This window comes from Lycium barbarum, chromosome 6 (assembly GCF_019175385.1).
Source record: "Lycium barbarum isolate Lr01 chromosome 6, ASM1917538v2, whole genome shotgun sequence".
NCBI classification, from domain to species: domain Eukaryota; kingdom Viridiplantae; phylum Streptophyta; class Magnoliopsida; order Solanales; family Solanaceae; genus Lycium; species Lycium barbarum.
Genome location: NC_083342.1, coordinates 131,671,403 through 131,743,491, shown reverse-complemented (window position 1 = coordinate 131,743,491; position 72,089 = coordinate 131,671,403). Strand labels below are relative to the sequence as shown.

At 33.7% G+C, this 72,089-nt stretch overlaps 2 protein-coding genes and 1 long non-coding RNA gene across 3 annotated transcripts; all 3 read left to right on the top strand.

Annotated features, from left to right (window-relative positions):
- The first annotated feature begins 24,312 nt into the window (after window positions 1-24,312).
- LOC132599055 (abscisic acid 8'-hydroxylase 4) lies at window positions 24,313-28,385 on the top strand. Its single transcript, XM_060312278.1, has 9 exons — window positions 24,313-24,808; window positions 24,903-25,227; window positions 25,404-25,553; window positions 25,644-25,892; window positions 26,402-26,491; window positions 26,584-26,662; window positions 26,957-27,063; window positions 27,178-27,296; window positions 27,846-28,385. The coding sequence occupies exons 1-9, from the start codon at window positions 24,600-24,602 to the stop codon at window positions 27,976-27,978; spliced, it is 1,461 nt and encodes a 486-aa protein (XP_060168261.1). The 5' UTR covers window positions 24,313-24,599; the 3' UTR covers window positions 27,979-28,385.
- Window positions 28,386-37,833: 9,448 nt separating this feature from the next.
- LOC132599054 (uncharacterized) lies at window positions 37,834-40,183 on the top strand. Its single transcript, XR_009566756.1, has 2 exons — window positions 37,834-38,306; window positions 39,337-40,183. It is a non-coding gene; the product is annotated as an uncharacterized LOC132599054 (long non-coding RNA).
- Window positions 40,184-40,820: 637 nt separating this feature from the next.
- Window positions 40,821-50,556, top strand: LOC132599053 (ceramide synthase LOH2). The gene is made up of 6 exons (XM_060312276.1): window positions 40,821-41,274; window positions 44,489-44,697; window positions 47,019-47,174; window positions 48,966-49,151; window positions 49,238-49,416; window positions 50,259-50,556. The coding sequence occupies exons 1-6, from the start codon at window positions 41,158-41,160 to the stop codon at window positions 50,276-50,278; spliced, it is 867 nt and encodes a 288-aa protein (XP_060168259.1). The 5' UTR covers window positions 40,821-41,157; the 3' UTR covers window positions 50,279-50,556.
- Window positions 50,557-72,089: the final 21,533 nt, after the last annotated feature.

Here is a 72,089-nt window from a genome sequence, read left to right as displayed (position 1 = left end):
TAACACTTTTGGTAAGGCTTATTCAGGTAAAGTGACTATTTCAACAAAGAAAGCCTAAGATCATCTCACAACCAAACTAACTTTCGGATTTCATACAAGACCAACCGGGCAAGTTCTAGATTATACATACATAAACAGAATCAAACTAACAACTCACACACACATCGGCATAAGGACAATAATTTTTACACTTGTGACCTCCTAAGTAGTAATTCATCACACACAACACCCCAACAATCATAATGTCATATAAAGAATCAATCATGTCAGACAATAACTGTTCTAAGTATGCATTTTTCAAAATTTCGAGGGGTCTAAAATTTCAACAAAACACAATACATGCCATTAGTTACCAAGTAGTACCAAATAAAACAAAATTACTCTATTCAACCTAAGTAACATCCTAAACATGCCAGTTTTAACAAAATAAAACCCCCCTCAGGAAAAGAACTCTAGCAAAGAAAAGCCGAGGAGGTTCCTACCCCTAACTAAAACAACTTGCAGTGTCCTCACTGCAGTACATCAACACAGAAAAACTTTTTTTTTTCATACCTCCTAGCACTGCATGCTAATGGTCATCTCTGCTCACCCTCTGAACTGGAGCTGCTGGGCTCTGGCAGGACAAAATCGTCCTCATTTTCCTCCTCTTCGTGCTGTGCTCCGCATACACTCCTCAGAATGCTCATCATTTTGTTCAGAAATTTGCTTTGCTTCTTGGCATGCTCCCTTGCCTTTTTCTGCCTCCTCTCTATTTTTCCCTGCTTTTCTTTGATATGCTTCATGTCCTCCACCACACCTGCTAATGTTGGACCAATAGGAACAGAGGGAGCTGTAGATGTGCCTTCTCCATGTGGGCCCGCAGGGAGACTAGCCACTAGCTGCTGAAGCCGATTGTCCACCCCATGGACCTAGGTGGAGATATATTGGAAAGGCCTGGCGGCTTCTTGCAGTGGTGGCAAGATTGGTATAGCCATGGGGGGGGGGGGGGGGGGCAGATGCCCTACCAATCGAATCTGATGCAGTAGATGTGAACTGCTCAAATGATGATGTTGCTATATCAATCTTCCTTTTCTTCTGTACATTACCAGGCCCTCTCTTTTTCAACGGATAAATCGGTCCAGCAGGCCCTTTTTCTCTGTCGCCTGGTCTTGTGGGCACTCCATCAGTGGAGCACAAGTAAGTGATCAATGATGGGAAGAATAAGCTCTTGGTCCGTTCAAGCACCACCTCCCGGATTTCCTGCATAATGAGCCTCCCCACGTCAACAGGCAATCCTTCCATCACAGCACAAATTACTTTAGCCCTCTCAAGCGGCACCTCTGAATCATGTTTTGAAGGCAGCACCCTGGATGTGACAATATCAAGCCAAGTTTTGGCTTCAGCGGTGAACTCTGCAGAGTCAATCCTTTTTTGCATTGTGTTTAGCCACTTTGGTTGTTCCCCACCGTGAAGGTGGGTCACAAACCATTGTTGCCGCAGGTTTTCGTACATCTGTGCCATCTCGCTGTTGTCACCATCCTGCAGATTATAATAGGCATTGATTCTTGAGGCATTGCACAGGACATCCACACCTCTGACTTTGACAATTGCCCTATGTGTAATGTCTGCCTCTGCAGCATTTGCGTAGAATTCCCGCACCAGGGTATGATTTGCCCTGATTGGTTCATCTGCAAAGCGTATCCAGCCGCTTGTTACCAACCTTCCATAGAACTCGGGCATCTTTTCTTCCAAACTTTCTGTTACAAAGCCCCTCTCTTCAATGAAGCACTTTCCCAGCAGTCTATCATATAGCTTCGAACATTTTGCTGACTGGAAGGTGGTGGTGTCATAATATTCAATCAAGGGTACTTGGGCAGCACTGGATGATGAGGCCATTTTTTGAGTTTAAGTACCTACAAAACAAACACAATGCATATGAACACCTACAATGATGTATAATGAGGAGTTGGGTTAAGGACATTGGGCACCCAAGTTTTGAACAGCTCTGTGCGAGCATTCTGTTTGTGAACTGGGATTTTTCCTTCAGCGCGATTGCGTGACAAGGAGTCGCGATCGCGCCATTTTGCTGTATTCCTTCAGCGCGATCGCGCAAGGAACTGGCTCGATCGCGTAATTCTTATGATTTCCTTAACCGCGATCGCGGTTCAACAGTATGCGATCGCGCCATTTTTGTCCATTATTCAGCGCGTTCGCGGCTTGTATTGGCGCGATCGCGCTGAATCGTTTCAGATTCTCCCAAGAATTTTCACAAACAGGTTATGGGCATCATTTTTGGGGCTTCAATTCAACGATTTTAAGCTTGTGTTTTGCCCAATTTTTTTTTCTTATATCAGCACCCAACACTCAACTCACAACACTCAACAACAAACAACAATTTGTATAACAACAAATTCAACAATTTCATCATATATTCATGCGTAAACAAGTAAAAGAAAAGAAAAAAAAATCTTTCACAATTTCTAACATGGAATGATGATGAAAACAACCTTAGGAACAAGACAATGAAAGAATCACATACCTTGTGGTTGCAAGTTGAAGAATTTTCGTAAAATTTGAAGTTGAATTTGAGAGAAAAGTGGGAAAATTTTGAGAAGAAGTGAAGGAAATGAGGGGTTTTTCCCTCTTTTGTTCTGTTTTGATACCAGGAAAGCGCGTGTCTGCGCGTTCGCGTGGCCTTAAGGCGCGTTCGCGAAGAGTTATTTTTTTTTTATTTTTTTTTTATTGTTTACCGCGTTCGCGTCTGTGTGGTGCGCGATCGCGCAGAGATAAATTAGGCACTGTTTTTCCAGACTCCGAAAATAAGCACAGAAACCAGCAGCTACTGATTTGTGACTGTTCTGAAAACCCAACCTGCTCAAAACAATTCCAAAAATTGTGAAATTTTGTAGATTAGTCACAAATCATAAACTAAACAATTCTAAAAAATCAAAGTTCAAAAATGATTTAAAAAAATTTAAAACGATGGGTTGCCTCCCACCAAGCGCTTAAGTTAACATCGCGGCATGACGGTTACCAACTTTACCGCTTTTCTCGCCATTTGGAAGATATGAATTTGCGCCCCAATTTTGAATCAAGATTATGATGACGCTCATGGGGCGGTGGCAGAAAAATAAAGAGGCCAACTCTCGGATGTCTCATTTTGCACTTTTTGGCCTTTGAGTGAGGAATGCCATTTTGTCTTCTTGGCATAGCAAACTTCAAAATAAAAACGCTTTCTTCTTCGTATCCAAAATTCTCCATTGGCTTGTTTGGTTCAACTTCCATATCATCAACCAAGCACAATGTTGAAAAATGGTTCGAATGTGGTCCAACGCGCTCAAATTTCAAATTTGCATGAATTTTGACATTCTTACCCATAAATGAACTAGAGTCTTCAAAAACGATTTCATGAACTTTTTTATGCAACTCTAGTATCATTTCTTCAATTTCGGCATCATTCACTATTTTTGGATTTGTTGGTTGGTAATTTATCATTAGCTCTTGAAAATCAATAGTGACCACTTCTTCATTGGAAACCAACTTAAAACTACTATCCATGGCCTTTTGATATTGAGTGTTACATTCCTCAATCTTTGCATTCAATTCGGCCTCCAATTTTTGGATAGCAATTTCAAGTGACTCCATTTCTTGACTTTGCTCAACATGCATTTTTAGATATTCTTCCATCATCCGTGAAAAGCCTTCACGGTGATTTCCATAGGCTTCAAGTTGTTGAGCTTGATTCATTAGCCAATCTTGGCTCAAAATTTCCTCTTTGTCAAGTTTTTCTTCATGGTGAGAATCGTCCAAAGCTTGTAAAAATCCTAACATGGTGAAATCCATGTTTTGGATAGTTTCATCATCTCCCTGTTGAACTACTTCCCACCAATTGGCCACAATCTTCCCATATTCTTCATTTCTCGCCATAATGCCATTCAACATTTCCTCAATTTCCTCTTTTCGAGAATTGGAGATTTCTTTTTCATGACTTAGCTCATTTTCTTCAAGTTGAACCGTTTCTTCAATTTGACAACTCTCGTCATGGTCACAAGAATTTTCGGGTTCATCTTGTAAACTTGAAATCTCTTCTTCAACCATTTCATTTTGAGGAGTCGACACTTCCATGACAATTGAGGAATTTGCATCCTCAAATGAATCATTCAGTCTTTTTATGGCTTCTCCATTTTTTAAAATGGATTGTTGGAGGAGCTTTCGCTCTTCCTCCATTTTAGCTTCTCGATCTAAGTATGTTTGGAGCATTGCCATAATGCCTTCATGTCCGGCACTTTGTCCTTCATTTGTCATGTTGTTGTCCCTGTCAAACTCAAAAGCATAGCTAGCATTTTCGTTAGAACAACTAGGGGGAGGGGATGTGGAATAATTGGGACAATCACCCCAATGTCCACCTTGACCACCACATATATTACAAACACTCTCATCATAGGATTGAGACGGTGCACACATCTCTCTCCCGGGAGCATATTCACAATCTTGCCAAAAGTGGGGTCCTCCACAATATGGACATGGGTCATCAAAATATGGATTACAACCATCAAACCCATTTTCATTCCAAGATGCCATTTTTTTTTATTTTTTTTTTATTAAATAAAAATAAAACACAGAAAACAACTACACAAATATTTACGGGTTCGGTTCAAAGCAAGTTACCTTATTTCCTAGATTAGCCAAAATACACCAATTGTTCCCCGGCAGCGGCGCCATTTTTGATAACGTCCAAATCCACCCTATTAATTAGAATGGGCACGGTCGTATGCAAATATAATTTACCCAACTATGAGTCGGGGTCGAATCCCACAGAGAACAATATGTAGGTGATTTAAGCAGATTAGGAATTATCACTAACAATAGCTATGCCCGAACGCATCAATGGTGGTTTTTGATAAGGTTTTTATAAAATATGGAAATATAAATTCTAATCTAGAAAGCAAGTAAATTGATCAATGGCAACAAGAATAGAAGGAGGGAAACTACTTCTCAAGTAACGATCCAATCTATTTCACGAATTGTAAATAATAGCAAGTTTATGTTATTTAGCCTCGGATAATGACTCTAATTTAACTTCTTCCGAAGATTAACTAGACTACCCAATTGAAGATCGCTCAAGCAATTAGGAGCATTAAGAACACCCGAATATGGCTACAATTGGTATTGCCTATTCCTAGGTCAATTTCCATTAGATGAGGGTTAACGCCCCAAATTCATGTTAATTATTCTAACCCAACTCCGTTCTTCCTCTTCCGAGTTTCAAACAAAGTAAATGGGCGAGTTCAAAGGTTAGCTAATCCATTGAAAACATTCAAGAACAAGAATAATTAAAATAGCCAAAAACTTACTTGATTAAGAACAATGCAAATGAATAAATAAGCACAACAAGAGTTTCAATCTTAATTGTCACCAAGAGATTTCCATCAACAAGGATTAAAAAGAAGAGAGAACATTTTTGTAGGAACCCTAGCCTCCAACTTGTGGGAGCTGCCAAAGATATCTTATGTTTTGCCCTAATTTTCTATTTATATGTACTGAAATGGAAGAAATCGTCAAAATCCGAGTTCTGGTCGAAATTGCCAAAAATCCTTCAACGCGATCGCGCCATGTGTCTGCGCGATCGCGTGGATGACGTCAGCTCCCCTGCTCCCTTAATCGCGATCGCGTGTCGAGCCTGCGCGATCGCGTGTCATTAACAACGCGCGTGGGCGCGGTCGCGTTACATTCCAGCGCGAAGGCGTGGAGTGCAATTCCCGTGTGGGCGCGATCGCGTGGGTACTCTGCGCGATCGCGTAGAGTATTTTTCCGCGGTATTTTCCAGAACTTCCAGTTATTTCCAGTTTTGCAACTTTTTTGCTTGTTTTCCACACTTAGGCTCTAGGGACCTCGTATTACCTGAAACATGACAAAAACTACGTAAAATGACATAGACTTGCTTAAAAACAAGTAAAACTTATAGTTAAAAAGCATCGATTGTGGTGTAAAATCACGCCACATCAATCTGCTCTGCTAATTTTCCTCCAGATTCGTAGACCCCAATCTCCCATACCCCCGTCCCCGATTTCCTTCGATGTTTACCCCTGCTTCTCCTCCAAATTCTAATGTCGAGAAAAGCTTGGGAAAATTCAGAATCAAGCGAGTCTTTTTGACTCAAACAATGAGATCTTTAATATGTATGCTCAGGTGATTCTCTTTATTGAATGCATCATGTTTTACTCTGTAATTTCAATTATTATTCTACGGTAAATATTGTAATCGTATGTGGAGTTTTTGTTGGAAACATGTAAGGGTATTAACTTCCAACAATGGTATGTTGGAATCAAAATGCCAAATTGACTATATTATTAGTTTTTCACTCCCTCTTTCCCTTAATTTTTCAATACTCTTCATTTTCTTTTATCTTTTGAAAAAACGTCTTTTCCAGTACTTTTAGATTTGTATTTTTGTTGTGGGTTTATTGATTCTTAGTGTGAGTTATCAACTAAGCTTTCTTTTAGTTTTCCCTTACCCTTTCTTATCCAATTAAAAAAGTTTAGTGATTTGATATTAAAGGCACAAGTTGTCTGAAGCAAAATAAAGCCTCTGTTTGCACTTAATTGAAGTAGTTGATATATCTAATTCATCATTCATCTTTCTGTGTTCACGGTATAAATTGAAGTAATTTGATATTTACGTCTATAGCACACTTCCTCACATCACATGTACGTGCATATTCTTTTTATATAATAGATGGCTAAACTTGAATCGAGTATGTGTCGACCATCTAATCTAAAAGATTAAGCTGTTATAAAAATTACGATTTTAATTACGTAATTATGTCTTAAGCCATTGTAGCGTATCTCCAAACTCATCATGTTAGTTTCTTGTGCAGAAATACAAAGCATCAGTTCTTCGAGTACACTAGAATACTTAAGTTCTTTGAAAGCTCAAGTGGAAGAACTTAGTAAAAAGAATGAAATGCTGGAAGCACAAGTTAATAAACCTCAGATGAATTCAGATGTCATTAGCTCTTCATTATCTAATGGAAATGAAAGGGCAGGTGTTGAGATATAAGCATCTTAGATTTGGTCACTCGTTTGCTGGAATTCTTAAAAACTGACAACAATGTAAGCTTAGGGTCATGAGTAGTAGCAAACACCAGGACGATGGTTCAACACGATCAGTAACTTGCATAACTTTGAGAATTAGAATTGAGGCACACATATTTTTCTTTCCGAAACTAACTTTAACTGATGAACTTAACTGAGTCTGAGACATTAATTAGCTTACATTTTGTACAATAGATTGTGATTCTTCGTTGTGCTAATATATTGAGTCTTTTTTTGTGCTCCAGTTCCTCCTGATAAGCTTACCAGAAAGGCCACAAGAGCTGGGACAAAATGAGAATTTTAACAAGAGAAGATGTGTTGAAGCTAGTATATCCTGATTGACATATTGAGATTCATACATAGCCTATCTTTTCTGCAAAGGTCCACAAGAAGTGTCCTAGCCTATCTTTGTTGTAAAGGTCCACAATTGACATCCTGATGGTTTAACTTATAAATTGTTAAATGAGGAATCTTCTTCAGGATTTTGTCTATAGAAACTAGGTAGCATGGTCATGCAATTTTGTAAGAACATAGATGATCTCTTAACAAATTATTGGAGGTTAGGCTTGATGTTCCCCTCCTCTTGTACTTAGGGGTGTTCATGGTCCGGTTTGGTCGGTTATTGATTAAAACCGTAACCAAACCAATTTAGTTGATTTTTAAATGTCTAAAACTACAACCAAACCAAATAAAATAATAACCACCGATTTGGTTATTATCGGTTTGGTTCGATTTGATTCGATTTTTCAGTTTATGATTAGCAACCATGAGACTTATCAGTAAAACATTAAAAATTTGAAAAAAATATGTCTTTTTTTTATTGGTTCAAACGATAACTTTTATTTATAGTTTAAGGTGAAACATACATCATAGAAACATTTTCACTACTCAAGTTAAAATGGGAGTAAATGGTTAAGGCAACAACTCCCCCATTACATTAAGTAACATTCTTTCATTTAGAAATCACGGATCTTAAACAATCATGTGAAATAAGTAGACCAAAATCAAATAAATGATTAGAAGGTATAAAATATTTATGAAAAACTACTAAATAATTATAAAATTTATGTATATAATTTATCGGTTTGGTTCGATTATTTATTCAGTTATTTTTTAATAGAACCATAACCAAACCAAATATTATCGATTTTTAAAATTTAAAACCAAACTATACCAAATGTCGATTTTTTTATTCGATTTGGTTAAATTTCCGGGTCGTGAACAGCTCTACTTGTACTCATCTGAATTGTGTTTAATGTAATAAAGGATATTCATTGTTTGTTCCAAAGACTGATGTGCAAAAAGATTTTGTGATCTGATATATAATGTCTTGTTTCATTGTTGTATCATTAAATTTCCGGGCCGTGAACAGCTCTACTTGTACTCATCTGAATTGTGTTTAATGTAATAAAGGATATTCATTGTTTGTTCCAAAGAATGATGTGCAAAAAGATTTTGTGATCTTATATATAATGGCTTGTTTCATTGTTGTATCGTTACATAACTCAAAAAGTCATAAGCAACAAAAAATGATATACAGTATCTTTTGTTCCAATAAGCAGAAGGATCTCTGATAGCTGGATCACCTCATTGCTTCTTTCTCCATCCTTTTGGTATCCTACAACAATTAGATTATTTTTTAATTTTTTTCGGACACATTATGAATACCTAGCAATTTCGCAAGAAGATATAAGACATAATGAAACTAATACTTGTTGGGAGATTGAGATACTGGAATTTCAATTAGGAACATGGCAATACCTTTGTCATTTAACAGCTTCAATGCCACCAACGGGCCTTTTTCCTTTTTTTCTTCCTTTTGTCTGAGATTGTTAGGGATTTTCAATGTGAAAATCGTCATCTGAAGACTTGTCGTTTATGGATTGACTAGAAATAGCATGTTCGTGACCTTCAATAGTGTGTTCACTCTCAGGAAGACATTGAACAATTTGTAGGACTCTTTCTAGTTCTTTTTTAGCACATTCAGGATGCCCTTTTGTCTTCATTGATTCAAGACCCAAATATTTGATTATGGACTGAAAACTCTGGAACTCATTAGCGTCACTACAAGAGTTCATCGTATGAGTAAACTTTAAAACCAAGGAATTTTCTTGTCTCCATCTAGCCAACAAGTACTTCTCAGGTAACGTGAAATAGTTATGAGCAGTAAGTACTTGATGTGGCGTGATTTTACGTCACAATCGATGCTTTTCGGCTATAATTTTTACTTGTTTTTAAGCAAGTCTATGTGATTTTACGTAGTTTTTGTCATGTTTCAGGTAATATCAAATTTTGGCGCCGTTGCCGGGGAACAATTGGTGTATTTTGGCTAATCTAGGAAATAAGCTAACTTGCGTTGAACCGAACCAGTGAATATTTGTGTAGTTGTTTTATTTGCTTGATTTTATTATATAAAAAAAAATGGCATCATTCCCTGAGAACGGGTCGGATAGAAGTTCTTCATACTTTGATGACCTTTGTCCTTATTGTGGAGGACCCCACTCTTGGCAAACTTGTTTAAAGTCTCCCGGGGGAGGATTGTGCGCACAATCTCAAATTTGAGTGGAGGATATGTGATAGATGTGGAGGTCAAAATGGTCATTTGGCTAATTGTGCTTATGTGTTCTTCCCTTCCCCGAACCCCCACTATGATGATTCTACTTTGTGTTGTGACATTGATAGGGATATGGAAGTGGAAGAAGTTGAGATTGGTCAAAATGAAGAGTTCAAGCTCATGATGGAATGCATACTTAAAGGAGGAAATGAAAAGCAAAAAGCCTTGGACGAGTACTTGGAAACTAGTCTCCAACATGGCTTGATGAATGAACACAAAAATCTTCCATGGGCATTTGAACAAAATCAAGAAGAATCCATTTTCATTAGAGATGCCAAAGAAGAAAAGAAACTAGAGTCAACCATTGTCTTGAGAAAAATGGTGGAAATTGACTCTAGGTTGGAGGAAAATGAGAATGTCAAAATCCGAGAAAATTTGCAAACTGGGAGGTTGAAGTCTCACTCCAAGCATTTTTCAACATTGGATTTGTATGGTAATATGGAAATTGAGCCACATACATCCATGTTGGATGGTGAAGAAGAAAGACAAGTGTCTTACATCTTGCAATTCGAAAGCGTAAGAAGGCAAAATGACATTCCTCATTTGAAAGCCAAGAAGTGCAAAATGAAGAAGTTAACGTTTGGCTTGTTCATCTACTTACCACCCCCACCGCTCGTGGTCACAAATTTGAGTCCAAGTTGGGTGCCCAATTCATAAGCTCCAAATGGCGAGAAAAGCGGTAAAGTTGGTAATCGTCGTGCTGCGACGTTAAATCAAGCGCTTGGTGGGAGGCAACCCACCATTTATAAATTTTTAGAATGGTTTATTTTATTATTTTTGACTAAACTTAAAAAAAAAAAAAAACAGCGATCTGGAAAAATGGGTTTTGATCTGCGCGAACGCGCATCATCTGACGTGAACGCGCTTAACAAAAGAAAAAAGAAAAAAAAATTTGTTCAGCGCGAACGCGCCAATACGAATCTCCCAGGTACAAAATAGAGCAAAAGGGGGTATAACCCCCATTTCCCTCATTTTCTCTAAACTTTTCTCTCACTTTTTTTCTCAAACCCAATTTCAAATCTTAAGAAGAATTCTTCAACTTGCAACCACAAGGTATGTGATTCTCTCATTCTCTTGTTCATAGGGTTGTTTTTATCATCTTTTCATGTTAGAAATTGTGAAAGAAAATTTTAACTTTCACTTGTTTGAGCATAAAAAGTTGATAAAATTGTTGAAATTCCTGTCATATCAATTGTTGTTAGTTGTTGAGTGATGTGAGTTGAGAGTTGGGTGTTGATATGTGAAAAAATGGGGCAAAATACGTGCTTAAAATCATTGAATTGAAGCCCCAAAAATCATCCCCATAACCTGTTTGTGAAAATACTTCTGAAAAACTGAAACGACTCAGCGCGTTCGCGCTGTCACATGACGTGAACGCGCAGAAACAAATGACATAAAGCAGCACGACCGCGCCCATTATTTGCGCGAACGCGCTGAAAAAAAGTAGTGAAACAGCGCGAACGCGCAACATTATTGCGCGAACGCACTGAAGGAAAAATGGCAGCTCACAATCAGAATGCTCGCACAGAGCTGCTCAAAACTTCTGTGACCGATTTCCTTGCCCTAATTGCCTCATTATACATCGTTCTAGGTATTCATATGTATTGCTTTTGTTTTGTAGGTACTTAAGCTTGAAAAATGGCTTCAACATCAAATGTTGCCCAAGTGCCCTTGATTGAATACTACGACACCACCACCTTTCAGTCAGCAAAATGTTCGAAGCTCTATGATAGACTGCTGGGAAAGAGCTTCATCGTAATAGAAAATTTGGAAGAAAAAATGCCCGAATTCTATGAAAGGTTGGTAACAAGCGGATGGATACACTTTGCGGATGAACCAATCAAGGAAAATTATACCCTTGTACGGGAATTCTATGCAAATGCTGCAGAGGCAGACATTACACATCGGGCAATTGTCAAAGTCAGAGGTATAGATGTCCTGTGCAATGCTTCTCGAATCAATGCCTACTACAATCTGTAGGATGGTGACAACAGTGAGATGGCACAGAGGTATGAACAAATGAGGCAACAATGGTTTGTGACCCACCTTCATGGTGGGGAGCAACCAAAGTGGTTGACCACAATGCAAAGGAAGATTGACTCCACAGAATTCACTGCTGAGGCCAAAACTTGGCTAGATATTGTGACATCCAGGGTGCTGCCTTCTAAATATGATTCAGAGGTGCCCCTTGAGAGGGCTAAGTTAATTTGTGCTGTGATGGAAGGATTGCCGGTTGATGTGGGGAGGCTTATTATGCGAGAAATACGGGAGGTGGTGCTTGAAAGGACTAAGAGTCTATTCTTCCCGTCGTTGATCACTTATTTATGCACCACTGATGGGGTGCCCACAAGGCCAGGTGACAAAGAAAAGGGCCCCGGTGGACCAATTCATCCATTGAAGAAGAGAGGGTCCGGGAATGTGCAGAAGAAAAGGAGGATTGATGTAGCAGCCCCGTCATTTGGGCAGTTCACCTCTACTGCATCGAATTCGACTGGTGGGGCACCTGCTCCCCCCACGGCTATACCATTCTTGCCACCACTGCAAGAAGCCGCCAGGCCTTTTCAGTATATCTCCACCCAGGTCCGTGGGGTGGACAATCGGATTCAACAGCTAGTGGCTAGTCTCCCGTCGGGCCCATGTGGAGAGGGCACATCTACAGCTCCCTCTGGTCCTGATGGTCCGACATTAGCAGGTGTGGTAGAGGAACTGAAGCATATAAAGGAAAAGTAGGGTAAGATGGAGAGGAGGCAGAAAAAGGCAAGAGAGCACGCCAAAAAGCAAAGCAAGTTTTTGAACAAAATGATGAGTATTCTGAGGAGTGTATGCGGAGCACAGCATGAAGAAGAGGAAAATGAGGAAGATTTTGTCCTGCCAGAGCCCAGCAGCTCCAGTTCCGAGGGTGAGCAGAGATGACCATAGCACTCAGTTCTAGTAGGTATGCCTAGGATTTTTGTTGTTTTTAATTTTTTGTTTTTTGTATGCTTATGGGATGCAGTGAGGACACTGCAAATTCTTTAGTTGGGGGTGGCTATCTGGTATTGTTGTATCATAAATATGTGTTTAGGAACCCCCTTGGCTTTTCTTTGCCAGAGTTCTTTTCCTGAGAGGGGTTTTATTTTGTTGAAACTGGCATGTTTAGGATGTTGCTTAGGTTGAGTAAAGTAACTTTGGCTTATTTGGTACTACTTTGTAACTGATGGCATGTATTGTGGTTTGTTGGAAATTTTGGACCCCTCGAAAAGTTGAAAAATGCATACTTAGAACAGGATTGATTAACATGATTGATTCTTTATATGACATTATTATTATTGGGGTATTCTGTGTGATAAATGACTACTTAGGAGGTTACAAGTGTAAAAATAATTGACCTTATGCCAATGTGTGTGTGAGCTGTTAGTTTGATTCTGTTTATGCATGTATAATCTAGAACTTGCCCGGTTGGTCTTGTATGAAATCTGAAAGTTAGTTTGGTTGTGAGATGATCTTAGGATTTCTTTGTTGAAATAGTCACTTTACCTAAATAAGCCGTACCAAAAGTTTTAAATATTCCTAGTTTTCCTTTTTGAGCCTTTTGACCTTTTTCTTAGCTACCCAATTATGAAACCTTACCCTTTGTGCAATTAATCCATCTTCACACCCGTTCTCTCCTTGATGCTACTAGTTAGATGAGGCAAAATTCCTAAGTTGGGGGTGAATTAAATGTGGAGTACGTGTAAAAAACATAAGTTGGGGGTGGTGGAGTTTGCTAGTGGATATTCAATGTGGTAGTTGCGTATATATATAAAAAAAAATATCAGAAAATTGTAACACAAAAAGATTTGTAAGTTGGTTAGGAGTAAAACCACATCGAGGTCGAAAATTTGAAAGAAAATAAAGGGGAGGAAAGAAAAGAGGCGAATTAAGGTGACAAGATGTTGTAGTGTTCAAGGAGGGTGAGTCACTAATATACAAAAAGTATCCGACCCACTCCTAAACCTACATTACAAACCGAAACAAGTCCTAATGTGATCACAACCGAACGAGCCTAGGATGAGAACATAGAAAATAAGGGCAAGCCTATGGTATTTGCATGTGTAGATATGAATTATTTGTGAGTGTTGAGTGTTTTTCTCTTCTCTTTCATCTTCGTCCCATTCTTGTCGTATATATGTGTGTTGGGACATTCTTTGGTCTATGTGAGGGCATAAGGATGAAAATTGAACAAAATAAAGTGACCGCCTAAAGTAGCATTTGTGTGCACCATAATATGTTCGATAATGTAATGTCATTCATTGAAGCTTCATTGTTAGTCGTAGTGTTCTTGAGTTGTGCATATTGCTTTAAAGTAGTAAGTTGGGGTGGTCATTTAAAGGAAAACATGCATGCCGGTAGTTCAGAGTCAAAACCAATGTAGACATTGTTATTCTATGATATCTAGGTGTTAGATTGAGTCGTTGTTTTGTATGGCTTGCTTGAGGACAAGCAAATACTTTAAGTTGGGGGTGTTGATGTGGCGTGATTTTACGCCACAATCGATGCTTTTCGGCTATAAGTTTTACTTGTTTTTAAGTAAGTCTATGTGATTTTACGTAGTTTTTGTCATGTTTCAGGTAATACGAAGTCCCTAGAGCCTAAGTGTGGAAAACAGAGCAAAAAACGTTGATCATTGGAAACAACTGGAGGTTCTGGAAAATTTCGTGGAAAAATACTCTGCGCGTTCGCGCAGGTATGTCACGCGTTCGCGCTCACGCGCGTTGGTGACTCTGCGTATTCGCGTTATAAGTTCACGCGTTCGCGCTGAAGAACGTATGTGATTCCACGCGTTAGCGCAGAGTAATGGCGCGTTCGCGTAGAAGGATTTTTATCCCAGTTCGACCAGAACTTGGGCTTTAGCGATTTCTGCCATTCCAAGCCCTATAAAAAGCCAACTAGGGTTTTCTAAACACATCTTTGGCAGTTTTCACAAGTTTGGAGGCTAGGGTTTTCTAAACACATCTTTGGCAGTTTTCACAAGTTTGGAGGCTAGGGTTTCTACAAAAATGTTCTTTCTTTTATTTAATCCTTGTTGATGGAAATCTCTTGGTGACAATTAAGATTGATACTCTTGTTATGCTTATTTATTCATCTGCATTATTCTTAATCAAGTAAGTTCTTGTTATTTTAATTATTCTTGTTTTTTAATGTTTCTCAATGGATTAGCTAACCCTTGAGCTCGCCCATTTACTTTGTTTGAAACTCGGAAGATGAAGAACTGAGTTGGGATAGAATAATTAACAAGAATTTGGGGCGTTAACCCTCATCTAATGGAAATTGACCTAGGAATAGGCAATACCACTTGTAGCTATATTCGGGTGTTCTTAATGCTCCTAATTGTTTGAGGGATCTTCAATTGGGTAGTCTAGTTAATCTTCGAAAGAAGTTAATTTAGAGTCATTATCCGAGGCTAAATAACATAAACTTGCCATTATTTATAATTCGTGAAATAGATTGGATCGTTACTTGAGAAGCAGTTTCCTTTATCCCATTCTTGTTGCCATTGATCAATTTTCTTGCTTTCTAGATTAGAATTTACATTTTCGTATTTTATCAAAACCTTATCAAAAATCACCATTGATGCGTTCGGTCTAGCTATTGTTAGTGAAAATTCTTAATCTGCTTAAATCGCCTACATATTGTTCTCTGTGGGATTCGACCCCAACCTTGTTGGGTTACTATATTTGACAACATCCGCATTATACCATTAATAGGTGTAATTTGAGCGTATCAGTACTCGAATAGAATGCCTACACACAATTCCTGAAAATTCAAACTCTTGAAAGAACACTGAACAACTTCCTCTAATTGATTCCAATAAACGGATCGTCCGCCATCCATTTTGCTATAGTGTCATACAATATATGAATCATCAGCATTTGGAAATAGACCATACTCCACAGAAAGTATCATCTTTTGATGCATGTTTCTCCATTGGCATGAAAGTCTTAATTTGAGGATTGTACTACTTTTGCCGCATCATTGCCTCTTCAGCAGCATAGTTTCTTATGCTGACAGCAGCCCCAACTTGCTTAACAAATTCTTTTAAACTTGTTCGGGCATGTAAAAATCTCTTCAAATAAGCATTAATCGATTCAGAGCGGCTTGTCGTTGTCATTCCAGCAAAAAAATATCCCTTCAAATATGGAAATGCCCATAATGCACGATTAGCAATTTGATATGCCTATCTGATTCAAGATCAAACTTAACAATTAATTCGTCCCACTGATGTTCAAATTCTTCAATGCTGCCGAGCTCATAAAGCTTGTGAAAGTCAGATTTAAATTGGACATACCTTGAACCAAGGATAAAATAAAACTAAGTAGGAAACTTGGATGTAATATGCCAGATACAAAAGGCATGTTTTGTATGCGGCAACTCATTAGCAATAGCTTCTGTTAAACCAAGATCTTGATCGGTTAAAATGGTTTGTGGATGTTTTCCATTCATAAGTCGTACAAAACTCTGCAAAATAAATACACATTAGCAATAAATTAAGAAAATTAAAGAGAAGATTTTGAAGAATAAAATTATGTATTACCTTTAATGCCCAAGAAAAAAAAGATGCTTTCTTATTTCGTAAGAGAACACAACCAAAGAAAGTAGTATTTCCATGATTGTTTACACCAATCCAAACTCCTAGTGGCATCTCATATCGATTCAATTGATAAGTAGTATAAAAAACAACTACATCTCCAAAAAGTTCATAAGCATGAATAGAGTCCCCAAATGCCCAAATGATATGCTCAAGTCTTTGACATGTATCAACTGTGAAATCATATTGGAAATCAACATCTTTGTCTTTCAAACTCTTGCATACTGTTAGTAGCTCCAAAGCATCATATTCAGTATTGGTAGAACTTTCTGATTGGAGAAGTTCTTGATATCTTTTTCTGTGAAAGGCAATTGGCCTATATTGACACCCTTTTCTAACTCAAGCACTCTTATGATTAAGCTCATTGAACAACCAACTTTTGTAAGAAGTGTAATCCGCTTTTGATCAGTAATGTCAATATTTCGATAAGCATGAAGAAATCTTACCTACTTTTCATTCAATAATATATGGTTGTGGACATTATCAAAATGCATCACTACCCAGTGAGGGATACCATCAACCATATCTTTAGCAATAGACATCTTGGCGTTACAATTGCATCTGGAAGATTTTCTATCTCGTTGTCGTTAATTTTCTGCAATCTTTTGAGAACGAGGACTACCAGCTCGATGACAAACATAATCCGTCTTATAAATTCCCATAGGATGCTCTTTACTTCCCAATATTCGGTCACGTCTGATTGAGAAACCAACTTTTTTAGCAAAATTTTTGTGCCGAAGTTCTTCATTTGATATTTCAGTACTTCCCACAACTATGTCTTCATTAACATAACACCCATTATCACCACATGGACAATGACTTCTTAAAACTCCTACTGTAGAATCCATGAAAATCTGTTAAGAATCTGCATTATTTAAAACCATTAATAGGAAAAAGTTAGTCAATAAAGCAATCACTATAGCAAGGGAAACTAGAGGCATTTTAAATATCCTATTCTAACTTTTTGAGGCATTTTAAGGTACGCTGGGGGCTTTGTCCCAGCAAGTATGTTTTACAGTCCAGACTTATGTTAGGGGTTTCATAGACTAGTTAGTTATGTTATGCCAGATACTCAGAGTCGTATAGCCATCTTTGGCTCGTTATTTATGACAATCCGCATTTATGTCTTAAATCAGTGTTGACACCCAACTTTGTCCCTCCTTTATTTAATTTTATTCACTTGGGATTCTAAATTTACTGACGAGCTAAATACTTTATTTTCACTACTATTATTTTCGCTACTTTTATTTTCGACATTACGAGCATTACTTTATCACAAATTTTAAATGTTCGTCATCATTTCATTTTCGGGTTTGGAATCGTTAAATTAATTACAAGACAACACTTTGTGAAATCTTTGTTTTTCTACATATTAATTATTAATTGTCTTTACAAGGTATATATTGTACTAGTTGTTAAATTAGAAGCCCAAAAATAATTAAAATAAAGAAAGAAGAACCCATATTTTCGGACCAACATTTGAGCCAAATCAGTCCACCACACGACCAGCCCATTACCCACTACCCCTTCCACCCAATCCAGCCCAACAAAATTTGCCCGACCCGGCCCAATCTCCTTATTTCCTTTCAGTTGCCCTAACCCCTTTCCCTCTCTCTTTCCTTTCTCCTCGTTCTCTTCACCGCCGCACCCCTACCCTCTCCTCTCTCCTCACGCTCCCTCCACTCACTGCTGTCCCCCACGCCTCACGTTCCTCTCCACTTCCCCTTGTTCCCCACGCCGCTCCTCTCTCTCATACGCTCCTCTTCATCCCCACTCTATAAATAAAAAAAGAATGATTCAGTATAAGGGGAGATTTTTCTGGAGCAAAAAAAACCGAATCAACTTTAAGATAAACAGATCGGAAAAACACCGTAAAATCCCCTGAAAAACAACAATCGGGGGATCACTGAATACTTTACTACATTTCACATTTTCTATCTCTCCACTGCTTTAAGACTTAGCTTGTTCTAATTCCATTCTGTTTCGGGGGAGATTCAACACTGATCGGACACGGATTGGTGATACATGAGTATTTTCTAAAAGTCTTGAGTTCTCTTTCATTTTCAAAAAATCGGGTCTTGCACTTTTGTTTCAAATCAGAGAATACTCTCTGTTATGAAATTTGTGTCGAAAAGTTAAGTTTTCGTGATTCAATCAACTTTCGTCGCTGTTCGGCAAAAATACTTTAATTGCGACAGAAATACTTTAATTTTGATGCGAGTTTCGAATCTGTCAATACGAGAGTAGATCCGAGACCCCGACGCCTCAGTTCATTGCACACAAAAAAGGTAAATCTTGATACGTTTATTGTTTTCAGTCTTTAGCTGCTGCTTTAGTTATTTAATTATGTAGTTTCCTTGTCGTCATGTTGTTTTGTTTATGTTGGGATGCTGCTAGGATAGGATGTTAATTGCTAAAATGAATTTGAAAGATGTATACTGTAGTTTTGGATGCTTAGACTGAATTTCCGGGACTTAGAACCTACTTAAAGTCGAATATATATAGGATATACAATTGGACATCGAGGCAAGAAGAAGATATACATTCGATATACCTAAGATATACACACCATGGTGTGTATATCTTAGGTATATCGGTCATATGATTAAAACATACCGACACTGAATCATCTCTATAATTGTCTTTCGTCTGTAGGTTTAAATTTTTTGTTTTGGTTAATGCTAATGTGAAAACAGTAGCAGTGACATTATTGCTGTTATTGGAGTGCGTAATGTAACCAAATCCAGTTCAGTCGATTAGTTCGGTATTTGGATCTGACTATGTGGGATTAGTATGTCCATTAGTTAACTTCCAACCAAGTATGTATCTGCCTATATGTTACTTGCACTAGGCTTCGTATTATAAATACCAGTTATATGGTTTTAATAGGATTGAGATACAACCTATAATAAAAGCTTATACGATTTATAGCCCTGCTTTTTAAAAGTTTACCTGGATTTTATCCACATGTTTGATTAATTTAGTACTAGTAATGAATTTAGTTCGGCATATATAGGTGTTCGGTGTGTGGATTTCTATGTTATATAATGTGTGAAAGAGCATGGTGTTTCTGTTTCTTCCTGAGTACTGGCCATTTGGAAATGGTCTAACTATGTGAATGAGTAATTTGACGAATATTGTGCCAATCTTAGTACCCTGTTCAGTTTGAAACTGCTAAAATATTGAGATATCTAAACGACATGTTTGACGATTCACCTGATCTATATGTAACTAAGTTTCTGCTTTGCTTACTGAGCCCCCTTTGAGAAATCACTGAACTTCAAAAATCCATTCTGATGTTGATGACATTACTGTTACCTTGCTGCTACATTTGCACTGCCACTATTACTCTGATGTTGTTTTGGCGCATTTGTTGTGCTGCCTGTAGTTGTAGTATCTTGTCAATTGTTGCACTTTAGTTTGAGGCTCATTTTCTGTACTTTGGGTGAAAATAACCGTTGCCTTACTGACTGAATTGATGCTACACTGGTATGAGTTTCTTAGCCATACTTGTGGTTGTTCCCTTTGAACCTAATGATTGCACTTAAGCTATCTCTGTTGCTGGTACATTTTTGGGTTTTTCGGATTCTAAAGAAGGGAAGTTGTTCATACCATGAAGTGATGTAGTTGCCATGTTGAATTAATTTCTTACTGATATGCCACTGGTGATGCTGTTGTCATTTGAGCAGTAGTTGCTATAAAGTTGAATGCATATTTTCAAAAAATCTCCTGCTACTTGGTTTAGTTTAAGGGATGAAACATAAGAGCATATTTTAGTCATTTGTATTCTACTCAGAAATTTAGGCGTCATTTCTTTGCTACAAAATTTGTGACTACGTAATCTCTGCTTTCTTATTCGAAGTTAAAGGCATAATTCCTTATGGTTAACTTTTATTCTCTTTGTTTTCTTTGCATGAACACAGGAGCCGAAGAGTCCCACTTTGAGACTCAATGACACCGCTACCACATGGAATCCGCAGCGACATATTAAAATCTGCTGGGCCGAGGCCCATAACAGTGGCAGCGAACAGCAGCAGTCCTAAATGGGCTGAACCCATTTAAATCATTTCATTCCTCTATTTTATTTTATTTTGTGCATATAATTTGTACTATATGATTAACACTTTACTTGTTTTTATTTGCTTAGATTAGGTGAACCTTAGCGGAATTAGTGGGTTTGATTTTAGCAAAAATGGGTAGGAAGAAACAATAATTAATTCCTTAGTTTCATTTTCTTCTTTCATATTAAATTATTTATAGTACCTATAATATTCATCTATACTAAAGCCATTGATTTTCAAGGGCGAAGCCATAAACACATATTTTGAATTAAGTTCATGTTTTCATTCTTACTGTATTAGAAATTTCAAAACATCACTAATACGCAAAATAAAAGTGATAAAAAGAGAAAGAAAATTCATGCCCTTCTCATTATATTTAAAAAATAAGTCTAGGCTTTTCTACATCGTAACATTTATACAATATAATTTTATCTAAAGTTCATGTTTACTGAATCTCCTCTACAAGTATTATTTTAAACAACACTATTTATTATACTTTCGTTTAAAGTCTTAACAACATTTATAAGTTGTATTTTTAAAATAGCATTAGAAGTACTCTTTTATACAAATAATTATTTTCTACAAGTTCTATTTTAAATAGCATTCTTATAGGTGTATCTATAACTTTAGCCACATTTACAAAGCTGCGGTCTTTTATTTATAATACTATATTTACATTTAGCCTAACTAATCATAAGTCCGGTCGGTTAACCATTGTTAATGGGTCTTAAAGGATGCCTAATACCTTCCCTTTAGACTAATTAAACCCTTACCTAGAATCTTAAGTTTCGCGGACTTTTAAAACAGAGTTAACTTTAAAATAACTTTAATAAACTTTAGGTGTCCTAATTCACCATAAATAATTAGGTGGCGACTCCTTAAAATAAACAAAAAAGAGGAATCACCAATATGTTGTACTCTAATTTAACCCGGTTAAAAAGGGGTATGACAATCAGTACTTTCATTATTATTATGAAATCTCATGTTGTTAAGGCTTACCAGGTTTTAAGTTATATTACGCTCATGTTTATATCTCATGATGATTCAGCAAGCCATATGATTCGCTCGGTCACATGCAGTAAGGCACCGAGTGCCATGTTACGCCCAGGCCATGGTTCGGGGCATGACACAAATGATGATGATGATAAAGAAATTTCTGAGCAAAGAAAGGGGCAAAAGAAAAGGAGCAGAAAACAAAGAGTCACACCAGTAGGGGATGATAAATCTAAATTCTCAAAGAAAAGGAAAAGTTTAAGCAGTGAGGAATCTGGTTCCTCAAAGAAACAGACAATAGGCAAATCCATTGCTCAGAGTGAAAATGAAAGAAGGGAAAATCTAAAGAAGTAAAAAGTATTACTTAGTAGGGTGGTCAACCCGGAAATTGCTGACAAATTTGGAATGAGGAAATTGCTTGAAATTATTGATTTTCAGAAATGGAGTCATCTGTTTGCTCTACCAATTCCAAATATTTACAAGGCAAAGGTAGTTGAATTCTTTGAAAATCTCTACTACTCTGACGACCATGTCACCCTTATTGCATCTACCAGTGGAACAAATTTTGAGTTAACCAAGAAGTACTAGGAATAATTCTGAAGGTTCCCACTGAAGGAATAAGGACCATCATTGGGACTGCTTCAAACAACTTTAAGGTCATGATTGCTCAAAACATGGTTGACAATGCAGGTGCCAGGGCAAGATTTCTGAAGGAATTAAAGCAGAGTATCGACTCATGTTCGAGTTGGTCAACAAAGCGCTGCTTCCAAAGGCTGAGGGTCGCACCATTGCCTCTATCGGAGACTTGGTGCTTATAGAAGCATTAGCCATTTTCAACCCATAAACCTTCCTGCAATCATGATAGAGCACATAATTAAGGTGTTGAATGCACCAGAAGGAAAACACAGACTTCCCTATGGTTTCTTTCTGACCAAAGTATTTGAGCATTTCAAGGATAGAACTGACAAAGCTACCAAGGGATCCAAGAAATACATTTCTCCATGGAAACTCTAGAAGAGTGTGATTTCATACCCAGGAAAGGTGGCGTTGGAAGCACCTCCACAATCTCGACTCTGTTTAAAGCACGGGAAAAGATGACTGCTGAATTACAAAGGGCCAAGGCTGAGAATGTTCTTCTTCAGGATCGATTAACCAAAAGAGAGAAAGAAGTTGAGTCCCAAGATGCCTTGAAGGCTGCAAGAACTGAGATCAAGCGGTGCAAAACAGAAAATGAGAAATTAACTCTGAAAGTGGATGAGCTCAAAGACCAGATGCTTCAGGACCAACGCATCATCAGTAAACGCATGGACAAACTTCTCAATGCTCTGGCCTCCCAAAATCCTTAGCCTTCCCATAATTCATATCCCTCTTTCTATGCTCTCCCGTTCTGATCTCATATGTTTTGACTGACATTTGGCACTTCTGACTTTTTCTGTTATGCACTTTCTACTCTGACTACTATGTTTTGATAATACATTGATTGTTTTGGGCATTCATTCTGTTTTATGTCTGATAAAATTTCCTGTCTAATAATTCATTGATTCTTGTTGTGTTGATCTTATAGCCTTGAGTTAGTAATCCTGCACTCAGTTTCCTTTTCTATGATGCCAAAAGGGGGAATTAATGGGATTGGATTGATTCATTAATCTTTGGTTGATTGCTTGTTTTATGGTGGTTGTTGTTATGGCCTGGTTCTCAAGGGGAAAAAGTGGGGATCTGGTCCTTAGAGGGAATAAAACTTATGTGTTTGTCATCATCAAAAAGGGGGAAATTGATAAGCCATGCTACCTTGTGTTTTGGTGTTTTGGTGTTTTGATGATTTGACAAACCTACACAAGGAACTAGGTACATGATAGAAAGGCCAGGTCTCCTAAAGTGTCATGCCTCTGTGAGCAGTACACAATAGCAGAGTTGCTTTATGGGCTGTCACCTTCACTCTTCCTCTACATATTCAAACATCATGCTAAAGTGAAGTTTTGATTCTTGCAAAACCCAGAAATCGTTTAGATCCAAAAGTGCAAGTCTCCACACATCAAGGTGTGCTAAAAAACAAAGCTTCAACAAATTCAAGGACTAGTTCTCCTACAACTCAAGTTGCATTAAGTCCTAGCAGTGTTAAGTCTCTGTTTGTTTGTTCTTAAATTTGTAAACCTACTCTTCTCAAAGGAAGTTGTAGTAGGTACTTTGAATTCTCAGTAGTTTTGTGTAGGTAGTTTACCTTCATTCTATTGAGTGCTACCCTTGGCTAGAGTTAGTCAAGGTGTATTAGTGTGTTTGGCTGGAGGTAGTCAAACAGTGTTGAATTCTCAAAGGCTGCTTGTAGGAAGTGAATCTTCACAAGTGTTTGAGTGGTACACTAGGCTAGGGGTAGTCTAGGTGTATTAGTGGCTTGGCTAGAGATAGTCAAGAGTTCCTTGCAGTAGGGGTACTGTAAGGGTGAAGGGATTATGTGAGTTAATTCCTAGATTGCAAGATTTGTTATCTGAAGTTGCTCGGTGTAGTGGAGTTAAAATCCTACGTGGTAGGTCGTGGTTTTTAATCCCTTAAGCAAGGAGTTTTCGACAGTAATTTCTTGTGTTATCTACTCACTGCACTGCATCAGGAAACTGGTAAACAACTAGGTCTCTCATATATTGTTTGGTGGATGCATAGCATTTTAACAAGCGTACTATAAGATCTATATATTAGTATGTATTTACCACCCAAGGTGCATATAACCAGTATGAACGAGAATTTTCTTCCGCTTGAATGAGCCTCTTGATATCACCATTTCTTCTCGTATTACCTTGAAAGCATGAACCACATATGAAAAAGTGGAAATTGAATAAAAACAAAAGATCACATGCACAATTATGAGAACAAAACGAAAATAGTTACCTCTAAAAGGAGAGGAGCTCAACAATATAAGTTAAGCAGACAGAATTCAGCTATTGGTGTGATTTTTGTCTTGTTTCAAACGATAGGTCCACTTCATCAGATGACATATTGATATTGCAAATGTGGTCCAATTCTCTCGATCTACCTTGGATATGTATGAATCTATTATATGGCATATCATGATTCAGTAATAACCGCTCTTACCCAACATTCGCAAACCTTCCTCCCTATATATCTTCGTCTCTATATCCCTCTTCTTCCTATATATAGGGACAACTCTTTCTCAACCTTTCTCATGAGTTAAATAATCCATTGAAGCAATAGAAATAAATATTATATAAGAGCAGAGCACTATACTTGACTTCTCCACTCGGATGGAGAATATTTGTTGTTCCATCCTTTACTTTCTTCTCTTTCTTATAGCTCTTCGCTTATACTATCATATTTCATCAAAGAAACTAAAACGGAAAAACTTACGAAAATTAAAGCTGCCTCCTGGTTCAATGGGCTGGCCGTACGTGGGGAAAACACTCCAACTGTACTCTCAAGACCCAAATGTCTTCTTTGCTAACAAACAAAAAAGGTTCGCTTAATTCAAATAAAAGAATATTCATCAGTTGATTAAAAACATACTGAACTAACCATATACTCATTCTATTTCAAATATTTGTTTACAGGTATGGCGATGTATTCAAAACACGCATTCTTGGGTACCCTTGTGTTATGTTAGCTAGTCCTGAAGCTGCCAGATTCGTGCTGGTAACTTACGCTCACTTGTTCAAACCAACGTACCCTAAGAGCAAAGAGAGGTTGATTGGCCCTTCTGCTTTGTTCTTTCACCAAGGAAACTACCATTCTCGACTAAGGAAGCTGGTTCAGAGCTCGTTATCTCCTGAAGCTCTTCGTAAACTAGTTAGTGATATCGAGGCCTTGGCCGTTTCTTCCTTGGAGTCATGGGCGGAAAATAACCAAGTCATCAATACATTCCGTGTGATGAAGAAGGTTTGTTACTAGCTAGTAACTCGTGCTACTTGTCAAATGTGAAACCATCGCATCTAAAAAGCTTAAACTGTTAAAGAGCATACGCTTTAAATTACTTAATCATATCTTCAGATGGGCTCACCACAAGATTATAATCAATAGAAGTCTAACACGTGAATCTCATGGACATGTTACAGTTCTCCTTTGAAGTAGGTATTCTTACTATATTTGGTCAGCTGGATGCTAAGTACAAAGAGGAGCTCAACAAAAACTATTCCATAGTAGAAAAAGGCTATAATTCTTTCCCTACGAACTTACCCGGAACTGCTTATTACAAAGCTATGGTGGTAAGTAAAGCTTCTATAATTCATTTCCTACGAACATAGCTGAAACTGCTTATAAAAGCTTTATGCTGAACTTGTCTGTTATTGTCAAAGGCGAGGAGGAAGCTTAATCAGATTCTCAGTGAAATAATATGTGAAAGGAAGGAGAAAAAAACAGTAGAGAAAGATCTCTTGTGTCATCTGTTGAATTACAAAGATGAGAAAAGACAGACTTTAACAGAAGATCAAATTGCTGACAATATCATCGGGGTACTCTTCGCAGCCCAGGACACAACAGCTAGTGCTCTAACATGGATTCTCAAGTACCTCCATGATGACCAGAAACTTTTAGAAGCTGTCAAGGTATTGTCTGTAGATTCCTCTTGGTTCCTACCTAGTTTTGTTCTTTCTATCTATTGATCAGTTAAACTTCTACACAATGAAAAGATGTTTTGCACTATCGAACACTATAACAAAATATGCTTTTAGCGGCAATTAATTTGCGGCAATAACTCAATTGCCGCTAATTATATTCTAGAATCAATTATTACCGGCAATACCATACTTTAGCCCTAACAATAAATGCCGCTAAAGGCTTTAGCGACCTTGGATCTAATGGCGTTAACCAATTGCTGGTAAATGTTATTGCCGCTAAAAGGAAAATATATTGCCACTAAAAGCCTCTTTTGAGTTGGCCTACTATAATAGGCTAAAAATGTACTTTAGTGTTAAAAGAATTTACACTATCAGTGTACATATGGTAAATCCCTTTCTATTTTCCATCTACATTAGTACTTCTAGCATGTATTATTGCGAGTCCCCGCAGGTGATCTATGATCCCAGATTTTAAAAAATATTCCTTTCAAGTGCAGGCAGAACAAAGAACAATTTATGAATCAAATGAAGGAGGAAAGAACCCGTTGAGATGGGCTCAAACAAGAAATATGTCACTAACTTACAGGGTAATCTTTTCTTCTTAGAATATATTATAATTATACTCACAGCTTCAGGAAAAGAAAATCCCTCACATCAGCTAGGAAAACTTCAATTGCAGGTCATTTTAGAGAGCTTAAGGATGTCTAGCGTTATATCTTTCACCTATAGAGAAGCTGTGGTTGATGTACAATACGACGGTAAGGCAGTAATTATTAATTATAGGTTACTGGAGATATATATATACAGATGGACACACATCTATAAACTCAGCACTCCCATAGGAATGCTCCGATTATCTATTTTACATGGACTCGACTATTATGTATCCAATATTAGTATGTGTGAGTATTTAGTATAGATATTTGTAGTTTGTTTACTACCCTTCCGTCATTTTATATATGAGGGTTTGATTGGACATGAAAATGTATATAACATAGCAAAAGTAGGCGTTACTTCGTTTGCCATGAGTAGTAAACATATCTTTAATGCAGGTTACTTGATTCCAAAAGGTTGGAAGGTCATGCCACTATTTAGAAACATTCATCACAATCCAGAATTTTTTGCCGACCCTCGAACTTTTGATGCTTCCAGATTTGAGGTATGTGGTGATGGATTACTAGCAAAGTGCGTTTCAATTATCCACCTGTCTAAAACTTTAAAAAATGAAAATTTGGTTTACCCAATTTTTTTATGTGGTGCCTGATGGATGCAGGTTGCTCCCAAGCCCAATACCTACATGCCATTTGGCAATGGTGCCCATGCTTGTCCAGGAAATGAACTTGCCAAACTGGAGATGCTGATTCTAATTCATCATTTGGTTACCAAATTTAGGTACGATAATGACATCATATTTGCTTCTAGATTCATAACTGCATATTATTTTGAGACCAGAATTTTTAACTTTTTAACAAAATCCATCGTATATTGATATTTAACAACAATAATAATAAAGAAAAACTGCAACAAAAGCAGATCCAAAAGTTTAAAGCAGCAGGTGGGGCATACCATAGCATCATACTTGTTTGTAATAATGGGTACAAACTTAGTGTATGGTCTTTTTAATACTCCGTATTATTTTTTATACAATGAGAGGTGATGCGCTTGTGTTCAAGTGTTGTAGAAATGCATCCACCTAACTCCCAACCACATAATTCTAACAAAAATCTAGTAAAAAGAAAAGGATGAGTTTAAAGAAGTTTCTTTGTAGTTCGAGCTCCCCTTATATTTATGTGATGCCACGAGATTCTTTAAAATTTCTATTTTACCTGCACGACCTCCGACAAAATTCGGTTTCCTCCAAATGTAGCTACTAGAAGCACGTTAATATCTCTGTGTTCTAACTTCATTTGAAATTTGTTGTCATGACTTTAATTATTGCAGGTGGGAAGTCGTAGCTTCCAAAGGAGCAGTACAGTATAGCCCATTCCCCATACCTCAGCATGGACTTCCATCTAGGTTCTGGAAGGAACAAGACAGATCCCTAGAAAACAAGATGCCTCCTGATAAAAACTAATACTAGCAAGTTAAACTCATCCCAGCAACTTTTTTCTTTCCTGGGGTCCATTTTGTTCCCTTTGACGAAATTGTAATAGTATATAACTATTAGTATGTAAAGTCACCACATTTGCTAACAAAGAAAGTCGTATCTTTTCTTCTTCTGGGTAAATTGTAACATAATGTATTCCAGGGTTATTACTAGCTCCCTTTGACGAAATTGTAATAGTATATAATTATTAGTATGTAAAGTCACCACATTTGCTAACAAAGAAAGTCGTATCTTTTCTTCTTCTGGGTAAATTGTAACATAATGTATTCCAGGGTTATTACTAGCTCCCTTTGACGAAATTGTAATAGTATATAATTATTAGTATGTAAAGTCACCACATTTGCTAACAAAGAAAGTCGTATCTTTTCTTCTTCTGGGTAAATTGTAACATAATGTATTCCAGGGTTATTACTAGCTCTGTACTATAAGTCTATAACAACAATTACACCTCAGTCCCAAAGTTGCAGTTGGTTATATGAATTTTCACAGACCATATTTCTCCATTTAGATTCATCTTAAGCAAATATTATATAAAATAAAATAAAAATGAAAAGCACTAGATGTTCTCTATATTGGCATAAAAATCTCTGAGAGAGCTAAAGACTCCTAGAAAGCATAGGACCTATAGTAAACGCACTAACAAGACTAAAACATGTTCCAGCTGATTGGTATCACCTACATATATATTTTTTTTCTACCACTGTGCTCTATCTTACGCTAAGTCTGTGTGGATCCTAGCTCTATATATTATAATGTTGGTGAAAGATGTGATTCATATAAGTTGGAAAAGTACCACCACAAAAGAAATGATGCTGAATGGAACATTTCTGAGTGCATGGCATTACAGCACATATATTTACTTCACGTGGGAGTCAGCATCACGGCCCTCAGAAGGTCCAAGTGTCCCAGCTCTGCTTGAGTGGCTGCAGAAAAGGAAATGTCTTGATCTAACGGGAAATCCCAAGAGTGGAAATAAGCACTTATGACTAGGATGAAGGGTCCCATTAGACATGTCACTTCAAAAATCGCCATCATTTGTATAGTGATCCTGAAACTACAATGGTTTAGTCGGCTACACTAGTGGGATTTTTCTGGACTGAATGGAAGCAATTGCTATGAGGTAAGTAGCAAAATGGAGGTCACATGGACATTTAGGGCAAAGAATTACCTTGTTTTCTAGCCCCCGCACTCTTATTCTGGAACGTTCCAACAGGAATGCACCTCAACAACAGATCTGGATGGTTCTGACCTGTATATACACACCAAAGTTACCTAATAAAAACAAAAGGTAACACCAATTACAATAGAACCACAATAGCCGTAAATCAGTTGAAAGAAATAGAACAAAAAGGCATCATAAGCATTACATGAATAGAATACGTAATACATCACAGCATGTGAAAACAACATGAAGACTGCAAATAATTTTGAGTGTTTAAGGATTTGATTTTAACCTCAGAGTGTTTCAGGACACAATTCTAATTAGCCAATTTTTGTATGAATCTGTCGACAACAAATTGCATATCTGATGTAAGTGAAGTTCTTCATACAGGAATAAGCTTCAGCTTGGAAAGAGTAAATTTCAAAGATAGATCTTCAGTCAGCTCGATTTATCACCTCGATAACCTCAAGGGCAGGAAAAAAGGCTTGTCAGTGTATTGCAAGCAATATATGGACTATGATTATTTTTTTTCGTAGGAGTGTAACTTAAAGCTGACCAAGATTGTCCACAAGGTTGCATAACTGCAAGCATGAGGTTAAATGTTATTATAATCTCTGTTTTGTGAAGGCATATATGTCGAGTAGCATAAATCAAACTGGTGCTCTCTTTTCTGAATTAGGAGAACCAGAGTCTTAAACATTGTGAGGATGAAAGACTAATAACAGATCAATAGGCTTTCTGACCAAAGAAAAAAGGGGCATGATTGGTGTGGCAACATGTAGGAAATGAGAACATACTTAATTCACATAAAATTTTGCCAACATAAGCATAAATAACATATTAATTACGTTAAACAAAACGAATGACTTCTATTTTTGGAGACTATATATATGAACACTTTTTGGTCCTTTGCGCCTAGTGGTTAGGACATCGTTTCCTTAAATTCTAATTTACTTTACATTTTTGTGAAGGTAAGGTAAGAATTGATGGCAATGGTTTCGATCAAAATGACTTATGAGAGAAGACCACGTTTTGCAGGACTGGAAGTTGTCAGTTTTACTAACAGCAATGCAGTTTTGGTACATCTTCTTAAATAGCATGTACTTACTATACATCAGGCTTCTGTTAAGACACATTAGAATTGGAACTTTTATTTGGATGAAGATCTTATCAAATTTCGAGACAGTTTTTAGGCCACAGCTCTGTGGACTGCGGTACAACTGTTATCAGCTTAGCCAAAAGGCCCAAAACGACAAATTTTCAACAGACTGAATGGGTCCTTGAATTATTTCATATAACATCAGAATGTTTTGGTAAAAAACAATGGCTATCCGCAAAAAGATTTCACGAAAAACTCACTCAACCTCTTCCATCGGTGACAATATGCTACTGCAATAAAGCAATTTACAGCATAAAGTTTAGGAAATCCATAGCGATAATTAGAGGACACACGTCTTGCTTCAGAAATTATACAAAGGATATGCTTATTCAAGAAAATTAGGGCCCTTGGAAGGCTAAAAGTAGATCCATCAACCAAGCCATATGTTTCCACTTTCCATAGCAACTAGGCTGTCATTTCATGAGGATGATGCTCACCGTACCTACTCAATCACTAGGACAAAACAATTACCAATAGACTGCTTAGAAATTCAAAAATATAAAGCAAACCATAATTGATGTAATCCAATTATGGAGACAGTGTTGCTACAGCTATTGCAGGCCCTCTATGCTTCAAGCACTACATGTAAAAATCAAGAAACTAAGGAGCTGTCCAAGCATGAGCTTTCACTAGCTTGAGTCAACAAAAATGTCAAACATTTGCGACCTTTGAATCATCAATTCTGAACGATCATTCAGGGAATAACTAATACAGGAAACTCATCAACAAGTCCTTACTTGTTAACTTGTTATTGTTTCCAATACTAACAAGTCAAGTAATCCTCCACATGTCTAAGTACCAATTTCAGATATTTAAACAAATATTAGATATCCAGTTTGCACAAATTAGGATTAATGGCTTAGTGTTCTGTGTGCTGCATGTATTGACCATGCACAGGGATTTTGCATTTTGCAGCGTAGGAAATACGACTGGTTCATTGTAGTAATCTTAGTAAAGACTATCAGAATGTGAAAGCCCTTCTCGGAGTTGCTCTCCTAAAAAACACAGATGCTTGATCATTGAGGTGACCAGACATTGCATTACTATTGATTCAAGAAGTAGGAAGTGAATAACATTCCAGTTAACGGTATCCTAGAAGCTACAGATACATTTTCTCACATTCTGATATTGGCTCTATGGAAAATTGCCTGTTCGTTACAGCATTACACAATTAACGTGAAGCCTGAAGTGCATTCAACAATAGGCTTCCCCTGAAAGATACAGATGATAGATTTGAAGTTAGAAAATTCCTGAAATTGACTAGTGCAGATCTCCCATCAATATCTATGTGGCCACTGAAAAATTAGTTAGCCATTCTGAACCAATTTAACATATCTGTTTTAGCATCAAACACCTCCAAGGGACAAGAACCTAAAAGGTAGGTTCCAAGCTAAAGGCATCATCGTAAAGGCGCTAAGCAAAATTTCCTTCCTCCAGCCCTATCTGAAAAAAGAAAGATTGCCATATCCCAAGAAGATAAGAGAACACTTGCATTAAATCAAAGTTATTCACTCGTACGGGCTTAATAAAATAAGTATAACTCCGTTCGTTCATCATACATGACTTATCATCTACTAGCATTCTTAACAAGATCAGTAACTAGTACACCAAACCATAAGTATATAGTAGTATATGAAAACAAGTGTCTGGAGATAAAACAATCTTCTAATGTTTTATACTTCATAATGTTCAGAAGTTCCTAATTGACTGATTACTCCTCGTTTCTAAAACCTATTTAACTCATCTTATCTACAGTTAACCATAGTCTGTCGCATTACCTAGCACGACTACACAAATTATAGAAAAATCAAGCATCGTTATCCATCAACGTCCATGAACAAAAGCCTGACGTAAATATCAACACGCATGTAAGAAGGAAAATACATTAAAGTCCTTATTGCTCGACTAAAAGCTAAAATTCGATGAAACATGAAATAGTTTTATATATTTAATAGACGTTATACATTGCTGAGAAAAGTTCGACAATATTGTTGAAGATCGAAAATTGTTAGTAGAAGTTAGGAAAACCTGTAACCGATGAAACAAATCTTATAGAAAAGTGCGTGTAAATCGATCTAATTGTTGCCCAGATTTCCCATAGAAATATATGACGGACGATTTTAGAAATTTTTCGAGGGAATGCAAACTGAAAGGCAAATAGCCTTTTGAACGAATTCTTTTTTCTTTTCTGTTTTCTTTTCTTACTCGTGTCTAGGAATATTGAGGCAAAAAGACTTTTCAAGTCTCGAATTTTTTTATTTTATGTTTCACACGAATTTAGCGTATAGGTGGTCCATTGGGGTCTAGATTTTCTCCTTTGGTCAATTTTTTTGATAAAAAATACTCCGTTTTGGATCCAGAACCATGTGTCATTGTTTAATTGATTGTTTTGCCATGTTAGCACGTGTGAATACGCACATCTTATTTTGTAGATTATTGAGCAAAATGTGACAGTTTTAATAGAGGTCCGACGTTCAAACGGCAACAGGTTTAATCTAAAGATGATAGATGAAATATTAGGAAAAATTTAAGGTGTCCCTGTGTCTAAATCGGAGACATCGCACCGCAATACATTCCTCACCGCAAGTAAGAAGACTCTAGAAAAACTATTGATCTCCCGAATAACTCTCATCTTCATCTTCCCGGATTGCAGAGAAGAATCCGAACTGAGAACATTTATAAAATAAAAAATAAAAATAAAAAAGTATGCATAATTTACTTCTGCATTTGAAATATTTTCCAAATTGATCGGAATAAAATGTTGGATACTCAATCTAAGCCTATCAATCGGGCCGGTTCAGGCCCGGCCCGCCTAACCCTGCCCACAATCGGCCGGGCCCCGAACCGGTTAAGAGGGTGGTGGGCTGGGCTAGTGAAAAAAATTAGGGGGCTGGGCTGGACATGTCATGTAGCCTGGTAGACCGACCCACCAACAGGCCCGGGTTCTAGCCCACCGGGGCACCGGCCAGGCCAGGCCCACTTCGAATCACCGGCCCGGCCCACTTCGAATTAATTTTAAAAAAAAAATAGACATTTTTTGAAAAATGATTACATATATATGACAACATTAATTAATACATATCAAATGTTTACTTCCATAATTGATTCTAGTATACGAGAATCAATTCTATATTAGAACCATGCTTTCCATTTTCTTGCATAGTTCTAAAATTTTGGAAGCTAATTAAATAAGTCACTCAAATTAGCTATTTTATAGGGAGATGATTCCAACTTTAACTGTTAAAATCCCTTTATTCTCTAAATTACTATGTAACTAATTAAAACTTAATAGTATTCAATTAATCATTATATATACCTGACAATATTTTTAGAGGTATTCTATTTACTAATGTATTACAATATACATTGTATAATTTAATTATATTATATTATATTGAGGTATAATATTATATATACATAGTATAATTCATTTTTAGAGGCACACTGATGTACTCTATACATAGTAGAATTTAACATAGATTATAATTGTATAATGTTATATATACCTGATATAATATTATTATTTTTAGAAATACTATGTATATTGATTTAACCTTTTGTGACCTTTTGATTGGAAAATATTTTTCAGTTGAAAAAATACCATGTATATTTGTGATTGAGATTTATGAAAAACACCAAAAACGACTTGTATATCTTGTTTGGATATTTATGACTTTGTGTATGTCTTGTATATGTTATATTTGTGTATATCTTGTATATGTAGATTGTATATTCATGTATATCTTGTATATGTTGTTGGAATGAAGATTCCCAACGGCTATTCTAAGCAAGAATAGCCATTAGGCAAATGGCCAACCCCGAAAATGACATCATTTTTAAAAAAATTTAATTCATTTAAATATAAGTGTCAAATATTATAAAAAGTTGAGAGTGTGATACAAGATTACATCGATAATTTAAAATAAAATTTCGAACTTAAATTGATAACACTTCAAATTCCAAACATGCAAACTTGAACAACTTACATTGCAAATCAAATCAAAACAAACAAACTAACATTGCAAAATGAAAACATAGAAACTTGAAATTTGAAACTTGAAACTTGAGTCTTGAAACTTGAACCTTGAAAGCTCAAAATTCAAATTCGAACGAAGAGTTGCATATGCATTTGGGTGTTTCTGACCCAAGTGACGAACTAAAGTATCGAGGTCCATATTCCGGTCCGGACCTATGGTTCATAGTTCGTAGACGAATTTCTACATCGAATCGTATCTTCTTCTAATTTATCATAATACCTCCACACTAATGCACTCTTTAAGCTAGAGGAGGAGGATTGTCATTATCTATTAAATTTAAATTTTGAAATTTGAACTCTTGGAAGTTGGAAGAGAGAGAGAGAGAGATTTGGATGAGCAGGAACTTGATGGTTAAAATAAAATTGGCAACAACTAGATTTTAAAGTATCGAACTTAATAAATTTTAGTATTAAATTTTTTTTTTTAAAAAAATAATTAAAACCCAACCCAGCCCCTTAATTAAAACCGGGTCAGGCCCACTTAGCCCACTAAGTACCCCTACCCGGGTACGGGGCTGGGCCGGGCACCCTTTTTCCTCCTCAAATCTGGCCCCCAACCCGGCTCATTAACGTATGGTCCGGCCCAGCCCGGAACAAGCCCCATGTGACCCAAATTTCCATGGCCCGGCCCGGCCCAATCGAGAGGTTTGAGTCTCAATCTCAATCCAATAGAAAATATATGTCGTTCAACAACCAAAAAAAAAAAAACAAATTCTAAAGTACTCATCTGTCTTCATTCGATCTGCTAATTAATAGTCCCAATTTGGTACTGTGTGTTTCTGTTCTACCACCAAAGATTATGTAGCTACGAATATTAATTTGATGGATTTTCAGAAGAGTATTGATATAGTACAGTTAATTAACATTGGGTGGTACCACCATTCGATATTACATTAAAACCTTAAAGCACGTGTTTGTCACATACCAAGTAGCAACCAATATGCGAGGTTGGTAGAAGTCCATAGTTTAATCATTACTAGTGGCTAATTCCACGCTTCGTGCGGTTGTAAGGTACTATATTATTATATCTATGAAATGATCAATATCTTATACTATTTCGGTGAGAAAGAAAATCCTCACAACCAACACACAATTGAGTTGATTCATATACTAATTCATACATTTAGGTTATTTAAAGCATATATTTCTCTGTAATATATAGTTAATTATACAATTTCAATGAAGCTTGTTTAAGTATACCTAATTAATAATAATTCAAGGTGTATTAAAAATAATAAGGTAAATTTAAACTAAGATACATAAATTTCATCTTATAACAATTACTCCCTAATTAACATACCTTTATTGTACATTGAGAAAATGCAATTTTGTATAGATGAATTTAAATTTTTGATTAGTATAAGTCTTCATAGGCAATAGAGTAGGGTTGATATTCGGAGAAATACCAGATCTATTCAAATTTCTCAATATTTCTTAAAGCCAACAAAATATGCATTGAATAATTTTGTCCTCCTTGTTATCAAACTATCCATTTAAAATAAGATTCGAAACGTAACAAAATGAGTTTTATCGACGAAATTATACAAACACAATTTTCAAGATTTCTCATTGAAACTATCTCAAACTCCTAAATTAGACACAAATAAGCTTAATTTTTTGCTCAATCAACTAATTCTATATAGAGAGGTGCCACATCATCTCCTTATTGCCTAACTTTATATTATATATAGATTAGTTTTTCTTTTCCTATTCTAATTTCAGACGTCGACTTGTGTAATTCTATTTCTGTGATCCAAGCTCTAAAGTGTAAATAAAGTACAGACATCCTCCTCTAAAGAAAAATAAATAAATAAGTAGAGACGTGCCAGTTTGTGTTTGTGTTTCCAAGGAGATCCTCCAGGTGAGTGAAGTGGAAGCAAAAAGCTAACTTAAGGTTTAAGAATAACCGATTGATGTGTTCAATAATTTTTTTAAAACAAAATCAGTGTCCCTTCACACTTTTGCCGCATAAATTAACACGGATGAAAGTGTCACTGTTACTATTTGTCATTTGGCCAAGGCTTATGAGTTATGACATCTATTACATTCAAATATTGAATTAGTAATTTATTCAAAAGATAAGACATAAACAAATATAGTTTCATTTTATCGTGGATGCATCTCCGATCATCTCAAGTTATGTAAATTAGTATGCATATTTACCTAGAATTGTCTAATCATGTATTCAAGAAAATCAATTCAAACAATAAATATTTCGAGTTCAATTTTTTACTGGCTTAGCTTGGTCATAGCTGCCTGAGTATTTTTATTAGCATGCTGCGTATGTGATTTTTCTTAAAACATATAGGATTTGGGAGGTAAATTAAGCACAAAATGGGTGATCTAACCTCAAACGAAATTTAAATGAAGATCACGAGAGATTATAGATTGACATTCATGAGAGACAAAAAAAAAAAAAGGTTAAAGCAATTTATTATCATATGACTAAGCTTTACTTCATCCGGTTTATAATAAGTGTCCGCTTAACCTTTTTGTTTTGATTCAAAATAAGTGTTCACTTACATTTTAATTTTTCAAATTTACTCTTATTAAGTGCTAAGTAACTAGATCTCAATGGTCAAGTTAATAGTGATAATTTAGAATAGTTTAGTCAAAATTTCTATTTTCTTCTAGGAATTTATAGTGTTTTCTCAAGGGGTGTGCCAAAGGGTAAGTGAACACTTATTTTGAATCGGAGGGAGTAATGAGTAAAATTAACAGATACAATAAAAAAATACATGCAATACTCCATTCGTTTCAATTTATGTGAACCTATTTGATTGGGCACAGAGTTTAAGAAAGAAGAAAAGAATTTTAAATTATGGTGTTAAATGAATCACATATATTTGGTGCGACTATAAATCACAAGGCGGCTCAAATTTTTGGGGCCCCCATTTTTTATGAAATTTTATGGCTATTTGTTTCAAAAATTATTGTGACTTATAATATTTTTATATAGTTTCTAACTATGTAAACTGTTTTTCAAAAAACTTAAAGATTGTAGGTCTGAATTCACGATAAAAATAAAGAAGTTTGACTCTTGAAATCAGAATTGTGTAACATAAATTGAGACGGAGGGAGTAAAAAAATTATAACAAAAAAGAGAAGAGATTTTTTCAGTCACGTGATTGATTTGTTATATTGTCAGTTGATTTTTTTTTTTTTAGAATCAATTGTTAACAACTTTGCGTTGTTTTTTATGATTATAAAACAACAATTTATGACGTCGTATCTAAAAAAGTTAAAAAAATAGACTTTAAGTAAAAGAATTTATGATGGTCTTTCCTTTTTAGGAAAAATAATAATCAGAGCCTCTATATGAAGTTTAGCTTTAGGCCCCAATCTTGTTAAGACGACCTTGATAAAAATAAATTATTTTTAAATAAAGAAATTGATCATTCTTCTTTACATATATTAATATAAAAAAAATTAATTCACATAAATTAAAACGGATGAGGTATAACTTTTAGTTTTAGCTTAAACAAGAAAAAGTTGAAAGGTGGTGGAGGGTCATCATTAAACATTGAGGTATTAGTACGTATTCAAGATGATGATAATCATAACACAAGGGAACCACTAATAAATAATTTAGTTGAAAGCACCATAATAATACTCCTAAAACTCACCCCGCCATTCACAAGATCTCCACCATCGCCCCTTCTTTCCTATTTCGTTACTATCCTCAAATCCGGTTCTCTCCAACCCGGAAGTCCGACCCGTATTGGAACTTGGCATTGTGGTGGGCGAATTCTTGTTTAATTCGTAACCGATTTAAATAGATGTTGTTCTCATTTCGAAATTGAGAGTTGTAGTCATCTATTATGGACTCGATTTGGGCGAACAGTGCTAGCCCTAGTGCTTCTCATTTGCTCTATGCCATCTATTTCGCTTTTGGTTTCGTCCTTGTCAGATTATTCCTTGACAGATTCATCTTTCGTGTAAGCTTTCTTTTTTTCTTGACAACTTCTTGTGGTGATAACTGATGTTTATTTTTGGTTTGGAAAATGTACCTCTTTAAATGCTTCTAGCGAGCCTTGTTTTATTGGCTCTTTAATTATTTAATTTGAGTGTTGTGTACTCAATCTTGGTTTGACTCGTGTAATGAAAACATGGGTCAAGATTCTCATTAACTACTGTATTGGATTGCCTAAAAAGAGCTAAGGTAAAATGGACGTCACATACATTCAACCAAGAAAAACGAATGTCCCGTTCCCTTAATCTCCTTATAATAGATCCTAGATTGTTGTTAATTGATTGAATAACTTAATAACAATATGGACATGTATTTAATCTCCTGATATGTTTGTCTGGGCGAAGCTATTTGTAGGACATCCTGATGGAAAAAAAATTTAGGTTTAATTAAGATTGAATTATATTGGATTTTGTGATTTTTGTGATTTTTTTGAGGTTCTGGTGCAATTTGTATGAGCCAGCATTAACTTTCTCAATGATTAGTTATTGGCCTTGTAAACCTAGACACAATTTGTAAACATTCACCTTGTAACCTTGTTGGGATAGTAACTGTTGATGGATTACAAACCACATTGTAAAGAAAGGAAGGTAAGTTTATTTATTTCAATGAATTTTAAACGACTGAACTGAATTGGGGTTTCTTTGATTACAGTTCTTGAACTTTCATTACCATTAAGTAGTTAAATATAATAGAAATTAAAGAATCAATTCGAATCCACCCAGACTAATAGATGAAATTTATCTTCTTAAGCCAGCTTTATTAGAATTTGAGCTGTTAGACTTCGTAATTGACTGCTACAACAACACTTTTAAGATTTTATAAAAAAAACTTTAGGCGAAGGCGATGCATAATCATTGAAATTGATGTGAAACTCCTGTGATGTTGCCATCCTATCATATCGTAAATGGTAATTTGGTGCAATGGCCAGTGATCTCACATATGAAATATGTTTATTGTTTCACGTTGCATCGTCGTTTTTCTATTATGCAAGGCAGCGGGGAGATTGACGATGATGTCACACATCGTATTGGGGCAGGGTGGATGAAATGGAGGCTTGCTTCCGGAGTGCTATGTGACAAGAAGGTGCCACCACAACTTAAGGGAAAGTTCTACAATAATAATACTCCTAAAACTCACCCCGCCATTCACAAGATCTCCACCATCGCCCCTTCTTTCCTATTTCGTTACTATCCTCAAATCCGGTTCTCTCCAACCCGGAAGTCCGACCCGTATTGGAACTTGGCATTGTGGTGGGCGAATTCTTGTTTAATTCGTAACCGATTTAGATAGATGTTGTTCTCATTTCGAAATTGAGAGTTGTAGTCATCTATTATGGACTCGATTTGGGCGAACAGTGCTAGCCCTAGTGCTTCTCATTTGCTCTATGCCATCTATTTCGCTTTTGGTTTCGTCCTTGTCAGATTATTCCTTGACAGATTCATCTTTCGTGTAAGCTTTCTTTTTTTCTTGACAACTTCTTGTGGTGATAACTGATGTTTATTTTTGGTTTGGAAAATGTACCTCTTTAAATGCTTCTAGCGAGCCTTGTTTTATTGGCTCTTTAATTATTTAATTTGAGTGTTGTGTACTCAATCTTGGTTTGACTCGTGTAATGAAAACATGGGTCAAGATTCTCATTAACTACTGTATTGGATTGCCTAAAAAGAGCTAAGGTAAAATGGACGTCACATACATTCAACCAAGAAAAACGAATGTCCCGTTCCCTTAATCTCCTTATAATAGATCCTAGATTGTTGTTAATTGATTGAATAACTTAATAACAATATGGACATGTATTTAATCTCCTGATATGTTTGTCTGGGCGAAGCTATTTGTAGGACATCCTGATGGAAAAAAAATTTAGGTTTAATTAAGATTGAATTATATTGGATTTTGTGATTTTTGTGATTTTTTTGAGGTTCTGGTGCAATTTGTATGAGCCAGCATTAACTTTCTCAATGATTAGTTATTGGCCTTGTAAACCTAGACACAATTTGTAAACATTCACCTTGTAACCTTGTTGGGATAGTAACTGTTGATGGATTACAAACCACATTGTAAAGAAAGGAAGGTAAGTTTATTTATTTCAATGAATTTTAAACGACTGAACTGAATTGGGGTTTCTTTGATTACAGTTCTTGAACTTTCATTACCATTAAGTAGTTAAATATAATAGAAATTAAAGAATCAATTCGAATCCACCCAGACTAATAGATGAAATTTATCTTCTTAAGCCAGCTTTATTAGAATTTGAGCTGTTAGACTTCGTAATTGACTGCTACAACAACACTTTTAAGATTTTATAAAAAAAACTTTAGGCGAAGGCGATGCATAATCATTGAAATTGATGTGAAACTCCTGTGATGTTGCCATCCTATCATATCGTAAATGGTAATTTGGTGCAATGGCCAGTGATCTCACATATGAAATATGTTTATTGTTTCACGTTGCATCGTCGTTTTTCTATTATGCAAGGCAGCGGGGAGATTGACGATGATGTCACACATCGTATTGGGGCAGGGTGGATGAAATGGAGGCTTGCTTCCGGAGTGCTATGTGACAAGAAGGTGCCACCACAACTTAAGGGAAAGTTCTACAATAATAATACTCCTAAAACTCACCCCGCCATTCACAAGATCTCCACCATCGCCCCTTCTTTCCTATTTCGTTACTATCCTCAAATCCGGTTCTCTCCAACCCGGAAGTCCGACCCGTATTGGAACTTGGCATTGTGGTGGGCGAATTCTTGTTTAATTCGTAACCGATTTAGATAGATGTTGTTCTCATTTCGAAATTGAGAGTTGTAGTCATCTATTATGGACTCGATTTGGGCGAACAGTGCTAGCCCTAGTGCTTCTCATTTGCTCTATGCCATCTATTTCGCTTTTGGTTTCGTCCTTGTCAGATTATTCCTTGACAGATTCATCTTTCGTGTAAGCTTTCTTTTTTTCTTGACAACTTCTTGTGGTGATAACTGATGTTTATTTTTGGTTTGGAAAATGTACCTCTTTAAATGCTTCTAGCGAGCCTTGTTTTATTGGCTCTTTAATTATTTAATTTGAGTGTTGTGTACTCAATCTTGGTTTGACTCGTGTAATGAAAACATGGGTCAAGATTCTCATTAACTACTGTATTGGATTGCCTAAAAAGAGCTAAGGTAAAATGGACGTCACATACATTCAACCAAGAAAAACGAATGTCCCGTTCCCTTAATCTCCTTATAATAGATCCTAGATTGTTGTTAATTGATTGAATAACTTAATAACAATATGGACATGTATTTAATCTCCTGATATGTTTGTCTGGGCGAAGCTATTTGTAGGACATCCTGATGGAAAAAAAATTTAGGTTTAATTAAGATTGAATTATATTGGATTTTGTGATTTTTGTGATTTTTTTGAGGTTCTGGTGCAATTTGTATGAGCCAGCATTAACTTTCTCAATGATTAGTTATTGGCCTTGTAAACCTAGACACAATTTGTAAACATTCACCTTGTAACCTTGTTGGGATAGTAACTGTTGATGGATTACAAACCACATTGTAAAGAAAGGAAGGTAAGTTTATTTATTTCAATGAATTTTAAACGACTGAACTGAATTGGGGTTTCTTTGATTACAGTTCTTGAACTTTCATTACCATTAAGTAGTTGAATATAATAGAAATTAAAGAATCAATTCGAATCCACCCAGACTAATAGATGAAATTTATCTTCTTAAGCCAGCTTTATTAGAATTTGAGCTGTTAGACTTCGTAATTGACTGCTACAACAACACTTTTAAGATTTTATAAAAAAAACTTTAGGCGAAGGCGATGCATAATCATTGAAATTGATGTGAAACTCCTGTGATGTTGCCATCCTATCATATCGTAAATGGTAATTTGGTGCAATGGCCAGTGATCTCACATATGAAATATGTTTATTGTTTCACGTTGCATCGTCGTTTTGGCTCGTGTCATCACATAGACGTTAGTTGTATTGAGCTGTGATTCGGGTTTTTAGAACTGATACTCGGTTCATAGAGGAGTGTTTTCTTGCATGTACTGCTATGTACACTATCGTGTAGTTCCAGTAAAATCTAGAATATTCTGCAGACTACCCATAGATTAATATGTTTTAGGTGAGATGTAAACTATGTTTTACTCCTCTTCTCTCTCTCGTCTCACACACAAAATATAGGAGCATATTTTGCCTGAAGAGGACCCGCTCTACTAACATCACCCCCCCCCCCCCCCCCCCCCCCAAACCAAAAAAAAAAAACCACCCAAATAAACAGAGCAAATATTCCGGGGTGTCCTATATTTGGAAATATTGAGTATCAATGGCTAATGAAATTTAAGGTTTCATCCTCTTGAATGTACCAGTGTTGTCATAGGGGAAAAGGATAGATAACCGCTAAGTCAACTGGGGTTTAAAGCCATTTGCAAGTAAAGCGTGAAGAAAAGAAAAAAGAATGAGAAAACGATAAACACAAACAACTTTATGGACAAAGAAATTCAAAAAGTACAATTGAGTAATTATAGACTCAAAAACTGTTTTAAGTTTCTCGTATAGATGCAAAAATGCAATTTTTTAATCTGCAATTCAAATTAGTTCTACAACAACAACAACAACAACATACCCAGTGGAATCCCATAATGTGGGGTTTGGGGAGGGTAAAGTGTACGCAGACCATACCCCTATCTCGGAAGACAGGGAGGCTGTTTCACAATTCAAATTAGTTCTAATTTGTTTATTTCTAATTTTCTAAATTCCTGTTCACTAACATATTTATTCATTACATTTCCTTGGCAATTATTATACCACTTTACCAAATATTTTTTATCTAGTGCCGCCATCTTTAGGCTAGGACTTATGGGTGACAAGTCACATGCCTTGGTGCCAGGACTTGTTCTTACAGTTATGGTACTCAATGGCCCCCACATAACCTGATCTATACATGACGTACATGTCTTTAGTTGAGAATACAAACAAGTCTTTGACTTAATTACAACATTATAAGATGTAACTTTGCACAACTATAATGTTGTAAAACATTCAAATGCCTGCTTCAACAATTCCACCAGCATCTGCCAGCTCGCCAATATGTAGTTTAATTGCTTTCCGATTACAATTTTAAGGGGAAAGTTGAGCTACTGTGTCAGGTATAACTATTAACTGACACTCCATATGTTAGCCTACATTACTTGTTAAATATTATTAGCCATGTCTTAATATCATGACTATTGATTAGCTTTAGTTGGTTCATAAAGTTTTATACTTTTGACATATTATGTCGTAAGTTACTTTTAACATTTAATAGTTAAATAACATTGAATTAGATTTAGAGTTAGTTATAAAATCTCCAATGTTAAGTCCTTAAAACTGATGAAAATTTTCATGTAAGATTGCATATTTTGGTGCCCCGGGAAAAATATCTGTATCCACCTGACACCCCTCCAGTTTGTGAATCATAACCGTAACTACCTTGGCAGACTAAGACCAGCATGTATCCCTCTCTAGGGTTTATTGATAGGATTGTGTCAAGTCACTCGCACTGGCCAAGGAATTTTCTATTTGCAACAATTAGACATGAATATAAATTATATATTGCATATGATAATGAAGAATACGATGAATACAGTTCCTGTGATGTATTAATTGCTTAATGCATCATCAACGTGAAATGTATTTAACTCTTTTGTGCTACCTTTGCTTGGATATGGCGATTTCCCCCTTCTGTGCAATTTTGAGAGGTGACTTTTAGCTGAATATTTGTAATATATTCAGTAAGTGGAGTGTGCTCTGTTAGGACCAGCTTGTTCCTGTGTATCAATTAAGCTTATATCTGCTCTCACCTGTTTCATGATTATTTTATGCAACATGAATTAGTTCCTTAAAAAGATAATAATATTGCCTTTTCACCCTCATTAAGAAAAATATAAGTTTAACTGCTTGAAAGTAGTCATTGTAAGGAGCTAATATTCAGTGACTGCTTTCCTGATGTTGAAGAATTCAGACGATAGAAAATTGGGGAATTTTTATAAGATTGAAGTGAATTTTCCTCGATATTTTTACATGGACTGGCAGCTATGTGACAGATTTGGTTATCATTTACTTTACTCCATCTTTCTGACATATCTATGTTCCTTGTTCACCTTGTTTCCAGAGGCTAGCCATTTTGTTGCTGCGTCTGGGAACAACCAATCTGAAGAATGATGAGGCTACAAGAGGAAAAGTTGTTAAATGCTCTGAATCCATGTGGAAATTTGCTTATTATGCCACTATTGAGTTTTGTGTGCTAAAAGTTGCTTATCATGCGCCATGGTTCCTAGATGTTAAGCAATATTTCAGGGGCTGGCCAAATCAAGATCTATCGTGAGTATCACATCCTGATTGTTCTATGACCTAGTTTATGACACATGGCAGTCAACATGTAATATCTGTATAAAACTAAAATTGGGTTTTTACTTTAAATAATTGAGCCAACAGAATTGCTGGCTATACTTTTTTTTTTTTGATTAAGCACCGGGTGTCCGAGGCTCTTTGAGCCCCGACTAATCCCAGGGGTGCACAGGCCCTCGGCAAGGAGTTTCCCGCAAGTACACCACGGGTAATTCAGGGTTTTACCCAGTCCGATGACCCTCAGAAATTGTTTGCACCCAGTGGGTTTCGAACTTGAGACCTTGAAAGGGAGCACCCCAAGGCTCAAGCCAATTGCCACCAGGCCAACCCCTGATGGTTATTTGCTGGCTATACTTAATCAATTCAAAATAGTATATTTAGTGCTAATCTGTTGCTAAGTTCATAAATTGGGATTCAATAAGCCGATGTATGTTTTATTTCTTACTCCGCATTAAGTTCCCACCATTGAGCCTCACAATGGGAGTTGCATTTCGTAAGTTTTGCAGTATCTTCTTGCCTCCTATACCAAGTGTATTGCTTTTCTGAGGATTTTGGGAAAAAGAAAAAGTAAAAAAATCTTATTTTTCCACCCTACTGTCAGAAATCTTTCCTCAAGTCCTGTGGTCTTCTTACATTTAGGAGTGTGTGGCACTGATGATTTCTCCTTTGGTGGTAATACAACACAAAAATTAGAAACCTTTTGGTTCCTAACCCATAGATGATCTTTCGAAGTTAATATAAGTATGGTTAGGGTATTTTGATCATGAATTGAAATTCTCGTCTGTCAACTTGTTCGTGTCATAATTATTTGATGCATGAAGCATCCACTCAAAATACTTCTTGTACATAGTCGATGCTGTTTTGCTTAATTGTTACCAGTGCGTATCTTGTCTAGTACTTGATAGGTTCTATTTGCAACATCCATCGGCTACATGTGTTTACTTAATTGTTACCAGTATGTATCTTGTCTAGCACTTAAGCGGTTCTACCTGCAAGCATTCAGAGGGCTATATGCTTTTTAGGAGTGGTTTAGCATTTGAGAGATTTATATATCTAGAAAATATGGAGAACTTCTAATACTTTTAATTTCTATTTGCATAGTATTGGCATGAGATGAGTTTTAATGGAGTAAGGATTCATATCGCTGACCCCAACTTGTTTGGGACTGAGACATCATTGTTATTGTGTGTGTATATATGTATATTCTAATAGAAAGCAAAATTGCGGGTAAATTCTATACACTAGGATTTGTGATCAATGGTTGTAATATATTTCAAAGGCCCTTTAACACCTTATTTTGGGGTAGAAGTATTGCAGATCCTCCTCGTCCTTCTCTTCTTCTTCTTCTTAACTCGTTGCTGCTTCTGTCTTCACCTATTTCCACTCCTTTTGTTTCATTTCCCCATGCTACAGCTGAAGTATCATTTTTCTTTACCTTGTGCGACCAGAACGTGCATCATCACCTGAGAAAATAGCACTGGATGCCTGGAGCATGTGGGCTTCCTCTCTTGTTGACATCTCCTTATATCTTTCTTTCTTCTATCGGAATGCCTTCACGATGCCAATCTCGTTCAGAATCTTCCTGAAAGTCTAATTGCCTAAGCAGCCGTTCTATTCGCTCATACTTCGCAGTAAGCATGCCATTGGCTGAGGGGAACTCACCAAACGCTGCTTCTAGTAGGATATCACCACCATTTTAGTTGAACAAATTGGAAAAAAAAAATAGGGCTTCTTAAGGTGATTATTGTCTAGGCAAGACTTCTTTTCTGATAAAACATGTATACCTTTGTTGCAGTCATTTGAATGCATTAAATTCAGTGTAGAGTGAAGTTCAACTAGAAATGCAAATCCATGTTTCTATATTTGAGAATTAAAACTCGTAATGCACCCAAAGTTTTGCTTTCTGTGAGAATCATTAGAACTGTCAGCAACATTTATTAAACTTCATACTTGCTTCACGAAAAGGGGAGCCTTGGAGTAACCGGTAAAGTTGCTGCCATGTGACCAGGAGGTCACGGGTTCAAGCCGCGGAAACAGCCTCTTGCAGAAATGCAAGGTAAGGCTGCGTACAATAGACCCTTGTGGTCCGGCCCTTCCCCGGACCCCGCGCATAGCGGGAGCTTAGTACACTGGGCTGCCCTTTATACTTGCTTCACGAACATTTATTACACTTCATACTTGCTTCACAGAAAAGGATAAGTCTTACAGGCAACTTTAATTTTTTAGGCCTCTTAATAAAAGGTTCACATGGCGGTTGATAGAATCTAACATTCTATGTTCATTTCTCATTTTAGGGTTGGAATCAAACTTATCTATATGTGCCAATGTGGGTTCTACACCTATTCCATTGCTGCCCTCCTTGTTTGGGAAACGCGACGGAAAGACTTTGCTGTAATGATGTCCCATCACATTGTCACAGTTTTTCTGATTTCATGCTCATATATTTCAAGGTACAGTTTACTTCACCAGTGGTTTACCTTTTATTTTTTAATTATCATTTTCCTCCTTTCATTATCTTTTTTTGGACGTGCACCCTATCTTAACATGAAAATAGGGACATGATTTATGTATGATGTTAGCAACACTTTTATGGTCTCTATGCCTATGGTGGGTGCAATACAAATAGGAATTTAAATGTGCTTGGAGTTTTCATATTCATTGAACCACAGAACGTAGACATTCTTCGGCATATTTCAAGAGATAACTTTTTCCTTTTATTTTCAGTTGATGGTGGGGGGAAGGGATGCTAGGTCAAAGAAGATTTTAAACTTTAAGACCTGGTTTGAGATATAGAAGAGGCTAAAAAAATTAGAATGTAAGTAGAGTATACAACATTTATTGCCAAAGGAAGAACAGTTAGATGCCCATTATGGTGATAATATTAATTTGCATATTCATAGATAAAGACATATACAATTATCAATTTAAATTGGATTCAGATCATGTAATGTGTATAAGAAATAGAAAATGTGTATTTTCATGTTTTTGTTAATTGATGTTTGCTACCTTTTTTCTTGGCTGAGATTTTCTGTGAAATGAGGATGCTCAATTGGTCCCTTTCTTCTATATTCTGATGTTTTACCACTTTGTCATAGTAGATTCATTTATGCACAAGCACTTAAACGGCTCCTGACCTTTTGGTCAAATTTGACTTAGCCAGTAGTACCATCTTTATAATCCTGCACAAGGATATTAATATGCCGTCTAGACAATAAAATAATGAAATGGTTGCTATTGAGCTAAAAAAGATAGATAAATGATTGCCCCATCTCCCCAAGTTGGTCGTGTTTGTAACTAAGTCTTGCAGATACAATTAGTACTTTTGCCTCAATGGTTGATCAGAAGGTTATTATTCTCCCATACAGAGGCGAATGTAGAATTTTTAGAACATGGGTTCACCACTAAAAAAGGAAGGAAAAAATGTGTTAAGTGGGAATTGATCCCTAGTCCTCTAGGTAAATAACTCGACCTTCAACCAAGTGCACTATTTATCCTTCTTGTAGCATAAGTTCCAGTAGATAATATTATACCAATTGGAGAAAATCTATACATAAAAAACTTAGTTTTATGAAGAGACCATGGGTTCACGTGCCCCGAACTTTCTACCTAAATTCAGCCCTGCTCCTATATACCTAAAAAAAGAGGTCCCAAATTAGTGCTGAAGTTTGTGAGTGGAATCGATAATGGTTATTCCTGAGGGTCCATTTTGAATTCATCTGACGTATTCAAGAAAATTGACCAACCTTGACGCCTATCATTTCCATATTTTTGCTTAATTTGTTGATGTCAAGAGAACTCGATAACAGATTTAGGAAACCTGGTTTTGTAATGGGTCATGCCATGCATGCCTTGGTTCCCTCTTCCGAATTATAATTTTGCTGATTTCTAATCATCATATAATCTCTTGAGACTCTTTATAGGTAAGGATTTCCCTTGAATCTATTAAGTCATTTTGTGAAGTTCGTTGTCATTAAATGAAAGAATCATTTATGTTATAATCCCTCCAGTGGAGGTAATTCTCCTAGTTGAAAACTTGCTATTCTGGAATTATCTGTCAAAAACCTTGTCAGACTTCTTGGTGTTGTTGATGAAATTTTTAACTCAGTGTAATTTCACTAACACTCGAGGAAAATAATTAGCAAATGCAATAATTTTCGGATGCTGCCTGCATATTAGAAGAATGGAGTAGTTTTTATCTGCTTCAGTTTGTGTATTAATTTGATGTGTTTTGACCTCTGTAGCTTCTTTCGGATTGGGATAGTTATTCTTGCATTACATGATGCAAGTGATGTCTTTCTTGAAGCTGCCAAAGTTTTTAAATATTCAGAGAAGGAGCTTGGAGCTAGTGTACTATTTGGTTGTTTTGCTGTCTCTTGGGTTATACTTAGGCTGATATTCTTTCCATTTTGGGTCATACGATCCTCAAGGTTGACATTATCAGACTTTCTACTCATATGATATTGTTCCCCTTTTCTGGTTTCTTCTAACTAGTCCAATGTGTTTCACTTCCCAGCTATTATCTGTGTGAGGTCTTGAAGTTGTCAGAGGCATATGATACAATGATATACTACGTCTTCAACACAATGCTCTTGACGCTACTTGTGTTCCACATTTATTGGTGGATTCTCATATGTTCAATGATCATGAGACAGTTGAAAAATAGAGGGCAAGTTGGGGAAGATATAAGATCTGGTAAGCATCTTAGCTGTCATTTTGAATTTAGCACAGGTACACTGTTGTTGATTTGTGCTGATATATATTGCTACGCCTTTTTCCTTTGTTAGTCTGTTCCAACCAAAAAATAAATAAATAAATGATTAATACTATAAGACAAGCATGAAATGAGTAATCAAAGTACTTTTCCATGCTGCAGATGTTTTCTCGTAGATGTTAAACTGATGAAGACTTGTCTCGTTTGTTTCACCTTTTTTACATGTTTATAACGAATTGAGCGGCGAAGTTTACTGAATTCTGACCTTTTTTTATTGAGTTGTGTATAGTTTTATAAACTGGCTTTGGGCCATAAATTATTATTATGAACAAATTTGTAGTAGTCATTCTTTTTCTGGATTTTTGACAGAAGCACATTCTACATTTGATGATTTTTTTTATAAGGTAAATAACTTTATTAATGTTAGGAAAATCCCCCTATAAAAGGAGGATACCAAAAATTAGAGAACCCTAGACCAAAATATGGTTCTTTAAAGGTCACCCAATCATCTACACAATCAAGAACCTGATGGTGCACCGTAGAGAAAGTAGAGATCTATGAAATCTTTTGTTGTAGTAAATTCTTTAGTAGTTGCAACACCAACACCTGCTTCCTTTTAACTGTCTGGCTCAGGTTTATCAAAGTAGTATTTTTTTTTTCATAGAAAATTAAAAAAAAAATCCTTTTAGCTTTTTTTGGTTGTATCCAAAAGGAATTCAGAGTCAACTTGTATGGTTTAAATGGTCTTTTCCAACTTTCAGCATTTGAGGTTTTCAGGATCCTTTTTGAACTGCTTGTATTGTTCTTTCCCCTTCTAATACAGATTCGGAAGATGATGACTAATTTGAAGACAACACTCAGATTCTTCAGCAGAAACGTGCTTTGGATATTGCATATGAGTTGTAGGTTCCAATAGACTTAGCTTGACATCTTCTACGTGTTATAGTCAACTATACTTTTTTTTTGGTTTGGTTATAGAAATAGAACTGGTTAGATGCGGGGATATTATCAGTTTAACTCGTCATTACATTTTTGGTGTACAAAATAATAGGTATCTCCTTGTATAATTGTTCTCTAAACAAGTATTCAAAACGATTCAAGCAAACCAGCTTCACATATAACTGCCTCGTTCTTTGTTGCTGCTAGATGTTTTGGCTTACAACTATTGAGGATATGATTAATATGTACATATGGGGAATCAGGTTTTGTAGCCCCATTGTGCAGAGGTGAACCCGTGATTTTAACTCAATGGGTTCAACCTTTAAAATTCTTATCAGTGAACTCACTCTAGTTTTGATATTATGGGTTTAGAATCTATTACTTAATTTTGTTGTTTTTCACCTATATATTTATGATTCTGTGTCTAAATTATTGTTACTCGCAGCAATAGGCTACATCCAACATTGCCCGAGTGTATTTGGGTTGGAATAATTATTGGAGTAACTATTTGTGAACGAGAAATTATCCTTCTTTGACAAAGCTACTGGCATTGCTACCATTTGCGAAGAGGGGAAAATTGTATGCAGAGACCTATCTGGAGGGTTTGGCGTAGGATGTTAGTACAGTCGATAGATTAGTCCAAAGAATCTAAAAAGAGAGAAAAAAATGGTTGTGAGCCTGTAACAGTAGTAGAATACTTTATACAGTAAACATTGACGGAAAACTTTATACATTAAACATTAAAGGAAAACGCAAAGGGTGTAACCTAATGGTCATTAATAATAGGAGGTGAGGGTTTAAATTTCAGGGTAGGTGTAAATCATAAGAAGTCTGTTTAACTTACCTCAAAGTAAATTTTGAACTCCTTTGATCACTGAGTTAAGATTCGGGTGACTGCTAGATCTGACCGTTCGTACATATGTTAGTGGGATGCAGTAAGTGCATGAAAAGTGAACGTCGTGTGTAAGTAGTGTCAATTATTCTCGGCTAAAGAGTGAGTTTTTTTGTTTTAAGAAAATTGAATGTAATTAGAGAACCAAAAAAACAAAAACATATTTTGATTGAGACGTAAAAAGTGGTCCATCACAGTGGAAGTTAGCCGCATATGTGTACTATTTGAGTGAACAAGAATGAATAGCCATTGAAGAGTTTGACTTGTGATGAACTCATGATTCATCAGACGACGACTTAGTCAACTTATCCTATATTAGTAAAGTAGTATATTGCTATGATAATTTTAACTTCTATTATATATATATATATATATATATATATAAAAGAATTCGCAAGCTATCATATCATATAAAACGTAAATGTGCTGCCTGTTCCGTGCAAATGAAATTTGTAAACTTTAACAAAGAATAAGTGAAGTTAGTAATCTAATACTCCTTGTGTCCCAATTTATATGACACATTTTTCTTTTTAGTTAATCTAAAAAAGAATGACATATTTCTTATTTGGCGACAATTTAACTTTAACCTTTATCTTTTACGCTTAACGAGATTATTTATAACCGCACAAATTTAACTTATTTTAGATCACAAAATTCAAAAGTCTTCCTTTATTTCTTAAACTTCATATTCAGTCAAACTACATCACATAAATTGGGATGGAAGGAGTACTGAATAACTCGTCTATTTATAAAAGATAGAATTATAGTAGTAATCTACATAGTATTTTTTTTACGTGTCAACGGGTGTTAGTCAAATCTTATGTATTGAAAGTCAGATGAGCTGATGATTCAGTCAACTTGTACTATAATAACTCGTCTATTTATAAAGGATAGAATTATAGTAGTAATCTACATAGTATTTTTTTACGTGTCAACGGGTGTTAGTCAAATCTTATGTATTGAAAGTCAGATGAGCTGATGATTTCAGTCAACTTGTACTATAATTGGAAGCCATATGCGGCCATAGAAGATCTTTTAGCGCCAAGTACGTGGCGACACGTGTCATTTATAGCAATGTTTCACCTCACGTGTCTATAGACAATTTGGTCATTCTCAGCTAGTGGGTGTAAATAAATACTCTGGTGCTGCAAGGTGGTCTCATGCCATTTTCATGAAATTAATGTTGTTGACTTGTTCGAATGCCTCGAGCCAAGTCTCACTTCAGAGAGTTCCACCTTCTTCTTTTTATTCTGGGCCAATAAAAATTTATCCGATATTCATATCAAATCAATAAATATAAATAATGTAAATACTACTACTTCATTATTTTATGCTATTAATTTCAAACTTGATTTTACCTCTTGACAGGCGCGCGCTATTCTATCTTTTCAATTTCTGCCTATTAATTTTTTACTCTAAATAACGAAATTAAATTAGATATAGTTTAAATAGGACGAATGAGTAATAATTTCGCAACCAAAGCAACTTGACTAAATTTAATGTAGTCTACTTCCACAGTTCCACTCAAGCCAGTGTCAAATGCGAGTATACTCCAATTTCTTTCTTTGTTAAATTTCTTCCACCACATTGTTAAAGCTCAATCTGTATTTAAATGCAAATGCGTAGAAAAATGTTGATAAATTTAACTTCTCAAGGAGTTGAATTTTCACTGTTCAACTTAAGAGTGAGTTTTATCGTCACTTTTGATAGTAGGATATTAGAAATGCATTAACTCCCGTGAAGAATGAGTTTTTTTCTTTGTAAGAAAATTGAAGGTAAATGTAAAACCAACAAAAAAAAAAAGATATTTTAGATTGAGACAAAAAAAAAATGTGCATCACAGTGGAAGTAAGCCGCATATGTGTACTACTTGAGTGGACTAGAATGAAATAGTCATTGAAGAGTTTGACTTGTGTTGCACTCATGAAACGACGACTCAGTCAACTTATGCTATATTAGTCTAATATTATGGTAAGTTTAAATTTTACATACTAAAATTAAAATATAAAAAAAATTGCAAGCTGCAATGATTCATCTCATATAAAACAAATGAAATTAGTAAACTTTATTAAAGAATAAGTACAGTCAGTGCTCCAAAAATATGATAAACTTATCTGCTATAGTGGATAAAATTACATTAATGTATATATACTTCCTCCTTCCCATATTACTTATCTACATTATTAAAAATATCCGTCTCAAAATACTTGTCCATTTACAAAATCAAGATAGAATTAATTAAAGTTTTTATATTTTAACCTTAAGACTAATTGTATTTTAAAGTAACAAATATTGATTAGAGTATAATCAATTGAATAGAGACGAGGTTAATGTTGTAAAAATATATTTTTATTTATGAATTTCTTAAAAGGCGTGTAACGGAAAAAGTGGACAAATAATATGAGACGGAAGGAGTATCTTTTACATTGGCAACGTGTGAAAGTCAAATGAGCTGATGGCTCAGTCAACTTTTATTAAAATTAGAGGAGACCTTTTAGCGTAAAGTACGTGGCCACACGACAACAGAGAGTTAAACAATTTATATATCATCCATGAAAATCTTGTGCGTTAATTTTACTTACTAGTGTTTTTGTCATTTATAGGACTGTTTTTCTCACATGTTTCTAGACAACTTGGTCATTCTCAGATAGTGCGTGTAAAAAACTATACTCTGCTGCTGCAAGGTGGTCTCATGTATATCCCATTTTCGTGAAATTAACGTTGTTGAAGGATTCTGCATTTTATTGTTTTGTAAAACCCGTTTACGAGAACTATTCACTTTTTTCGGATTTTTTTTCATTTTTTTTTAAAATTAGTGTTTGATCATAAAAATTTCAAATACAACTTGAAGTTGAAGTTATATTTGAAATTTAAAAGCAACCAAAATGTTATTTTTCACTTTTTTCATTTTCTGTTTTGAACCGTTACTTTTGTTTTGTTGTTTCAAATTTTACCCTAAGGGCCTGTTTGGAAAGCCACCTGGCAATTAGAATTGGTGTAATTACTAGGGTAGTACCTAGTAACTACACAGCCTAGTAATTAAACAATAGTGTAATTATAACGACCTGTTTATTTGTCATAATGTAATTACAAGCGTGTTGTTTGGTTGCACAAGTGTAATTACACAGTTAGTTTAATTTAAAAATAAAATTTAATAATAAAAATTTAAAATTAATATATAAAAAATATTTGCCTTTATAAATGATATTAAATTAGTTATTTAATAACACATTGTTTCTTGATAATATATTAATTAATAATCATATATTTGAAACTGATATTGTAAAAAATAATTGGTATATATTTTTTCAATTAATAATATTTAATTTTAATTAATTATAAAACTTAAAAGAAGACTTTTTTTGTGAGAAAGTCATGGATTGGATATTTGACAAAAACATATTTATAAATATAATGCCATAATATTATTCAAATGTTTGACACCAAAAATCCATTAAATGTAAGTGAAAAATAAACAACATGCAATGTGAAAGCAAATAACTTAAAATTGAAAATATAACCTAAATTCAAAATCCAAAAGAAAAAGTTTAACATAATACTCTTATGTCGAATTTCAACATTACATAAGTAAGTTTCAACGTAACTTTAAGTAAATAATTCAAAAGAAAGGGAAAATATAAGTTTATTACCTTATTCACAACGAAATTCTACTTTAATAACATCACTCGTTCTATGTCAAGTTTGTTAATGACTCATTCTTTCCAATATTAAGAGGCGTAGTTTAAAAATTAGAAAAATAACATGGTTATGCTAAATAAATAAAATAAAAATAAAATACGAGCAATTACATGGAAACACAAGAAGTAAAGGTTGGGAATGAGAAAAAAGAAAATGAAAAATAAATAATATAAAAATAAAAATAATTAAAAAGTAAAAAATAAAAACGAAATTAAAATAATAGAAATAAAAAAATTAAAAATTAAAATAATAGAAATAAAAAATAAATAAAAAATAAAAAGAAATTAAAATAAACAAAAAAGAAACAAACTAAAAAGTAACCTTGTAATTACAGGGTGTAATTACACCCTCTCAATTACACTCAATTTTCACTTAACTGTGTAATTACTTGGTCAAACAAAGAGGCCAAACTGTGTAATTACATTTACACCCAATTCCAATTACCTGGATGACTTTCCAAACAGGTCCTAAAAGTTTTATTTATAGAAAAAGGACCCTCAAAGTGTTTATTTTTACAGCTGTTTTTATAAAAGTTTTTCAAAGTGTTTATTTTTACCGCTACTTGGTTTAGTTCTTGTTGGGTTTTGTATGGAGTACAAGTGAAAGGTGGGGTTGATGGGGCATTGTTTACGCATTGGTTATGATTATTAATTGCTTTGGATGATTTTGCCAATTTTTAGAATTTGGGACTATAAATCATATTTTCTTTAGAAAAAGTACATTTCAACGATCAAATATTATTTACAAAAACTTTGGCCAAACACAAGTTCAACTACAACTCCAACTTCAAAAAAAAAAAAAAAAAAAAAAAAGTAAAATTATTTTTGGTTTCTATGGCCAAACGCCTACTTGTTCTTTTTGGTCCACTGCCTCAAGTCTCACATTAAGAATTTAAATCAAATCAATAACTACAATATAATATAATATAGTGTAATATTATTTCATTATTTTATGCTATTAATCTCAAACATGATTTTTTCATGTCGACAAGTGCCATCCTTTTTTTCTCTGGTCATTTGCCCGATTGCCCTTCAAAGGCACTGGTCTTTAATTTTTGTCCCTCAAATTATTGGTCTTTAATTTTAGTCCTTCGTCTAATACTCCGAGATTCTGGGTTCAAATTCTAGCTCAATAAAAAAAAAATCGCAAGACAGACGTTTGTAGCAAAATTAAATTTATTCGGGCAAAAGCTAGGCCTTAAGGCAGAGATTTGTTTTAAGACAAACTTTTACCCAAAATTAGGCCTATTCGGGCAAAAGCTAGGCCTTAAGGCAGAGGCTTGCCAGGCAGACTTTGGCCAACTCTGCCTTATAAGGTTCAAACTCTACCTTAAGGTGGAGTTTGAATCCGGAACTCATGAATTTTTAGACGAAGGACAAAAATTAAATACCAACAATTTGAGGGGCAAAAATTAAAGACCAGCGCTTTTGAAGGGCTTTCCGCGCAAAAAATTGTTTTTTCTCTCCCCATTCTGACCATCTGTTTTAGCACTTCCCAACTAAATACAATTAATCTATTTAATTATTTTACTCTTAATAATAACGAAATAAAATTAGATCTAGTTTAATACTCCATCCAATCCATATTATATGGCGTCTTTAGTTTTTATATTTAGTCTAAAAGGAATGACTTTTACATAATGAAGAAAATATTAATTTCTTTTTTTCAAGTTTACCCTTATTTTAGATAAGTGATTTTTTTACATAATTAACAAACCAAATTAAATAGGTACTATTATTTTTTCAAGGCATATATGCTTCTAATGCGCTTCGTTTACTACTACTTTTAATCATCATCTGATAGACTGATACTACAACTTTCAATTATGTCAACTTAATTAGAAAGATGTAAATTTGATTAAGGGTAATATAGCGAAAACACTTCTTACTTTGGGGATGAGTAAATTTCTTAAGGGGTATTCCCAAGCTAACCATATGCTCAATCCCTGATCTGTTCACTGTTACTTGTCTATGATGGACCCTACACTCTCCTTAAGAAATAGTAATAAATATTAAATTGCATATTTACCATCATACACATATTAATTGGTGTATAGTCTCGATGAATTTGAAAAATTATTTGGAAAATGAGTAATTAATGTCAAGGGCAAAACAAGAGAAATTATTTTCTCTTGATATGCTAAAGTGCACAAATAAAAGTGAAAATTTATCTTTCGAATAATGGATAAATAAAAGTGACCGAAGGACTAGGACGAAAGAGTAATAATTTGGTCCGAATAGGCTCAACTCAAAGGGCGAGGAGAGCATTGTGACAATAAATTTAAGGGGAACTTACACAGATCTATACTATATTAAAAGCACGAAGGGCCTTAGAAATATTAATTGAACTTTTTGCCCTTCATTAAAAGACTCTACAATAGACAAAATTGTTATTTACTATTTTCCTCAAATTATCTATACATTATATAAAATAAATATTTAATTATTCTCCTAATATATTTGAATACACATTTAATTAACTCCCTAAAATTTAGGAGCCTTTTTCTCGCCCACTTTCAATTCTTCCTACATTTAGGAGTCCTTTTCCTTTTCATACGATATTTTAGCATGTATAGGTTTCGAGCGTTTTCAAATTTATTAGGACAAGGAAACTTCAAATTAAATTTGTGTATTATTGGTTTTTATATTTGCCTATCATTCCAGTACTTTAAAGATTTATAAGTAGAATAAATATATAACTCCAGTTACATACTTTATTTTGGTCTCTCACAGATTCTTTCCATTTATATCTCTCAATCGATAATAAACTATATATTCCAGCAAGTAGTATTGCTTTAGTTGTATTCTTTCCCTTCTTGCTGTTTGTTTTTTTCTTTCTATTCGTATAGTGGTCGATGATAATTTGTTCATTTTGACTATAGTGTTTCTGTCAATGATAATTGGGAATTTGGGGGGATAAGGGCACACACTAATATTTTCAGAAACTTTGTGTTATTTAGTAGTAGATCTTCCCACATCACGTTGGTACTAATTGATACGGATGAATTGTCTTTGGTATTGTTGTTAGAATTGGGATACTTCACATCTTTACCATAATGAAACATAGGTTATATATACTCACGCGTTGCTCTTATTTGAGGGGATATGAAAATATTCATTATGTTTTTAACCGCAGGAATTCTGTCAATTTATTTTAAGTTTGTCGGGATGTTTATGAAAGAGCTAAGTTAATGCCTTTTTTTTCCTCAATGTTGAGCATAATATAATTGAGAACTTTTATTGGGCATAGTTTTTTTCTTTTACTTAGAAATGTTGAACTTTTTGCCCGTCATTAAAAGACCCTGCAACAGACAATATTATCATTTATTGTTTTCCTCAAATAATTATTTAGTTTTAGGAATCACTGTAGAATTAGGATTCCTTTATAGCTTAATCTAAGTCATAGTCGTGTATAGGTTTCCTTGTATAATGTTAATTGTATTCTAGATGAGAATATAGTGGTTCAGTTAACCAAGTAGGCAAAGTAATATTCCTTGGTAGTACTCTTAAGCAGTGGCGGAGCCAAAATTTTCATTTAGGGGGTTCAACATCTACTATATATACATAATAAAATAATTTTAATTTTAAAAATACACTGTAATTTTTCACCGAGGGATTCGAACCCCTGGAGCTAATGTGGCTCCGCCCCTGCTCTTAAGAACCATGGTAGTGTATAAATATGCCTGTTCTATGCAACGAAAATTCAATGACCAAAGGCCACTGTTTTTATCTCTATTTTTCTTAATATTTCTTCAATTATCATCCCTTATTTTTATTAGTTTAATTTTCGTGCATTGTTAGTGTGTACAATGTTTTTTGCATTATCTGTGAGATTTCATTGCTTTCATAAGATGAAGGTTGCAAGACAAATTGTTTTATCTGATAAAGCTTTTATATTTGCTTCTTCATTACATATTCTTTACCATGATCGTGGTTTATATGTCTCAATAACAATTAAAAATTTGAAATTGTCTTATTTACAATTTTACAGGAAATTGGTCAGGCATTCTAAATCTTATTAATTTAAGATTATATTTGCCAAAGTTTTATAATTATTAATTACTAATAGCTCATGTTTTGTAAGGAAAGAAAATTTATTACCTCTTTTAATTGATTGTATTACATATATTACATGATTTAAAATTGTGTTGTTAAGAATAGACGTTTGCGGTTGGAGTTCTTGCATCCGGCTGAAATTTTGATAGTTTCATCGATTCAGGTAAATAATTCTCCTCATCTCATAAAACTTAACTAATATAGAATTATATTGGTCAATTCTTCTTCATAAATATCTTAAGAATATTAGTTTTAAGGAATGGTGCCTACTTTTATTGATCCTATTCACAATTCTTAATTTTAATAAACATTATGATTGCGTGCGCACAAAAATAATTTACTACGTTCTGAAAGTTATATTGCTTTTGTTGGAGTTTAGCTACGAATTTTTCTTCTTTTTCTTTTTAATCTTTGAGCTATGATATTGTGATTTTTCAAAATATATATTTACTTGAATTGTGGACTAATTTAACTATCTTATCTTTCTTTAATATTTATATATTATTGTCGATTTGTTTGAATCCGTCCTGATGAAGCAATCAAAGGGAGTATAACGTTATAGTTGGCGTTATTGTTGTAATATGCATAAATCTTATGGTTAATTGAAAAGCTGACAAGTTAAATAACATATAAATAATCATTTTTTGATATTACAAAAAAAAAATGTAATTAATTGACTACACAGAGATAATGGGCAAACTTAAAGAATAATAGTATGTGTGTTGTACTGTGGTGTCCAGCGTTACGATAAAATTTTGTTTTAATAATGTTTCTTATTATGGGTTCAAATATTACTTTCAAATATTTTGTTTGATTTCTATGACTTAATTACTGCTCTCTCTATATTAGAACAGTTGTGCGCAGTAATTTTCATATACACTTACAATGACAATTGAAATAAACCTAGCAAACGAATGTGTAAGAAAACTCCACTTCAAATTAAATTTGTTTATTTTGGAAAAAATAAAATTGTAAAAATAGTGCAAAAAGATCGGATTCTTTAATAGTATCGCTTTAACTTTGGATTTCTTTTACCGAATGGCCGTAGCATACGAAGGATAACAGAATACACGGCTTTTAATGTTATTTAGGTTTTTATTTTTTGTTTTACCAAAATTACTTTAGGATATAAGAGGGGGGGGGGGGGGGGGGAGACCCAGTTATTAATGTAACTTTAGGAGTCTTTAAGTAACCGATAGTTAATATATCAATTTTTTATTTCTAGAATATTAGAGTTATTTTTAATAATACCTTTTTTAGAACAATTTTCTTCAAATTTAAAACTAATTATTGTTGTTCCAGAAATCGAAACTCAGCGAAATTAAACTTTTAACGTAACTAAATAATATGAAGAGATCTTATCCTTGTATATTATGAAGCCCCTTAGCGAAATGTTGTTTGCTTTTTTATCCTTTTAAAACCGACTTCATGTTGAACAAAATTGTCACTTAATTATTTCCTAATATATTAAGTTTTTATTACTAAATGAACATAAATTATCGACGAAAAGTTAGCTAGTAAAATTCATCGTTAATCCTGTTTAGCGACATATTAGTAGCGAATTATAAAAAATAAAAAAATCTGTGCTGCGAGCAATTTAGCAACAGTTAATGAAGAAGTCCATACTAAGTGATTTTTTTATGTAGTCTTTGTGTCAATTGACATATGCTCTTTGGTCATAGCAAAAAATCTTTAGATATGTTGGTCAATTTAGTATAAATATAATAACAAATTTATACAAGTTATATTTTTTCCTTAATTTGTCCCTACAAATTCTCCTTTCCTACCTATCATTAATAATAGAATTAATAATATGATGAAGGCAATAATATTAAGTATACTTGACATAAACAATATACATATACCATATATACTAAAGATGTACCTTTAAGCCGTCTTTTGAAGGTTTTTTCACTTTCCTTTTGAATTTAGCCTTCAAACACAGATAATGTTAATATAACATATATTAAAAATAATATACTATTTACTATATATGCATATATGTCCATCGATATACTATATTAACATGAGTTAAGCAAAGTGCATTGATATACTATATAAGTTAAGTTAAGCATATAAGTGCATCGATATACTATATATTTTAAGAAATACATTAATATAAAAATACCTTTATATTGATATTTTAGGAATGTAAAAAGTTGTATTTATGTAATTAAAAAGTTCAAATTTTGAATAAGTTGTATTTGTGTAATTTTCTTAAAGTAGTTGTAATCTTTTTAATTCCGGTTTTTAAAAGTTGTCTTTATGTTATTTTCCCAAATTTTGTAATGTTGTAGTCTTCCACTCAGGCAGAGGCGGATCCAGGATTTAAATTTTATGGGTTCAATCTATAGAATTTTAGCATTGAACCCATTATATTTTTAAAATTAGGGGTTCATATCTACTATTTATTGCAATTTTAATAATTTTTTACATATAAATTTAAGCTCCGCGTCCAAAGTTTGGGGTTCAGTTGAACCCCAACCTTATAGGCTACATACGCCTCTGCACTCAGGCCAGTGTCAAATGCGAGTTTACTCCAACTTCATTATTTTTATTCCTTCCACTACATTCTTAAAACTATTTTCCAACTACAATTTGTTTGTTATTCACTTATGTTTATCGTACTCATTGCTTTTCTCTGAATAATAGTTCAATAATTATGACCTTATTAGATGCCAATTTTTGTGTCACATAAAATGTCGACTTTTGTTTTTTTCCCCTTTGTAATGCATAGATGAGTCATGAGGATAGCTGCTTAGTGAACTTTTGATTTTAATCACGTGAAAAACTGCACACCGACTTAACGACATTTGTTTTAAAATTAGGAAACTTTCACTGTTTGAATAAAGTGGACTTTTGACAAAAGGAAACTTATGATTGTTTGCAAATAAATACAAATAGCTAGAGATGATTGCATTAGAAGTTAAAAAGCTTCAGATACTACAAATTATCTATTTGTGTGGATATTAATCCACATTTATCCATATATTGACTTGTTTTAAAATGACTTCGTCACCTAAGCCACTTAGTACTTACAACCACGTTTGTTCAAAATATCTTTCCTCTGTACATATTAGCGGCGGAGTTATGAAATGATTTGTACTGCGTAAATAGGCATAAGAAAAATGTAGATATATAACTTGCGTTGAATTACCCCTATTAGGGACGTACGAAATCGGGTTGGTTCAGATTTTTCATATATCAAAACAAATCAATTATGTCGGGTTTTAAAATCTATAAACCAAACCAAACAAACATAAGTCAGGTGTTTCAATATCGGGTTTTCTCGGATTTTTTGGGGGTTTTTTTTCCGGAAAAGTTTTCATATAAAACATATAACTTTGGCTTCAAATATTTCTTTAGTCATATTAAGATACAACTATATAATTAAGGTGTTTCTTAAGAAAATAACACAAAATGTGAGATGAGTGATGACTTTGTAATAAAATATTCAACAAAAAAAATAATTAAATCGCATAAAATATATATTTCTAATTAAGCCATAATGAAAATGATCATAATCTAAAAATCCTAAGTCATGCTAAAATCAATACAACTAATAAGTATTAATTACATGACAAAATAAAATAAAATAAAGTTATGTATTTTCATTGTTTAAACCAATGCAAAAGTAAATAATAGATATCCAACATTATTGTCATTTCTAGTGATAGAAGATTTCTTTTATTAGCATTAGTATTGATTTGGTTTTGGTTTGAACTTTATTTGAGTTGCTAACATTCTATGGACTATAAAATTTATTGGACCATTTAAAATTCTAAGTCCAAGCTTGAAATAATGTGTTAAAAGACAAAAACTATGAAAAATTTTAAGAAATATTTATAACTCACATTACACATAAATATTTTTATGTATAAAATATTTTTTAAAATTGTATATATGTGTTGCCGGGTTGGTTTGATTTTTTTTTTAATTAAAACTAAACCAAATCAATTATAGTCGTTTTTTTCTTCAATACCAAACCAAATCAAATCAAACCACTAGTCGGGTTTTTTTTCAGTTTGACTCGGATTACCGGTTTGATGCTGTTTATCCTTTTTTTGTACAACCCTACCCTCTATATCAAGAAAATTTAGTATAGTATTTTCTGAATCTTTTATTGGAATTTCTGGTTCTGTCGGTACTCATACAAATATCCCCTTAATTAGAAAGAAATCAATGTCAAAAGCTTTTTGTTTAATTATTGAAGAATGATTCATGGCCAATAATTTGAGGGGTTATTTGAGCCTCTCATGATATCTAACTCATGCTATCTCCGAAGGAGAAATCTTGTTTTTAGTTGCCGACAGTTGCTGCACACTGTATATCAAGACTTATTGCCAAGATATATAGTATGTGAAAATGAAAGCTCAAGAATCTCACTTTTGAGCGGTTCCCACAAAATTAGAACCATGTGATTCCATGAAACGTCCAATCGAAGTGGATCATTTATAATAACCCCACTTTTTCTCATTAGCACGAGTTAATACGTTCAACTTTTTAACGTCAAAACAGCAGAGTTTGTTTAAAAGTGAATTAAAAATAAAGATCATCTAAAATATGTGAGGGGTATTCGCTTTGTCTCAAAATTTTTATCGTTTTTGCTTTTGAAAATAAGGATGCTAAATTTTGACAAATAGCCGTTAGAATTACATTTTTATAGGAAAATGACCAAATTAACCCCCGTAAACAATCCAAAATGGTCTAACTTTTCCATCCGTTTATAATTGTGGTTAATTCATGTATTCATTTAGTTAAGGAACTAAGACAAATTTGCCCTTATATATAGGAGAGGTGCTTGCAATATGATTAATAGCCTGTTTGGCCAAGCTTATTTTTCCCCCAAAAATACTTATTTTTTCAATAAGTGCTTATTTTAAAAAAAGTGAGGTGTTTGGCCAAGCTTTTGGGAGAAAATAAGTACTTTTAAGGAGTAGCAGAAGCAGTTTTTCAGAAGCTAAAAAAAATAACTTTTGTCCAAAAGCACTTTTTTGAAAAGTACTTTTGAGAAAAATACACATAGAAGGACTTTTTAAAAGCTTGGCCAAACACTAATTGTTGCTCAAAAGTACTTTTTAAATTAATTGGCCAAACACAAGCTGCTTTTAGCCAAAAATACTTTTTTGAAAAGTACTTTTGAAAAAAATACTTTTTAAAATAAGCAGTTTTTAGAAGCTTGGCCAAACAGGCTATAAGTCAAGTGGCAAGTTAATGCCAAGTCACTTGATAATTTTAGGACAAACTTTAGTTGTCTAAGTAATACAATTGAATTTGAATTCAAATATAAAGATTTTTTAAATCTATGTATATTATCTATCTATATAGAATAGCAGAGGCAAACGTATGATAGGGTGACAAGTCTCATCAAATGAAATTAAAATTAAAAAATCCCTTTTAAAAAACTATCAAATTGCACATAACTAAAAAAACGAAATTAAATAAAATTAAAACTGTCAATTTAAAACTCTCAAAATGTAATCACCACAAAAACGACATTAAAAAAGAAAAAACAAATTAAAACTGCCAATGTGTAATCACCATAGTAAAAAGCCACATAATTTTTATTTTGAAAAGGATAAATAAGAAAAAGACCAAAGAAAAATTAACCAACCCAAACTATTGCCACGTCTCTCTAATTTCCCTGGCAGTTTTTTAAAATAGAAATTACTTCCTTTCGTATTGATCTTTTTATTATTCTTGATTTCTTTCTTTTTGCACCCAATAAAGGATTTCTCCACATAGAAATTATGAGTGCCAGGGGACTTTCTTAATTTATTTCAAGAACTTGTGCTTCCAACATGAGCAAACATGCATGAGGTATCCGCTCAAGTAGAAACAGCAAGGGAAAGACGTCACACAGGTTAGATCTGAAGCTATTGTTTTGACGTTAGAGAATCTATCTTTCCTCCCCACCTCCCGATTGTATAACTTTACATAAAAAATTACAAATTAAATACCCCAGACATACATTTAAAGTGGTAAAGGAAAATGAGGAAAAAATTGAGAGACGTTTAACGTTAAATGGGAATATATAATTGATAATTTTAAATAACATAGATAGTGTGAGGGTATTTATACTTTTAACTTAATTTTATTACAATAAAGTGAATAATAAAAGAAATGTAATTGATAAATTTAAGCAATGAAATAATTTCGAGCAATAGAATAAAAGTATATAAGAAAAGTCATACTATGCTAATAAGAACACGTAAAAGTCTTACTCTATTTAGGTGAAGACGTTTGATTAGATACGGGTATAAGAGAAAAAACAAAAATTACCAAAATAGTATGGTCTAAAATAAGTTACAACAATTTCCATGGCTCATCTCATTAACAGTGAAATTAAAATTTTAAAATTAAATTATTACTAAATATAGAAAGATTTATCACATTACTATTCTCAAAAAAAATAAATGAAAGATTTATTATTTTATGTACTGATTTAGAGTAAAAGAATGTCACACAAATGGTACGGAAGGCGCAATTAATAAAGTTAAAATAAATTGGGACGGAAGTAGTGACAAGGCTAAAATAAAAATAAATTGAACAATGAACGAATTCTACACAACAAGTTGAAATTATAAACTTAATTAAACTCTCGTGTACGTAAGTACAATAACTAAATTAAAAACAAAATCTTTAGTTAATACTAAAGAGAATGAAAATGTAATTGCTTATTACACGTAATACTAAAATATCAATTATTTGGCTACATATAGAAGGATTAGTACTTATTCCAATCCACAGTGAAAATTGTTTTTTGAATTATGATGAGAAAAGTCATATAATTAATGAATAATAGCATGTAACTAAAATCTTAATAAATTAAAAAAACAAAAAATATTTAATAATGTAGTATTTCCAAACAACAGAATAAAATCTAAAAATATAATATAACTAAAAAATATTTAAAATATTAGTAAATTTTATAACAGAATAATTAAAAGACTTCTCTTATAAGACGAATTCAAAAGTCACTATTAGGACTATTAAATACATTATTTCAATCTATATATATTAAATACTAAATGAGATAAAACTATTGTAAATGTCAAAGTAAAAAAAAAAAGTACATAGAGGGAAACTGAGATAATCTAGAATATTTATAATTCGAAAAATAAAACAAATTAAGTAAATAATACTCAAAAAGCATTATGCATAAACTTTAAACATTTGTGAATAATAGAATAAAAGTTTAAAAGTATGAAAACATTTTAGGAGAAAGGAAAAACTTATAATATAGGTTTATATATATAATAGGAACAAAATAGCTACTCCAAGCAATAGAAGAAAATCTTAAAAATAATTGAAATTTTATTGAAGAGTAAGAGAAATCAACACTCCTCTATCATTTGATGTAACAATATCGAGTTATGGTACAATAATGATAAGATAAGAAACAAAAGAGAAAAACAATATAAAAAAGGTTAATATAAAACATAATGATAGACTTATTTGAATTTAAGATGTCAAAACATTTTTGAATTATTAATAAAACTCATATATGGATAATCTCTAGAGAAAGTCAAAACAAAAAGAAAATATTTAACACTTTCAAGCAATATATTAAGTATAAAAATATAATAAAATATAATCAACATCGTGATGGGCATGTAGATAATCAGTTACTATTCACTATCAGTCGCTATACTTTCTCAATAAGAAAAATATAAAATATAGTTAAAATAAATTCATTTTTTTGGAAAGCAAGATACAAAGTTGCTATTGTTGTTCGCAATGTAATAAAATTGAATTTGAATTCAAATATAAAGATTTAAAAAAAAAACTTATATATATCTTATATTTTGAAACTAATTACGTGATTCATTTTTTAATTTGAATGCGAAGATAAAATCATTGGATCAGGTTTGGTTCTTTAATAATTTATATTCAAAAATGAATATTTCAGATTTTAAATATACAAATATTTTCCTTTCGTTTTTGTTTTTGGTTAAATATTTTTCGTTCGTTGGGTATCTAACTAAGAAGTTCAATTTCATTAAAAAAAAAAAAAAACAAAATTCCAATTCTGCTTATTGTCCAAGACTCCTATCAAGATGATCTAGCAAATTTAGAGTTTATTTGTTTGCCTATTGAAAATAAAGTAAATCCATCTTAATAAATAAATTGACATTTATATTAAATATTTACATTAATAGGTTTGTTAAATTTTACTAAAAAGTGGTTGGGAATAATTTTCCTTTGGAATCAATGACATCAATCCAAATTTTGAAATTGTCTTTGAATTTGAATTGTGATAAATAATTTAATTTAAATTTAAATTGAAAGATATAAATATTTAAATTGAGATAAAAATGATACTTTGAACATATCCATTATTTCGATACGAATTGAAACTGAAAGTATCTTTCGGCATAAACCTACAATATGCTAAGTAAGATGTGTTTATATTAGTCAGCGTAACATTTTGTATAAATTGTATTTGATTTAAAAATTTATTTGAATTTATCCATATAATATCTCAAACATATAGTCTTTATTAGTTTTTTGAATTGAAAGACACAAATCTTTACATTATGAAGATGAAGATAAATATTTTTTTAAAACATGAAACAGATTGACGATATGCATAAAGAATACTAACAAACCTGTGATTTATTTTTTATTATTATGTTTTCATATCCTTACATTATTTCAATTTAGTATTCAAAATCATTCAACCAAATTTATTACTTTATTTTTAAAACTCTTTTAGCTTATCCTTCAATGCCATCGTTTATCTAATAGATGACTAAATTTTTAAATTCAAAATTTCATGTAGATAAACTCTGTATCAAATTTCAAAATATAAAGGACTCTTATCTATTATTCCATAGTACTTTATAGTTTGCTATATTAAAACTTACTTACCTCACTTTTAACTCAACTTTCTTATAGAGACGTCCATCATATTGTAAAATTGATTTTCTTCTACATTTATGTGACAATTTCTAATGATGTCAAGAAATTTGTTTTGTTATTGTTTATTTCATCTTAGCTTCATTTTTTTTTGAGAAAGGAAAAACATATAATATAAGTTTATGTATAAAATAGGAACAAAATAGCTATTCCAAGCAGTAGAAGACAAGGTTAGTAAGTAGAGGTACAATAATGATAAGACAAGAAACAAAAAGAGAAAAACAATATAAAAAAGGTTAGTATAAAACACAATGGTAGACTTATTTGAATTTAAGATGTAAAAAACATTTTTGAATTATAATGATAAAAGTCGTAGATGGATAATATCTAGAGAAAGTCAAAACAAAACAAAATATTTACCACTTCCAAGCAACATATTAAATTTAAAAATATAATCAAATGATAATTCAAATTTAATTGCATATTTTATAAAATATTTTGAATTAAAATATTATATAACATTATGATGGGGCATGTAGATAAATCAATTACAATTCACTATCAATCACTATACTTTCTCGATTAGAAAAATGTAAAATATTGTTAAAATAATTTAATTTTTTCGGAAAACAAGATACAAAGTTGCTATTGTTGATCTTTTCAAAAGATCAACGCGCATCGCGCAGCTACTAATACTAGTATTATTATTTATTATATATAAAATAGGAGAGGTGCTTGCAATATGGTTTAGCAAAGTGGCAAGCTAATAACAAAGCACTTGATAATTTTAGGACAAACTTTAGTTGGCTATGTAATAAAATTGAATTTGAATTCAAATATAGAGATTTAAAAAAAAAAAAAAAACTCATCTATATTTTATATTTTGAATCTAATTACGTGATTCATTTTTGAATTTGAATGAGAAGATAAAATCATTGGATCATGTTTGGTTGTTTATTAGTTTATATTAAAAAATGAATAGTTCATATTTTAAACATACAAATATTTTCCATTCGTTGGGTATCTAACTAAGAAGTTCAATTTCATTAAAAAATAAATAAATCAAAGTTCCATTTCTGCTTATTGTCCAAGACTCCAATCAAGATGATCTGGCAAATTTAGAGCTTATTTATTTGCCTTTTGAAACTAAAGTAAATCCAGCTTAATAAATAAATTGAAATTTATAGTAAATATTACATTAACAAGTTTGTTTAATTTTACTAAAAAGTGTTTGGGAATAATTTTGTTTCGGAATCAATAACATCAATCCAAATTTTAAATTTGTCTTTGAATTGAGATAAATAATTTAATTTAAATTTAAATTGAAAGAAATATTCAAGTGAGATAAAAAATACTTTGAACATATCCATTATTTCAATACGAATTGAAGATAAAAGTATCTTTTGACGTAAACCTAAAATATGCTAAGTTAGACATGTTTGTATTAGTCAGCGTAATTTTTTGTGTAATATTGTATTTGATTTAAAAATTTATTTGAATTTATCCCAATACTATCTCAAACATCTAGTCTGTATAATTTTTTTTGAATTGAAAGACATGAATCTTTACATTATGAATCTCAATATAATTTTTTTGTTTGTTTAAACATGAAACAAATTGACGATATGCATAAGGAATACTAACAAACCTATGATTTATTTTTGTTATTATGTTTTCATATCCTTACATTATTTCAATTTAGTATTCAAAATAATTCAACCAAATTTATTACTTTATTTTTAAAACTCTTTTAGCTTATCCTTCAATGCCATTGTTTATCTAATAGGTGACTAAAATTTTCAAATTCAAAATCTCATGTAGATAAACTCTTTATCAAATTTCAAAATATATAGGACTCTTATCTTTATTTCCACAGTACTTTATAGTTTGCTATATTAAAACTTACTTACCTCACTTTTAACACAACTTTCTTATAGAGACGTCTATCATATTGTAAACTTGATTTTCTTCTCCATTTTAGTGACAACTTCTCATGATGTCAAGAAATTTGTTTAGTTATTGATTATTCGTTCTTAGCTTCATTTTTTGTTCTTTTTCGCTTGTCCCTACAGGTTTCTTGAAATATTTATTATATAGGTCACAAAGATACATTGTTGATGTTAACATTAGTCGGAGAAGATATCTTGACCACTTGATTTTTTCTTCTTCAATGACAAGAGTACATTCAGAAGTATGAAGCCGCTTTTACTACAGGTTTATTTACTATTCATTTTGGTTTACGTTCTATCAGAGCATATCAAGTGGAATTGACATATTTTGTTTGTCGCGATTTAAGTACCGGAGTACCTCCTAACATATCTTCTCTTTGAAGTTAATCAAATAACAAGACAAATTTATTTCGATGGTTAAATATTGGGAAATTCTTTAAAAATGACATTAAAATCTAAAACTAAAAAACAAGAGAAGCACTATGGAGTTTCTTTTCGGAATGAATGTTATATCGGTATAATGTAGTTTTCAAAAATTTAATAATTGTGTTAACCCTTAATGTATGATAGTTAATGAGTTAGGTTTTAGCGTTTGGTGTTGCGGTGCTAGATCTTGTAAAATCTTGGTTTGAATTGGAAATTAGATAGGCTAGATGAGCGCACATATAGTCTTTTCTCTTGCACAATAGTGCATTTTGCAGGCAATAATAGATGGGTTTAATATATTACATTGAGTAGTAACAACATACAATTTAAATTGAAATATATAGATTTAAATTTGAATTGCAATACAATTTTTTTTGAAAGATAATAATATATTACTTTTATGTTTTACACCTAAATTAGACGGTCTGGAATAATCTCTTCACTTAGATAGTGTATGGAAGACTTAATAGAACCAAAATTAAAAATATTTAATATAAAGAAATTCAAATACCACATTAAAAATTTAAGAATAAAAAATTAATTTCTTATGTGAATAACTCTAAAACATAGCATTTTGTAAGTTCTTTTGCTTTCCAAATCATATTTAGAAGTAACTCACTTAACCAATAATTATGTCAAGTCATATCTAGAAGTAACTCACTTAACTAATAATTATGTCAAGTAATCTTTTTATTTTGTAACGATATGATTTTTTTTTTATGTTATAGATCAACAATTAATTAGGATTGTATAATGAACAAGGTTAATCATCCCAAGATTTAGATTTTGTTATATTAAAATAATCTAATGTGTTCAAATAAGAAAAAATATAATTAAAATAGCACAAGTTATTAATTTATATATGCCAATGATAATTTTTTATTATATCAAACAAACAAGATGATAATTTTTTATAATTAGTTTCATTTGACACTGGTCAAATACTAGTTAATAATAACGACCGAAGTTTTGGAACTAATTAGTCTCCGTAATAGTTAGACAACTTCACAGAGTTTAACGGAAAATTTGGGCATTTGTCCTTTTTAAGGTATTACCCATTTAGAACTAAAAAGCTTAATACATGATTAATTGTTAATTATGAAAATAGCAAAGTCAGAGATGTTGACGACCGAGGTGAATATTGAATGCTAATTGATAAAATTGTAGATCCAAATATTCTATATGTGGATTGGTGGAGTTAATTCCTAAAATAACATAAGGAGCATTAGGGTTGAGTTTCGACAATCAAATCAACAGTGACGTTCATTGAGTTATTGCCGTGTGTTAGTATATTGGTTAAGTGTTAAGTGAAAGGCCGGTCCCTTTTGACAGATGGTCATTTACAAACGTGCAGTATCAGTCTTTATTAGAAAATTATGCTGTACTTATTGATTTTGGTAATGATGAATTGCGTACCAGGCTACAACTATATGATTAGACACATTGGATTACGGCGGTGGCTCGTGCTTCAGCCAGATGGCCTTCTCAAGGAAGCCATCTGTTATTTCAGTTATTGGCGTCTTTTCAAGAAATTGATCAATAAAGGAGTATTATATTTTCCATTTTTTTTTATGTGAAGGTTTTTGTTGAGCACGAAATTTAAAATAATTGGAGAAGGCTTTTGATGTATAAGTCAAACGTATGTTAAGTATATAAAAAAAAAGTCTTTTAAATAAGTAGTGATGAAGATTTCACATGTCATTTCATTTTAAATGAGTGATAATAAGCAGGGGTGACTTAACTAATTTGGAGGCCTAAAGCTAAATTTTAAACATAAACTCTAGTTTTTCTATGAAAAAAAAGTTTGTCTGTGTACACCCCCACGTTGCACA

Coding starts and splice junctions, on each gene's coding strand:
- LOC132599055 (XM_060312278.1), top strand. CDS start 24,600: ATGGAGAATATTTGTTGTTCCATCCTTTACTTTCTTCTCTTTCTTATA. Junction 24,809..24,902: donor TTTGCTAACAAACAAAAAAG/GTTCGCTTAATT, acceptor ATTTGTTTACAG/GTATGGCGATGTATTCAAAA. Junction 26,492..26,583: donor ATATGTCACTAACTTACAGG/GTAATCTTTTCT, acceptor CTTCAATTGCAG/GTCATTTTAGAGAGCTTAAG.
- LOC132599053 (XM_060312276.1), top strand. CDS start 41,158: ATGGACTCGATTTGGGCGAACAGTGCTAGCCCTAGTGCTTCTCATTTG. Junction 41,275..44,488: donor TTGACAGATTCATCTTTCGT/GTAAGCTTTCTT, acceptor CCTTGTTTCCAG/AGGCTAGCCATTTTGTTGCT. Junction 47,175..48,965: donor TCATGCTCATATATTTCAAG/GTACAGTTTACT, acceptor TGACCTCTGTAG/CTTCTTTCGGATTGGGATAG.